Source organism: Euphorbia lathyris, chromosome 1 (genome assembly GCF_963576675.1).
Source record: "Euphorbia lathyris chromosome 1, ddEupLath1.1, whole genome shotgun sequence".
Classification (NCBI taxonomy): Eukaryota; Viridiplantae; Streptophyta; class Magnoliopsida; order Malpighiales; family Euphorbiaceae; genus Euphorbia; species Euphorbia lathyris.
The window spans coordinates 6,831,156-6,903,244 of NC_088910.1; the positions used below are offsets into that span (position 1 = coordinate 6,831,156).

General features: G+C 36.2%; 1 protein-coding gene and 1 pseudogene across 1 annotated transcript; both read left to right on the plus strand.

Annotated features, from left to right (window-relative positions):
• The first annotated feature begins 5,846 nt into the window (after positions 1–5,846).
• On the plus strand, positions 5,847–10,222 carry LOC136210836 (cytochrome P450 726A27-like). Its single transcript, XM_066002288.1, has 3 exons — positions 5,847–6,192; positions 7,825–8,403; positions 9,474–10,222. Exons 1-3 carry the CDS (start codon positions 5,875–5,877, stop codon positions 10,104–10,106), a joined length of 1,530 nt encoding a protein of 509 aa, XP_065858360.1. The 5' UTR covers positions 5,847–5,874; the 3' UTR covers positions 10,107–10,222.
• Positions 10,223–31,301: 21,079 nt separating this feature from the next.
• LOC136216723 (cytochrome P450 726A27-like) lies at positions 31,302–36,456 on the plus strand (annotated as a pseudogene).
• Positions 36,457–72,089: the final 35,633 nt, after the last annotated feature.

Sequence of the window (72,089 nt, forward strand, 5' to 3'; positions counted from 1 at the left end):
ATTGATTTAACTATATGTTAATATAAAATTATTTCAATGGTCATCAATTCCATTATTTACTTTGAACATATGTACTTCGACCGATATTTATATCAATAAATACCCATTTTTGTCAAATCCCGTGTCAATCGTACATTTTTAAATTCCTCTATTTACCAGTCTCTTACTTATTCGAACTAGCTTAAATAGAATTAAATTATCTAGCAAAGTTTTTATAACGACAGATTCAAGATGGACTTTTTCAATCTTTGTGTCCTCATCAATCGCTTTGTTTGATTTCAAGTTTTAACGCGCAAATCTATAAACTTAACCGTACATATTTATTCAGAAATAATTTCTCTGGCACGCTCGCACCTAACCACACGTGACAAGGTTAAAAATTAGCATATTCGCGAAATATCGCTAACACTACCATACTATTTTCTACTTCCATATTAGTTATTTGGAGAAAAGTAAAAAAAAAATAGTATAAATCCATTTAACTCTAATACCACTTGCAATAATATATTAAAAAATAAGATATTTAAAACATATCTATTTGTAATAAACATAAAATCAATGTTAAATACGTGTAAAATAAATTAAAGTTGTATTCAAGAATCAATTAGTTTTTTTTGGAAACATATAGAAAAAATGGCTGTGCTTTGCCCAATTTTGTAAACAGATATATGTAGTTTAAAAATTTACAAATAAAGGTTTATGGTATGTTTTATTTATAAAACAAAGTATTACAATTAAGTTCTTATTACAATCAAAGACATTTTTATTTTTAAAAAATTATTCTTACGTATCAGTAAAACACAAAAAAAAAACACTTCCTAAATCGAAATAATAAATAATATGGCGAAATTTTACGTTTTTTTTACTAATGTGACAGTTTATGAACTAAATTTATATTTAAATGCATTTTACATAATTGCAATTTGATTTGGGGATGTGTGATGTCAATATATAAATATAATTGGAAAAGAATTAAAAAATACCTTTAAGTTATCAATTATTTAAAAGTTTAATTTTAAATACTTTGTTTTATAAGAAAAACATATCATATATTTTTATTTACAAACTTTTAAATCAATGAGCTGTATTTGAAAATAGAGCAAATCAAGAAGTTTTTTTTTCATAATTTTTTTTATAAGTTGATATGCAAATGTTTAATCAAAAAAAAAAAGATATGCAAATGTTATATTAATATTATATAGGTGTAAAATAAATAAAAGCACTTCATCAAAAAAATAAATAAATAAATAAAAGCACTATTCAAATTTCGGCTTACTCACTACCTTATATTATCTGATGCTGACACAAGACGCAGCAATGTATCTGATAAATTACATGTGGGTAGGGGTATGGACACCTCTTTTATTTCAATTAAAATTATTACATTTTCTTTTGTTTCTTTGTTGAGTGAAATATGGGCATAAGGGTCCATAATTTTAATGATTGAATTGTATGTTATTCTTTTTGTCTTGTTTTGTATTTTTTTTTTTTTTTGCTTAATATATCATTTGTTCTGAACTTGTAAAAAAAGTTTGATTCACGTTTTGAAATCTGTTAAATAATCTCAATAACTCTCTAAACTTGCATAAAATGTAATTAATTGATCATTTGGTTGCAAAAAAAAATAATTTAAACATACGACTCTTAAAAAAAGTAAAACGAACAAAATTGGGATATTCGGTTCTAATATTAGAGAGTACAAGTTTTATAATTCAACAAGTAATAACTTCATTTTTAACTTATTTTTGAATTATGTAATAATATTCTAAGACGCGTGGAATACATCTTCCGCATTCAACTTAGGAGGTGTTTGGGTGCTCCTTTTCGTGCTCCTGTTTTCCTTTTCAGTTCGAAATGGAGAGTTTTAGGTGTTTGGTTAGTGAGTTCATGTTTGCCTTTTACACTTGAAAATCAGCATTAGGTGTTTGGTTTGTGATCTCCTGTTTGCTTTTTACACCTGAAAATCAGCATTTTACAAAAGCAGAGAATCTCTGCTTTTTGGAAAAGCAGCTTTTTCCAACATCAAATCGTAACAGCAAACAGCAAGTAGCAACAACAAACAGCAAACAGCAAACACTATGTAAAACAAACGGGCCTTTACTTTTTTACGAATGAGTGATTAATTGATTATATTTTATGCAAATTCAGGGGATAACTGAATATTTTATACAAGTTCATAAATCTATAGAAAGACTTTAAAAGTTTAGAGATTAATGAAGCTTTTTGGATCTATTCAGGAGGGAAATGATGTATTAAGGTTTTTTTTTTGGTCAAATAATTATAATTCATATGATATATTTCATTTTCATCAAATTCCTCACATGATTTCCATTCAAATCATCATACTCCGCATCCTTCTTTGTGTCAAATTCAAACAAACCAAAAGAAAAAACTAAATCACACGACTTTATTTTTAGGCTTAATAGAGGTAGAAAAGTACACACAATCCGATTACACGATACAAAACCGACACATAATTTTAATGTTTCTGTTTAATTTAGTAGATAATGTGTTATTTTTTGGGATGACCCGAAACTAACACATAAATTTTTGGATTGAGTTATGGGTGATATGATAATCCGAAAATGATACGAATATTTATAATTATTGTTATATTCTCTCGTGTTTTTATATGTCACTTTATTAATAAAGATGATAAAATTATAATTATTACTTGCAAACATGATTCGAACATCCTAAATTGTTATAAGTACTTTACATGACCAACTAATATAACATTAACCGATGATTAGTGTTAATATATTAATCTAAAAATGTTATAAAATATTTAAAAATAGTATCATATCTTTTTATATTTTTAAAAGTTATCATTAATATATATACATAAAAAATATGTAATCCGAAAATATGATACGTAATCGACACTAACCCGAACAAGTTAACCCGATTGCACGAAAGTATTTGGGTTGGGTTTGATTTTGCTCTTTTTAACACGAACTAAAAAATGACACGATACGAACATGACTCGAATACGATAATTTTCAGGTCTAAGGCCTAAAAATTATCATTTATTTAGTAGCAATCCTATCACTCTCTTGACACAAAAATTATCACATAAAAATTACATTGAGTATACCTCTCAAAATATCTTTAACATCCATTCAATACACCTTTCTCCATCCTAATGTGAATCTTTCATTCGTTACTTTGAACTAGACATAAAAATCTAAGAGGCATGAAGTGTTACTTTTGGTGAGTTGAAAGGGCTAATAAGATACATACGATGAGTTGGCGAGGCTAATCAATGTCATATAGACACATAAAAAAACACAAAGTATTACATTTGGTAAGTCGAGGTAGCTGATAGATTGACCACTAAATAGAGGAGGCTAAGTGACAAAACGTAAAACTTCAAGAGTAGCGAAGTTATTAAACCTTGTTTTTACTTCTGATATAGCCTCTGAACTTCATAATCCAACATTACAGCCTTTGATTTTGATTTTAACGTTAACCAATATGACCAATTCAATAATAGGTAACACTTCCTTCATTATATAGTTAATAAAAATTATATTTTAAGAAATTTTAATTTTTGAATTTTTTATTTTGAGGTCATTTTAATGTTATTTGATTAAAAGAGAGAAAATTATTGTTTAGTGAGAGAAAGTTTCAACAATGGTCATTTGGAAAAAAATAAAATTTATAGATGTTTCTACTTTGAGATGGTAATCAATTATTTTAACTTGGTCATAATAAAAATAATTAGTATGCTAGTAAAATATAAAGTTCAAAAGTTGTAATTTCAATTTTAAAATTTAACAGCCATAAAAGTAAATATAAAATTTAAGATACATAATTTATATAAAAAAAAAATCACTCTTCTATAAAAGTTGTCATTTCATCTTCCTCTTTTGGTTTCTTTCTTCTTGTGCGAATCGAATGCATCGTTTCATCTTCCTCTCTTGGTTGCTTTCTTCTTATGCGAACTCGAAGGTACCATTTTCTTTGCAGAAACGATTTTTTCTGCATTTATCATATTGTTAATTATCGATTTCAATAGAAAAATGCAGAAAGAAGGTAAATATCCACTAGATTTCTGTGGTTTTAATATTTTTAGGGTTTTATATTTTCGTGTTATCAGTTTGTGCGATTTTGGTTTATAGTTTAGTTGTGCTTTTTCGTTTTTTAGCTATATTTTGCGAAATGCAACTTAGAGATAGTTCAAAATGATAGTATATGGAGGCCATTTTTTTTTCCAAAAAACAACTTCGCACAATGAGTTTGCTTCGCAGTTTGCGAAAACTGCGAAACAAACTCATGTGTTGAAGTAGTAGTTTCTTCAGAAAATGGCTTTGAAGAATTAGTTTGCTTCGCGATTTGCGAAAACTGCACATCAAATATGTCACTATTTTCTATATATCATAAGGTATAATTTTATATCCTAATTTAAGAATTTTGTATCCCAACTCATAAATTGTAAACTCAAAAAAATAAATCCTACAACCCTAGTTTGTAAACTTTAATTTTTAAAATATAATAAAAATAATGATTTAATTAGTTTAACATAATTGAAATTCTTACTTAATATAATTATAAATAATTTTTCAAAAATGAATTTCATGCGGATTTTCCTATAACTTATTGGTTTGAGTTGATGTGGACTTATGAAAGCCCAATTTACTCCAATTTACTGGTTCGGCATAACCCATTTATTTCATACTAAATCAAGATCCATGACTTCTCATAAATAAGTGTGAAATAATTATTTTTATTTGGTTTAAGATATAAATACCTTTAACATTTTGGACCAGGAGTAATTTTAATTCTAACATCTAAAATTGTGCAATTTTATCCCTAACAATGGAAGTCGGGAGCAATTTTACTCCTAATATTGGTAAATTGAGTCCATTTAAGAAATAATTCATCAAACTGTTTTCTCGATCATGAATATTGTTATCCACACTTCACACATACGTCATTTTATCAGTAACAAATCACAAATATATGTTGGGATTTGAATAGAAAAAAATAAAAAAAATATACTGTTTTTTTGTACGAATTAGATAAAAAAAAATTCAAAAAATTCACCGAATTTATAAATATTAATTTCCAATTGTATTATTAAATTACAAAAAACATGAAATCCTTTTTTTAGAACGAATTGATATGCAGTTCGTGCAAAATAAAGAACCATAATATGTGTTTCACAATAGTGTCTAAAATTGACCCAAATTATCAACATTAAAGATAAAATTATTTTTGGCTACAAACGTTAAGGGTACAAATGCACAATTTTAGATGTTAAAGATAAAATTGATCCAAATCCAAAACGTTAGAAGCATTTTTGCACCTTAATCTTTTTTATTTTTTATTTTTTTTATCAGTAATTTTTTTTATTTCTGATAATATACTTTGTCTATCATCTGCCAAATATTTATTTCTATTTGGGATAATCAGTTGCATTCACATGGACCCCAATGACCATATAAATTTGGTCATTCACCGTTAGATCTAGGCGGATTAAAATCCTAAGCTGGAGATTCAAAACATCCTAACGCTTCTATTTAATCCGCCTAGATCTAACGGTGAATGACCAAATTTACATGGTCATTGGGGTCCATGTGAACGCAACTGTTGGGACAATATACTTTGTCTATCGGTGAATATTAAAAAAAAAAAAAAAAATTACTTCGTTGCTTGTTTCTTTAGATATCAGACACATCATAACCAAATGATATCAAAGTTTGCCTCTTTCATTGAAATATATCGACACCTGCAGATTTTCAAGGTATTATAAGCATTAACATAATTCATATATTGACACCTGCAGATTTTCAACGTATTGCTTGAATTATTTAAATACCATATGATATGGAATTGAAACATACACCAACAGATCAAATTATCAGTAAAATGGAGCTTATAATTCACTTTTTTCCTATTATTTTAAGCTTCTTCCTTTTCATCTTTATGGTATTAAAGATATGGAAAAAACACACCCAAAACATAGTCCTTCCTCCAGGGCCATGGAAGTTTCCTATTTTAGGCAACATTCCTCAATTGTTTGGTGCTGAAATCCATCAACGCCTAAGCAATTTGGCTACAATTTATGGCCCTGTTATGAGCATTCAACTAGGCCAAGTTCCGGCAGTTGTCATTTCTTCAGCTGACACTGCCCATGAGGTTCTCCGAACTCAGAGTGAAGTGTTCGCGGGACGACCGACAACACAGGTATAGCTATCAATTTTCGACACGATAACATAATTTATATAGACAACATATTTCGATACCGGATGTATTTGGTAATAAGCAGATTTATCTTTGGTCATTTTGAACGTTTTCTGTATTCCGATCATCTTTTCGCCGAAAATGCGGACATAACATCAACTTACATGTTTTAATGACATGTTAACACTACATAGTGGCGAATACAGAATTATTCCGTTGGGGGCCGATTTTACACGTGGTGTGTAAAAAATTTTTTTTGTTAAATCGGTGTCTAATAGAAAAAGTTCTGATTTAGACCGGGCCTAATAGGTAAAAAAAATTAGAAATTTAGGTTTAAGAATAACCTAACAGGCCAAAAAATAAAAAATAGAAATTTAGATTTAATGAGTGCCTAACAGGCCAAAAAATTAGAAATAACTAATATACTAAAAAATAGAAATTTGGATTTAATAAGTTGCTAACACGTAAAAAAAAATTAGAAATTTGGATTTAAAGAATGACTAATAAGCCAAAAAAAATTGGAATTTTGAATTTAGAGTGAACCTAACAGCACCTGGACCAATTTTGGAGTGGTAATTCAACATCCCATCTAAATTTTTTGAAAACAGGAAAACCGAAACACCACAATACCTCAAATTTTGTAGAGACAGGGGAGCCGAAACTACTCGTCATTCTGGCCTCCTGTCTCCGCCCCCTGACACCGCATCATTTCCATATCAGCACCACATGGCATTAAAAAATTTAACTCATAACCTTAAAATTCTAACCCTGCCCATTTTAAGCTTAAAGATCTAACATATTATATTAAAATATTAATATAATATATTAATGCCACATGACGTTCACATGGTGCTGACGTGTAATTGAGACATGTAAGTAGATACATGTTATTATTCATGTTATTATTCATAGTAATTGAAAAATGCTCAATGTGATTTTATTGGAGCAAAACAAGATTAATGTTTTTACGAGACAATATAAATATCTGACATTTTTAGGACATTATTGAAACTTACGTGACTTTCAATGTTCGATATAATTATCGTTTTTGTTAATTATCGCTTTTGTTCTATTTATATAATATAAATAGATGTTACGAATAAAACAGATTGTTGCTAATAGTTAATTCGACTGATTAATACCCTATTAGAAACTATCAAAATTTTCAAGAACTTTGGTATTTCGAAGCTCACAATTTCATTAATAATCAACTGCTTCAACACAGGGAGAACAAACCTCTAAATAGGTAAAACAGAAGTCCTAAAGAAAATAAAAATCCTAATTAGAAACGGAAATGGAAATCCAAATTGTGGACCGAAACCGAAAGATAGGACAACTTAAAAACGTCTAAAAAATCAAATTGTGAAATTAAGGGTCTTATTGGCCGAATTTGGCTAAAAAAACCCCACATGTCATGATAAAGCAGTGTGTTTTGTTCTCAGGCCCGTTTCATTGCCAAATAGGGTCCAAAATCGCAAAAAACCGAAACTTCGCTACTTGACAATTTATTTGTTTGCTATTAAATCATATTTCTTTATAAATTTTAGGGCTTACTCTTCAACCGCATCAATAAACAAGTAGAACATATGAATCTATATTAACACGATTGTGATATATTATAATTCATTTTGACAGGCGCTTGAAATTGCCCTTTATAACGGTGTTGGAATTGCATTTGCACCATATGGAGATCATTGGAGAGAAATGAGAAAAATTTCTACTTTGGAGTTTTTAAGTGCTAAACGTGTTCAATCTTTTCGATCGCTCCGGGAAGAACAAGTCTCAGAAGTGATCAAATTTCTTCAATCGAAAGCCGGATCGCCGGTCAATCTTACAAACACTATTGTTGATTTGACAAACACCATCATTCTACTAGCTACATTTGGTGAAAATGGAAAAACAAAACATCATTTATTGACTATTCTAGAGAGTTTGAAGGAATTAGGAAAAATTGTTAGCATTGCCGATTTCTTCCCTTCTTTCAAATTCATTCATTATGTCACTAGTACAGTTATGTCAAGACTTCGGAGGTTGCATTGGGAAGCAGACCATATACTTGAAGACACCATAGATGAACACAAAGCCAACAAGAAGTTTGGTAAAAAGTCTGATGATGACGAAGTTGATAACTTTTTAGATGTTCTTTTAGATATACAGAAGAAAGGAAACCTTCAAATATCATTCACAAATGATTGCATCAAAGCCATCATTGAGGTTAGTACATCCAAAATATAATTTTATTTCAATATTTCATCTAAATGTTACATATATTTTTAAGGGTAAAGTAAAAAGTATTGTGCTTTCACTTATCTGGAAAAAAAAATTGTCCAAAATGTGGCTGAATTCATTTTGCTAAAAACGAGCTCTTTTAGTTTAACATTATAAAAATGACCCAATAAATGAAAACTTCCAAGAACTGAAGTTGTTTAGTACCATATTTACTATGAAACAAATTTTTTGATTTTTCGAAATTATTTTTGAAAAATTGACGACCTCAAAATTGAAAAATTCAAAGACTTGATGATTTCGAAAAATAAAAATAAAAATAACATTTAGATGAAATATTGAAAAAACCCTAAAAATTTGAGCACATGATGATCATGTGTGTTGTATAAGCTTCAAACTTAAAAGGATATTTGTGTGTACGGATGTGTCAAATTTAATATCTAAAAAATATTCTTGAATATTATCTTGAATTTGATTTTTAGGTTTATTTTTTCATCATACATTATTGTATATGGATTTTAAAGTCTATGGTTTCTTCCTGTGAGAGGAACAAGTTGATAGGTAAAGCCAAAAAATAGATTCTCTATTTACAACTTGAGTCATGATTTGAATCCTCGACCACACAGTCTAAGTGACTATGATATACAAAAGTCTGTCTTACCATGCAGTGGAGGAGTTGAAACAAAATACTCGAGGGTTTCAATGGAACATAGTTTGTTAGAAATTACAGATTCTTTTTTTATTACACGTTAGGGACATATATTACATCATAGATATCGTCAATGATTCTAAATTTGTTACAAATTCTGAATAATTTGAAATTATAAAATAAAAATTATACATATAGTTATTGAAATTTCGGTTTGTGATTCTAAGTCTTTTATTTCTCCCATTGGATGGGTGGTGGTGGGTTGACCATTGTCTCTCCTCCCTTATGAACTTGTTTGAAGTTTTTTTTTAACAAATACAGTTGTCTTAGTTTGAACTTTCGACCATTTGGTATAAAATATTCTCATCCAAGGTAAACAAAGACCTAACACCCTCATTTTATATTATAGGAATTATTTGGTGCTGGGAGCCACACATCCTCTAAACTTATAGAATGGGCAATGTCGGAGTTGATGAGGAACCCCAAAGCAATGGGAAAAGCACAAGAAGAGGTGAGGCGGATATTTGGAGAAAAGGGAAAAGTTGAGGAATCAAGAATCCAAGAATTGAGCTACTTGAAATTAATTATCAAAGAAACTTTCAGATTACATCCTCCAGGAGCCTTGATTATAAGAGAGTCTAGGGAAAGAACAAAAGTAGCTGGATATGATATTTATCCCCAAACTAGAATTATGGTCAATGTATGGGCAATTGGAAGAGACTCCAATATTTGGAAGGAACCTGAAAAGTTTTATCCAGAAAGATTCGAAGATAGTAAAATAGATTACAGAGGTGCAAATAAGGAACTAATACCATTTGGTGCAGGAAAAAGAGTTTGCCCAGGAATCTCACTAGCCATAACTTATGTGGAGCTTCTTCTTGCAAATTTGTTATATCATTTTGATTGGAAACTTCCCAATGGGATCACACCTGAAGATCTTGATATGACTGAAGTTTTTCAAGGTGCCGCCTTGAGTAGAAAACACGACCTCACCTTGATTCCTATTCCTTTTTATCCCTTCCCTAAAAATAATGTTGTATAAGTAGACTTGGCTCCTAGAGATGGAATAAAATGTTGCCCAAAAAATTAATCACATGGAAATAGACTTGTCTGTTAGAAATGTAATCTAACGATTGTATGAATGAGAAAGTTGTCCACTTCTACGCCTAAAATAAACAAAAATGCGGACAAACAGTAGATCTACACTCTAACAAACAAATTAAACCCTTGAACACAAATAACCTAGCAGTTCGTCAACAAATATGATCACAGACAATGGCAACAAAAACTTATTGTGCGTTAATTACACTATTGGCAAATGCACCAATCACAAAAGTAATAAAGTTATAATCAAATATCGAGCATCATCTCCATAGGGACGTACTGGAACTAAAACACACAAGATTACTAACCTAAAAGAGTTTAATAGAGAAACATTATTTTTTATGTGAAGATTCTATTTATAACAAATAGATTACAGAGTAATAGCTAGATCTAATAATAAAGTTGCAGTTGTGGTAAAACTATGTTAAAAACTGCACATGTTGAAGTCTAGAGATGCACAGTCATGCAACATGTTCCATGAATGGATTTCTTCTCTACACATGAATCGGTTATATCTCACCTTATAACTAATCCATTGGTTAGTTCTAACTAGAGGATAATAGCTACCAATATTATTAATCAAAGTTCTTTACATCAATATATTAGTAGTGAAGTTTAAGACATTACCCTTAGCATTTTCATGCTCAAAGGGTGAACCAATAATCGAGATGAGGGAAGTTCTTCCTCACACTCTCACGCATCTTAAATGCATTCTGTAAGAAACCATAAGTATGCGTTCTAATTCTAGCATACAACATTTTGACATTGGTTGTAACCAAGATCATCATATTATTCAGATTCAAGAAAAACTTTAATGTAGAGATTTACCCATATGTCGAGCCTTATGTCGCACAACCTGCCTCTGTTGTCCAGCACCTCAACCATACATAAACAACTACTTATATATAGCTTTATTGATTAAAGTTATATATGTATGCAGGTTCTGAGAATAGCGACCATCTGCAATTCTGTCATGATGAAGGGCCCTCCAAACACCCTTTATGAAGGAGGTGTATACAGAGTGATATCAATTTCCCTATCGATTTCCCCTCCACACCTCCAATTGTAAGAACACGAACTTATTAATACATTGTAATTAGTTCATATATATGCATATACACTCTTGAAATTATTATTCTGAGTTCATATTCAGGACTAGTGATAGGGGTATTTTACCCCTATCTTTTAGCGTGATTTACAGGATGATTTTGGATAGAATAAGTAAGTTTAATTGTAAAAATAAAGTATTTTGAATAAATAAAGAAATAAAAATAAATCTCGTACTTTTAGTTTAAATCCGTCGTTTTTTATTAGTTTAGGAAATAAAAACGTCAAGCTAACTCGGCTCTTAAGTGTTGTATTTCAGGTACAAGAAATGAGCAAGAATCTACCTCATACGCGGGGTGTAGAAACCCCTACGCGGGGCGTGAAACATGATGCCAGAATTTCCTTATCCGCAGGCACCATGTGGAATTGACTCAGCATACGTGGGGCGTATGACACTTGTCGGCAATAATTGGCCTAATCCTGAAAGTCAGACTGCATTGTCTCCCATAGTCAACTACCCATACGCGGGGCGTACCATTCTATACGCGGGGCATATAAGGCAGTTCTTTAACGTAAAAAGATCAGGGACACATTTACGCGGGGCGTACCTCATCTACGCACGGCTTAAAACACTCCAGTTCCAGCAATAAACTTCAGAGAATCAAACACGCGGGGCGTACTTCAGCTACGCGGGGCGTGTTTGGGACAAATAGACATGGAATTGGTCCACATGCAGGAGATTTCTGACGGAATGAGCACTTACGCGGGGCGTATCATGGGTTTTCTATACTAAATGATGTTGCTCCATGCTTGTACTTTGTGAAATTACCAATTTTCCCTTGCTTGATGTATATAAATAGACAGCTCTCAAACCTCAAAGGACACCAACTATATGCTAGAGAGGTAGACTATACCTTGTTCTTTCCTTGTAATTTAGATTCAAGTTTTTGTAGTTAGACTCTCCCCCTCGAGAGCTTGTTCGCTCGCTCTGACGTTCCTTTGAAGTTCCGCTCCATCATTCACCACCAAGCTCGAGAGTTCCACCTCTACGACCTAGGAGATGGCTTTGAGTCCGTTTAGCTAGTGCCAAGGGGGGATTCTCCCTTTTTACTTGCTAATTAGCTTGTACTCTTCCTATGTACTAGGCGTGGTTGTATTTCATCTATGCACTTTCCATACTTATAATTTATGATTCATAATCTCTATCTCCCTTTACGTGTTGATGTTTATTGCTTGTTTTGATACTAATAATTGACTATTGTGTAGGAGCACGCGATTACCGCCGCCATCCCGGCTATCTTTAGGGAATTATATAGGTGTTGCCCTACCAGGATTGACAAACCGAAAACCGTAGGAATTGACAAACCACGGAACTAACGGGCCCTAATTTCTAGTTCCCCCGTATTAGACACGCCTTGACTAGGAATCACATAGTCTAAGCACTTCACGGGTCAGTCTTTTTACACTTGGTCATTTTTGCAAGAATAAACCATTTTCCGTATACATTTAGAGTCGTTATTTATCGCAGTTATAATTTATCATACACACCCCACTTCATAGAGTCTTCGCTACATAAATTTGTGTCGCTTATCGTAGGAATAGCGTGTAATTGTGTCTTACTTTACCCCAAAGTAATCGCCGCTTAAATAACTTACGAAACCGAGTAGTTTAATACTTGTAATTATAAATCCCGTGGATTCGATACTCGGTCTTAATCGGATTATTACTTGATACGACGGGGTACACTTGCCCCTAATTAGTCGTGACGTCTAGTGAATTTAGACCACTTATAAAGATAAAATCTGTAGTCCCGTAGCTCACTCATATCACACCAACATCCGTATTATCATCACACCGCACGCATCAAGTTTTTGGCGCCGTTGCCGGGGATTTATAATTTCCTACAATATTAGACAAAAATGTTTTATAGTTAGTTTGAGCATTCTTTTTGTATAAAGTGTTTATATATACATTTCCTAACATTATTCTGTTGTTGATAATTCTTTTATATTTGTTTGTTTTATGCACACCCGATCTAAGAGTGATTCTCTCATACCTATTGATCTTGAAATTGAATGTACTCTTTGTAGGTTACGCAGGAAAAGAATGGCAAACCCCAACGTCGAGACTAACCAGCCTGAGCTCGACCAACGGGGGCCGGAACAACCCGTGAATAACGACCGTAATGGTGAAGGCAACGACACGCGTTCGATGTTGGAGATTCTTGCTCCACATCGTCCTCAAATCCGCCACGGAATCATTGCCCCCACCATTCCGGCCGACACATTCGAAATAAAGCCTAGCATGATCCAATTAATCCAACAATTTGGTCAATTCGGAGGGGAACCCCATGAAAATCCTAACGAACACCTTGATAAATTTCTTATGTGTGCCAAGACTTCACGGTAAAATAATGTTCCGGTAGAGGCCGTCCAACTAAAACTTTTTCCTTTTTCCTTGGCAGGGCAAGCGTTGGAATGGTTGCGCTCATTAGAGGCGGGATCAATCACATCATGGAAGGAACTCGAAAAGGAATTCCTATTTTACTACTTCCCGCCCTCTAAAACAGTTAAATTGCGAAAAGATATCACTTCCTTTCGGCAACTTAGATACGAGGCCCTTCACTCAGCTTGGGCTAGATTCCGAAAGTTGCTCCGAAACTGCCCCCACCATGACATCCCAAAGCACGACTTGGTAAGTAATTTTTACCACGGGTTAACCCCCACTAACCGTGCAACTGTTGATTCCGCTGCAGGTGGGGACCTATTTCGGAAATCGGCAAGCAAGGCATATGAGCTCATTCACGAATTAGCTAAGAAAAGCGTCCAATGGCAAGAAGATCGGCTTGCCGGTTCCTCGCAACACCAAACCTTTGCCGTAGAAGATGAGGCTCGTACCACCTTCATGGTCGAAATGAACAAAAAATTGGAAGCCTTAATGGCGCAAATGAGCCTCCAAAACTCAGCACAAATCTTAATGTGTTCTCATTGTGGTGATGGCCACCAAGGTAAGGATTGTCAAGCTGGTAGCCCTTTTACCGGTGACTTCGAAAGTGTAAGTCATGTAGGGGAGCAACAAAGGTATAATTCTCGTCATAACTCTTATCTTAATATGCACGCTTTCCACCACCATAACGATAACAATCACGGAAGGAGACTTCAACACTTGTCATCTTACGATAACAAGCGAAACATGTTAAAACCACCATCCGAACCCCATGGTAAATTTATAGGGCAAGGGTTGGGCCAATTTTATCTTAACCAAGAAGAAAAAAATTCACATCCCCCTAGCAGTGCGCAAGACGCAATGGTAATTGACCTTCTTAAAGAAATATCTTCCCGTCTTGCTAACAAGGAAGCATTTTGCAGGGATTTGGGACATCAAGTGGCCTAATTAGGTCGCCAACAACAAAAGGGACAGCATGGGTCGCCCCCGAGTAACGCCGAACAAAACCCGAGACCAAAAGATTGGGAGATCGCACAAGCAATAACTCTCCGTAGTGGTAAGGGTTTGGAACCACCGGTTCCGAAGGCGATCCCACAAACTCCACAAGTAAGTAATGAACCGGAAGTGGTGAGCAATCCCGGTTCAGATCCAGAACACTCAACTTCCTCGGAAAAGAATAAAAATGTGTGTGACCCAATTAGAGCTTACGTACCAAAGCTCCCTTTTCCACAACGACTTAAAAAGGAAAAATTGGACCACCAATACGGCAAGTTTTTGGAAATCTATAAGAAACTTCATATTAACATTCCCCTTGCGGAAGCATTGGAGCAAATGCCCACATATGCGAAGTTTCTTAAAGAAATCCTCGCCAAAAAGAGGAAGTTGGATTATAATGAAACGGTAGCGCTCACGGAGGCATGCTCCGCAATCATAACAAACAAACTCCCCCCTAAACTCAAGGATTTAGGTAGTTTTTCTATCCCTTGTACGATTGGAAATGTTGAGTTTAGAAGAGCTTTATGTGATTTAGGTGCTAGCATCAATCTAATGCCTTTATCTGTATTCAGGAAGCTCGGCTTGGGGGAACCAAAGCCTACCAATATGACGCTCCAGCTGGCCGATAGATCCATTGCCCGGCCAAAAGGAGTGGTGGAGGATGTCCTAGTGAAAGTGGACAAGTTCATTTTTCCTGCCGATTTCGTAGTGCTCGATATGGAGGAAGACGACTCGGTACCAATCCTCCTAGGTCGACCATTTCTTGCAACCGGTAGGACTCTCATTGATGTCCACGAAGGTAAGCTCATCCTACGGTTGCAAGACGAAGAGGTAGAATTTAACGTTTATAATTCCATGAAATTTCCATCTAATACCTTGGCGGATTGTAACTTTCTAAATTCCGTAGACTCTATTGATATTTTTGTTGAAGAATTTTGTGGTAGGGCTTTCGCGGAAACCTCTTCGGGAATAGGTAATAATGAGCATTTGGATGAGGAGCCATTAAACAAGCCATTTTAATACTCCTCCGAAATATAACGATGTTTGTTGGCAAGAGGCCGGTTTGAGGGTTTGGACCGAGATAGCAGAGCAAAGCCGAAGTCCTCCCTTGAGGAGCCTCCGACTTTGGAACTTAAACCCTTGCCTCCTAATTTAAAATATGTGTTCTCGCAACCTCCTAATTTCTTACCAGTTGTTATTTCTTCGCTTTTGACAACAGAAATGGAGAAAGCACTTATCGCGGTGTTACAAAAACACAAAGGCGCATTTGGATGGACCATTCACGACATAAAAGGGATAAGCCCCACCATTTGCACACACCGCATCTTTATGGAGGATAAAGTCAAGCCCTCCGTGCAGCCGCAACGACGACTTAACCCCAATATGAAGGAGGTAGTGAAATTCGAGGTAATCAAACTCCTCGACGCAGGTATAATCTTCCCTACCTCTGACAGTCCATGGGTTAGCCCGGTCCAATGTGTCCCCAAAAAGGGAGGCACAACGGTGACAGAAAATGATCAAGGGGAATTAATCCCCACACGAAAGGTAATCGGGTGGCGAGTATGCATTGATTACAGAAAACTGAACGAAGCCACTCGAAAAGATCATTTCCCCTTTCCATTCATCGACCAAATGTTGGAAAGAATGGCGGGTCATAAATTCTTTTGCACCCTCGATGGCCTATCCGGCTATATGCAAATTCTCGTTGATCCGTCGGATCAAGAGAAAACGATGTTCACCTGTCCATATGGGACATTTGCATATAGGCGGATGCCGTTCGGGCTTTGTAACGCTCCCGCCACTTTTCAGCGATGCATGACGGCTATATTCTCTGAAATGATTGAGGACTTCATGGAAGTCTTCATGGACGATTTTTCTGTTTTTGGGTCGTTCTTTGATATTTGTCTAGGCAATCTTGATAAAGTCCTCCAACGTTGCGAAGACACTAATCTCGCTCTTAGTTGGGAAAAGTGTCAATTTATGGTTCAAGATTATATTGTTTTGGGACACAAAGTGTCCGGGGAGGGGATCGAGGTCCACCCGACCAAGATCGAGGTAATTGAAAAACTACCTCCGCCAATTAACGTAAAAGGAATTCAGAGTTTTTTAGGTCATGCGGGGTTCTATAGACGGTTCATCAAAGACTTCTCTAAGATAGCAACTCCCTTGACCCAGCTCCTCATGAAGGATGCATAATTTAATTTTTCCGACCAATGTTTACTTGCGTTTAACACACTTAAGGATAAGTTAATTAATGCATCTATCATGGTAAAACCCGATTGGAGCCTCCCCTTTGAATGAATGTGTGATGCGAGTGATTTGGCTGTCGGTGCATGTTTGGGCCAACGGGTGGATAAACTTTTCCGCCTTATCTACTATGCGAGCAAAACGCTCAATGAGGCCCAACAGAACTATTCCATCACGGAAAAGGAGATGCTTGCTGTTGTTTTTGCTTTCGATAAATTTAGGTCATATCTTGTGTTATCCAAAATTATTGTATACACTGGCCACGCAGCTCTCAAGTACTTGATGACTAAGCAGGACGCCAAACCACGCTTGATACGGTGGATCCTACTCCTACAAGAATTCGACATCGAAATCAAAGACAAAAAAGGAGTGGAGAATGTTGTGGCCGACCACCTCTCCCGCTTACAAGGCGAGCAAGGCGAATATCTGGAAGCAATTGAAATTAAGGAGACCTTTCCCGATGAAGCACTCTACGCGGTAACATCTTTATCTTGGTATGCCGATATGGCAAACTTCAAAGCCGGTAATATTCTTCCCCCGCACCTTGCATATGAGCAGCGTAAGAAATTCTTTCATGATGCTAAGCATTATTTTTGGGAAGAACCCTTTCTATTCAAATGTTGTGCTGATAACATTATTCGTAGGTGTATACCGGAAGATGAAGTTAATCATGTGCTCCATATGTGTCACAACCAAGAGCCGGGGGGTCATTTTGGCCCTAGTCGGACAATGGCAAAAGTCTTACAATGTGGATTTTATTGGCCTACTTTATCCAAAGATTCCCACAACTTCGTCAAATCATGTGACGCTTGTCAGCGGAGCGACAACATTTCCCAAAAACATGAAATGCTCCAACAGGGAATCTTAGTTTGCGAACTTTTTGACGTATGGGGGATAGACTTCATGGGACCTTTCCCTAAGTTGCATGGCAACGCTTACATCCTTCTAGCAGTTGATTATGTCTCCAAATGGGTGGAGGCCGTTGCCTTACCTTCAAACGACTCTAAGGTGGTCGGGAAATTCATAAAGAAGAACATTTTCACTCGGTTCGGGACCCCTAGGACTATCATGAGCGACGGGAGATCCCACTTTTGCAACCGACAATTCAACCAACTGTTACTTAAATACGGGGTTCCACTCCGAGTCTCTACGCCCTACCACCCGCAAACTAGTGGGCAAGTTGAGGTTTCTAACCGAGAACTAAAACGCATCTTAGAAAAAACGATTAACGCCTCTAGGAAAGACTAGAGCTTGAAGCTCGATGAAGCTCTCTAGGCTTACCGCACCGCGTTTAAAACACCCATCGGGATGTCCCCTTACCGTTTAGTCTTTGGAAAGTCATGTCACTTACCTGTAGAACTAGAACATAAAGCCTACTGGGCACTTAAATTTTTGAATTTTGACTTGCAGGCTGCAGGAGAACACCGCCTCCTCCAACTCAATACTATTGATGAACTCCGTTTGGGGTCATATGAAAATGCTAAACTCAACAAAGAACGTACCAAGCGGTGGCACGACAAGCATATCCAAATTCGCGAGTTCACCAAGGGGGATCAAGTTCTCCTCTATAATTCTCGCCTCCGGTTATTCCCCGGTAAATTGAAGAGCCGGTGGTCGGGACCATACACCATCATCAACGTGCATCCCTCCGGAGCAATTTAAATCCAAGGTCCCAACAATGCAATCCTACGAGTCAATGGCCACCGCCTGAAAATATACTGCGGCTGTGACCTTCCACAACAAGGAGAAACCACCCCCCTCGCACCACCGTAAGCTTGCACATCATGAAGAAAAGTCGAGCTACTCCGACTTTAAACGTAGCATCGGTTTGACCCTCTCAAACCCCTTGTATTTATCTGTTAAAATTCCTTCTCCTATTTTGTATCCCAGCCACAGAAATCCAACCCCAAATCGACACCATACATGGGGCGTCCCCCTACGCACGCCTCGCGTATTTGTGTCTCTGATCCACGATTCTTTCGGGGCTATCGCTTACGCAGGGCGTAACTCTTCCCTAAGCCCCGCGTCTGAATGCCTTTCCGTGTCTAACATAGTTCAGGAACAGAAACACGCGGGGCATCCCTCATTGCACCCCGCGTATTTGCGTCCCTGCCCAAAAACACTGAATAATAAATTGGTTACGCGGAGCGCCCTTATGGGCACGCCCCGCGTAACCCCTGACCACTAAAGGTCATCTTTTTTTTTCTTTCTTTTTCCCTTTATTTTTGTTTTTGCTTTTGTTTCCTTCCTTTTTGCGACGCCCTTGGAGTAGGCGTCATTTTCAATAACGCGGAGGGACGTGCAACCCCGCACTAAACGTTTGTTTTGCACTACCAAAAACAAAAACAAAAATAAAATAAACAACAAAATAATTAAACTAATTTATTGTTTCTCTTAAATTCTCCCGACACGCTACCTCTCCTTCGGAAATTAATTAAAGTTCTGTTATTTGTCATCAAAAATAGAAGTGTCGGAACATAAAGGAATGATTCAACTAAGTAATTTTAGTCGTGATTTTGAAATTATGAAATTGTACAAAGCTTAGGTTAGTACTAAACTAAGACATTGAATCTTAAACCAATTGTCATCTCCATAATGAACTTTAAAAAGGCAATAAAAACGGGATGTGCGAAAGTCTAGCGACGACTCAATAGTACACAATGTAAACCCGAATCTTTGTGAGGTATGTTTGAGCCTAATAGAGTTCGTACGAGAACTTTAGTTCGTTCACAAATCTTCGAGAGCTTTGACTTCACTCGACTCATTGAATTTGCATCAAATACCGGGTCAAGTACACGTATTTGTGGTAAAAAGGCAATAGATGATAAACGGAACCCACTTAGGCTAATTTTTCTTAATTTATTTTTCTCGTTTTTCATTAACCATTAGGAAACCCCCTTGAGCCTATTAACGAACTTGTTTTTTTGTTAAAACCCTTTTTAACATTTAACCTTTTTTTTTCTCTTGTTCGGATACCGACAAAATCAATCTGCACCCAAAACACTCGGAAAAAGTCACGGCCTTAAGAAACGAGCACCAAAAACCTTCAAAATGTTATTTTTGTGCCTCTATCAAAACAAAGGATACAATAAAAACAAAAAGGCATTCTCAAAGTTCTACCCGAGCAATTTTGAAGGATATTTTGTAAAAATCGCTAAGGCTGAAGCAAAATACGGTGCGATCACAAAGTCGGTATCTTGGAACTTGAGTCTCTTTAAACTAACCACTAAAAAGCCACCCACATTACAAACCCTCTCCGGGTTCATTTTTAATATTGCCTAACCACTATGTAGGAGGAAAAACCCGGATGAAAATGCAAATTCGACATGATCTTGAGTAAGTGCAAAGAAGAGCGATAAAATACAAACCCACCAAAAACAAAATTGAGCGTAAGAGTGAAATCCCTTGGTGAGGTATTATCGGATTCTCAAAAGATAATCAACTCCCGTTGATATTGCTTATTAAATCTTGATCATGGAGGTTTCCAACAAGTTTTTGTACTCAATTGTCGGCGTAGGCACTTACCAAAACCTTTGTACAAAACCGTAACTTTGAAATCACGCACTTGGCAAAACCAACCTTCGGTTTGTTTCTTAATTTTCTCAATCCCTTGTCTTTCGATTTCTTTTACTTGAGGACAAGTAAAACTTTAAATTCCGAGGAGGTTTGATAGGGGTATTTTACCCCTATCTTTTAGCGTGATTTACGGGATGATTTTGGATAGAATAAATAAGTTTAATTGTAAAAATAAAGTATTTTGAATAAATAAAGAAATAAAAATAAATCTCGTACTTTTAGTTTAAATCCGTCGTTTTTGATTAGTTTAGGAAATAAAAACGTCAAGTTAACTCGGCTCTTACGTGTTGTATTTCAGGTACAAGAAATGAGCAAGAATCTACCTCATACGCGGGGCGTAGAAACCCCTACGCGGGGCGTGAAACATGATGCCAGAAATAATTGCCTTATCCGCAGGCACCATGTGGAATTGACTCAGCATACGCGGGGCATATGCCATTTTACGCGGGGCGTATGACACTTGTTGGCAATAATTGGCCTAATCCTGAAAGTCATACTGCATTGTCTCCCATAGTCAACTACCCATACGCGGGGCGTATAAGGCAGTTCTTTGACGCAAAAAGATCAGGGACACATTTACGCGGGGCGTACCTCATCTACGCACGGTGTAAAACACTCCAGTTCCAGCAATAAACTTCAGAGACTCAAACACGCGGGGCGTACTTCAGCTACGCGAGGCGTGTTTGGGACAAATAGACATGGAATTGGTCCACATGCAGGAGATTTCTGACGTAATGGGCACTTACGCGGGGCGTAAACCTACTTACGCGGGGTGTATCATGGGTTTTCTGTACTAAATGATGTTGCTCCATGCTTGTACTTTGTGAAATTACCAATTTGCCCTTGCTTGATGTATATAAATAGACAGCTCTCAAACCTCAAAGAACACCAATTATATGCTAGAGAGCTAGACTATACCTTGTTCTTTCCTTGTAATTTAGATTCATGTTTTTGTAATTAGACTCTCCCCCTCGAGAGCTTGTTCGATCGCTCCGACGTTCCTTTGAAGTTCCGCTCCATCATTCACCACCAAGCTCGAGAGTTCCACCTCTACGACCTAGGAGACGGCTTTGAGTCCGGTTAGCTAGTGCCAAGGGCGGATTCTCCCTTTTTACTTGCTAATTAGCTTGTACTCTTCCTATGTACTAGGCGTGGTTGTATTTCATCTATGCACTTTCCATACTTATAATTTATGATTCATAATCTCTATCTCCCTTTACGTGCTGATGTTTATTGCTTGTTTTGATACGGATAATTGACTATTGTGTAGGAGCACGCCATTACCGCCGCCATTCGGGCTATCTTAAGGGAATTATATAGGTGTTGCCCTACCGGGATTGACAAACCGGAAACCGTAGGAATTGACAAACCACGAAACTTATGGGCCCTAATTTCTAGTTCCCCCGTATTAGACACGCCTTGACTAGGAATCACGTAGTCTAAGCACTTCACGGGTCGGTCTTTTTACACTTGGTCGTCTTTGCAAGAATAAACCATTTTTCGTATATATTTAGAGTCGTTAATTATCGTAGTTATAATTTATCATACACACCCCACTTCATAGAGTCTTAGCTACATAAATTTGTGTCGCCTATCGTAGGAATAGCGTGTAATTGTGTCTTACTTTACCCCAAAGTAATCGCCGCTTAAATAACTTACGAAACCGAGTAGTTTAATACTTGTAATTATAAATCCCATGGATTCGATACCCGGTCTTAACCGGATTATTACTTGATACGACGGGGTACACTTGCCCCTAAGTAGTCGTGACGTCTAGTGAATTTAGAGCACTTATAAAGATAAAATCCATAGTCCCGTAGCTCATTAATATCACACCAACATCCGTATTATCATCACACCTAGACCGCACGCATCAACTAGGATTTATCATCTTAATATCAGTCCTTCGGGGAGTATATCTCTTCCTCGCCCTTCCTTTCTTGCTGCCATGGTAAAATGATGTCATAAATCTATATATTTGTCTATGTTTGAGATCTAATCTGTCTATGCATGTTTGGGGTCTAATTTATCTATGCATTTTTTAGCCGTTGTTATGGAATACTGTTAGAGCCCTTTATCGAGGGACCATTTCCTGGCCAAGAACAAATTGTTGAGCAATACATCAGCAACAGGGCATCTTATGTTTCAACTTCCAGGAGGGCATGATAATGTGTGAATAGCGTGCAAAGGGGCATGATGTGCAAATAACAACCAATGAGGTTTCGATGCTAAACAAACATTGGAGTTGGATGGTGTCGAGTTCTGGAGAGGCATCAATGGCAAATTGAAGATCAAATTGAGAATCAATACAGCACAACTACTCAAGACACATGTCACATGAGCCATATAACCTTATTGTGAGACTCATTCAATAAATTTCATTTTATTAAAATATCTCCTCCAATGATTAAACTCTTCAACCACTAAATAAATTATAATTAATTAAACTATATATATAAGAGATCTAGTGTGATAAAAAATTTATGGTGAGAGAAGTCTTATAATGACCAATTTTGTAATTAAGTAGTGGAGGGTGGAAAATTTGTAAATAAAAGGAAATAGAAAATTGTTTTATATTTTTCTTTAAAATGTATTTTCCCGACTTTTCCAACCTCATTTTTCAAAAAAATTTACACCGTTAGACTCGTCTTAATTAGATTGTCATTTTAAGATTCCAGAAGCTTAGGTAAAAAAATTTCCGGTGAACGGAATCCGACAATCTGTTTTTTTATGAGAAAAAAATACCCAGAAAATTTTCAAAATTTTTTAGAAAATGTAAAACATCATTCTGAGAAATTTTAATTCACCCAAAGTGAGATTCCTTACGGTTTAGTCCCAAATAAACCGAATCCGGCGATTAGGTGGGCGTTTTCCAGCGAGAAAAAAACGTACCCAGAAAATTCTGAAAACATTCCAGAAGATATACAAAATTATTCTGAGAAAGTTTAATTCTTGGGTCGAAGTGAGATATCTTACAGTTTAGTCTCAATAAATTGTTGATTTAAGGATTAAAATTATTTTCTAAATAATATAACTAATATAAATTTGAAGATACTATATTAAATTCTAAAAAACAAAAATAAAATTGAAGACAATAGATAATAAATTCTGAGAAAAATTCCGGTGAACGGAATACGGCGATTATGTGGGTGTTTTTCGACGAGAAAAAACAGTGCCTAGAAAATTCTCAACAAATTTCAGAAAATGTAAAATATTATAAGGGTTAATTACAAATAACTACCCTGTGGTTTGGGCGATTTGCGATGTGGTACCTGTGGTATTTTTTTTGCAAACACCTCCCCGTGGTTGTCGCCGTTATACAAATCAAGGAGGCGACATAAAATCTGTTAAAAAAGCTGATGTGGCACATGGGCATTTTAGGAAATTCGATTTTTTAATTTTTTTTAATTTTTTTCTCTCTCCTCCTCTCTCTTTCATCGTTGATTCTCTTCTTTTTCTTTTATTGTTCTTCTTCACCTAGAATCTTTTCTTCTTCTTCCTCCTCCTCCTCCTCTATTTTCTTCTTCTTCTTCTTCTTCCTCCTCCTCCTCTCTTCTCTTCTTCTTCCTATTTTTTCTTGTTTTTTTCTAATTTTTTTTTTGATTCTGGAATTTCCAGATTTCTGAAAATTCCAAACGTGAATCACGTCTGGAATTTCCAGAAATCTTGAATTTCTATAATTAAAAAAAGAAAAAAAGAAAAAAGGGGAAGATGAAGAGAAGAAATAAGGAAGAAAAAGAAGAAGACAAGAAAGGAAGAAGAGGAGAAAATGGAAGAAGAAGAACATAAAATGGAAGAAGAATAAGAGGAAATGGAGGAAGAAGAAGAAAGAAGAACAAAGAAGAGAAGAAGAAAATGTAGTCAACTTAAAAATTAAGAAAAAAAGTCAACATTTTTCTTTCCCAAATTGCCCCTGTGATTTGTATAACGGCGACAACCACAAAGAGGTGTTTGCAAAAAAAATACTACAGGTACCACATCGCAAATTGGCCAAAAAACCCCATGGTAGTTATTTGTAATTAACCCATATTATTATGAGAAACTTTAACTCTTGGGTCAAAACCGTAAGTAATATTTTATTTGATTTAGTCCCAATAAAAGTTTTCCTTAATTTTATCCATTTTACATTTTTCAATAATTTATTGGGTCAAAACTGTAAGGAATTTCGTTTTGAGCCAAGAATTAAAGTTTCTTAAAATGATGTTTTACATGTTTCAAATTTTTTGGACACTTTTTGTCACGTCCGTGTCTAAATTTCTAGAATTTATATCTAGATATTAATATATATTATAATTATGGGGTATGTGATTTTTAGTTGGTGTGATAGGAAAATTTTGGAGTTAATTCGATGAGTTTAGGTGTAAATTAAAAGTTTGGGATAATTATTAAAAGATTATATAAAGATAGAGTACCAAAATGGATAATTGCCAAATTTGGGATATAAATCCCAAATTGTTCCAGATATGATCATCGCCATCTTTTCTTTTTTATCTTCTCTTTTCTGTTTCCTTTTTCCTTTCTGCCTCTTCGTCGTTCTTCGGCCGTTTCTCCACCGTTTCTTTGATTTATGGAGATTCGACCGTTCAAATCACTCGAAACTTAAACAATAGCATCCTTAAGTATAGATCTAAGTCCTAACCGAAGAGTTTTTGAGTTTCGGAAGCGTTTGAAGGGAAAACGTCTTAGACAGGATTTAGAGGAGAATTGAACGGGTATATTTTCTTCAATTAGCAGTCAAGTAAGTAAATATCAACTATATTTTGAGTTTTATGTATATATATATATATATATATATATATAATCAAAGAATTTTCAGAAATTGATATTTTAGAGTTATACAGGAATTTGATAAAATTGGGGTTTTTCACGATCTTGCTTTTTATTGTGAAATTATAGTTCAAATGAACTATTGACTATGTTTATATGTAAATTACAGATTTTACTGGGTTATATTGATTTGAGGTTTCGTTGGTTGATTAACTTTGGAATTCTATTTGATTAAGGATTGATATTTTGGAGAATTGAAAACGTGTGAGCTTGATTATGCTCAAGTAAAGTATATACATATATACATATATGTTTTTGGTTTCAATATATATATATATGGAATAAAATGTTTGGTATCCATTGAGAGTAGTCCGGTCTGGTGGATTTAATTTTAAAGACCATATTTAGTGAGAAATATGGCATGTGTACACAGTCTGAAGACCTATTGGGTATGACAGAGAAGTGTTGGATAAGAGCATATGTGATAGGCAATGTTAAGAGACATCTCGTATATGTTATGAATTGTGATTTGAATTATAAGAGGATGAACTCAAGAATGGATACAAGATTATATATTTTATGTTTTTTGTTTCATACTTTGACTATATTATGAATTTCAGTTTTGAGTATCTTTTATAATGTTTTGATTAAATCCTTTATAAACGTATATATGTAGCTATGTTAAGTAAAGTTGGTTTTTATAGCTGATAGTTTCTTATTGAGATTTTTGTCTCATTTTTCCAAATGTTTTTAATGTTTTGTTTTAGGCGAAAAAGTGCAAGGTACCGAGAGGAGTACTCGATCCTAGGGCGAGGTTCGGTTATAGCTACAAGGTTCAAGTCGTCTCTAGGGTATTGCATCCATTTTGTTCATGTACATATATGTGGATAATATAAGGACACTTGTATAACTTGTTCCTGGTAGTGTTCTTTTGTTTGGTTTCTATTATCTACATGTGTGTGTATATATATATATATATACAGTAAAACCTCTATAAATTAATAATGTTGAGACCATGAAATTTTATTAATTTATAAAGGTTATTAATTTATCGAGTATAAAATTAGTGATTTAGTCCAAGTCGGGACTAGAAGAAATTATTAATTTAAAGAGGTTATTAATTTATCGAGTATTAATTTATGAAGGTTTGACTGTATATATATATATATATATAGCTGAAGTTAAGAACTTGTGGATTGGTGTGAGATGGATTATGAGTAAGTCATAACTTTGAGCTACAGATATACAGAATTATCTATATAGGTGCTGCTGGAAAATCAGATTCATACTTGAATCTTGTGATGCATTTTTCGACCAGATATAGGTCGAATCTGTCATGGAGTCCTAAATGAAAGTTCTTTATTATTATCTTACGTTTCCAGGGATTTTTGAATCGCCTTAATCAGACTCCGTATGAAACAGTTATGTTGGAAACGACATATGTTGGTCCGTTTAGCTTTAAACCAGAATTTAATTTTTGCTTTGATTTTTCTTCTTATTTGCGAGATACTGTCACTGGTTTATATAATAAGTCAGTGGTAATGTTTCACCGTCATATCTGATCTCATTTTAGGTCGGGTTTGACACTTTTTGGTCCTACCTTTTAGCATTATGTGTCGGAATATTTTGTTGTAACACTATAACAATTCTATTGAAACAATATAAGTATTCTATTGGAACAATATAAGTATTCTGTTGGAACAATATAACTATTCTGTTGGAAAAATTGGTACACTGATTTGAAACAATTGGTACACAGATTTATTCTGTTGGAAGAATATAAGAATTAAGAAATATTTTCTAAATAATATAACTAATATAAATTTGAAGATACTAGATTAAATATTAAAAAAAAAAATTAAAGACGATAGATAATAAAATTGATTTGGAGCAATTGGTAAACTAATTTATTATGTTGGAACAGCATAAGTATTATGTTGGAACAAATGGTACACTGATTTAGAACAATTTCGTAAACTGTCGGAACAATGTAAGTAGGACAAAAAACGTACCAAGAAAATTATCAAAAAAATTCAAAATATGTAAAATATCATTTTAAGAAACTTTAATTGTTGGCTCAAAATGAGAATCCTTACGGTTTTGACCCAATAAATTGTTGAAGCTTGTAAAATAGATAAAAATAAAGAAAACGTTTTATTGGGACTAAACCGTAAGAAATATCGCTTCGACCAAGAATTAAAGTTTCTTAAAATAATATTTTACATTTTGTGGAATGTTTTGAGAATTTTTTGAATACTTTTGTTTCTCGCTGGAAAACGCCGACCCAGATTCCGTTCACCGGAAATTTTTTATCTGAGCTTCAGGGATCTCAAAATGACCGTCTAATTTAGACGAGTCTAATAATATAAAAAATTTGAAAAACGAGTTTAGAAGGCTGGAAAAATGTATTTTAAAGAAAATAAATAAAACAATTTTTTCTATCCTCTCTTTCTTTTTATTTATAAATTTGTCACCTTGCCATTTTCAATTATTATTAAAACTGTAGTTTTGTTATGTCATACAATAAGCTTTTTATCACACCAGAACCCCTTATCTCACTGATCTCACTCCTATATATATATATTAAAAATGTTTAATCAACAACTCAATATCTATTCCGTGGTTGATTAAGCGTTTCATCTATTAAATTGTTTTCAATGGGACAAAGTTTAATATAGTGGCATATTGAGTGATTCATTATAGGAAAAAAGCATAATTAAGTCTTTGAACTTTATATGTTTTAAGGATCATGTCCCTGATCAATTATTTTTCCACATTGAGCCCCTGATCATTTATTTTGTTATGGATTTGACCCTTATTTAACTTTTCCGTCGAGTTTAGGATATGAGAAGATCGATTCGGCGATTCTAATGTTGAAAATCACAAAATGGGAGAGAAGAAAACCGAGTTTGGAAGAATATACTCGAAATTAATTTCTATAATTTCGTTTTAGTTTTTAATTTTTTTAACTCTCATAGTCAATGAATTCTTATTTGTATTTGTCCATATCAACAATCTGAATCGTCCTAACAATATATGTAGTCCGAATTCGACATAAAAGTTGAATAAAAGCCTAATCCATAATAGAATCAATGATCAAGGACTCTATGTGAAAAAATAAATGATCAATGACTTAATCTTTAAAACAGCCAATGTTCAAGAACTTAATTATGCTTTTTACCTTCAATATACTACATTGTGGATGTTGGTAGCATACTAACATAACCTAACCTAACCCATATTATTTAAAAAGAATTACAAATAACCTAACCCATTAGATTAAATTTTAATACCACATGGTGCTGACGTTTTATTGAGACATGTGAGTAGATACCATATTAATATTTTCGGTAATAGGGTGTTCGAAAACCATCGAATGTGATTTTAATAGAGCAAAACCAAAAATAAATGTTTTTATTGAGATACTAATAAATAATACCTAAAAGCACGTTTTTATTGTGATTTTATACGCATCAAAGGTTAATCAGCATATCAGTAAATAGAGTTCCAAAATAACGGCTATTCTAAGACATGAATAAATAGGAATCCACGACACTAGGTAACGTGGTGGCGTTGGGAATTTGTGAATTGAAAGAGAAACTAACCGAAATGTGAGAAAAGCTTGTCCAGAGCCATAAACTCCAACCAAGGATTAGCTCTCAGGAGTTGTAACAGGGCCCCACAAAACATTCAGGAAACGAAGTCTAAAGGCTACGAGAACCAAAGAGGGACATGTGTTATCATGCGAGTAATATTTTTTTTTTTTTTTTTATAAACATGCGAGTAATATTAGATACACATGTTCTTATCTTAGACTAACATGTATGACTAAAGCAAATAAAACTGTCAGATCAAACAGATCTTCTGCAACATATTTTTAATTATTTAATGCTCTCGTTATATGTTCTACTGATTTAAATATCAGAATGGAGTGATGATCAACAATATAATACTGATCTTTTTTCAATCTTTTTTCTATTTTTTCTATCTTACTTCAATAGTAGAAAAACTTCTCATCACCATTAGAGACCACCATTAGAGTAGTATTGTGCACACTAGATTTAATCATATCAATTTTGTAACAAATAACATCTGCCAAATACTTTAATAATTGGTGTCGAGAAGAGATTGTTAGTTTCCACAATAATAATTGACTAAATAAATATTATTAGTCAAGGTAATGGTAACAAACTTTTAATATACATAAAGTAAGTGTGAACTAACTACTTTTTGTATAGGAGTATATATTTCAAATGATTTCTGCAGATCGTTAAGTTAGGTATAGATATTTTTCTAAATATATTTAGGGATAGAGTCTCATTAAGATTCTGTTGGTCAATTTGGATTTGTGTTCTTTTTTTCCTTTATTTTCCTTTACTTTAAACTCTAATGCATCTAAAATCAACCTGGAGGTCAATTTGGATTCTGTTCTTTTTCTTGTTCTCCATACAAATAGCTTCTTCTTCTAAATTGGATTTTCTCTTCTGAAGTTTGAAGGTAAATAGTAAAGAGTAATTTAGTTATTTCCGAATTCGTAAACGTAAAAAATCTAACAAACAGACGGAAGGATTAAACAGGTCACTGAGAAAATGGTTAGAGACCTTACCATGTGTTTTTAAAAATACAGAGACTAAACAGTATGTTTTATCAAAATATAGAGACTAATAATTAATTACCCTTGTTTTTAACAAAACTAAGAATCACAGTCATCTTTTCGTGATAAAAAAGAAATAAAACTTCAATTCCGGCTTGGATAAACAAAATTCTACAGATACTTATTTGATAAAATAAGAGATTCTAATACGATATCATGGAACCAATTGAACTAAAAATCGAAACTCATAATTAATAGTTTTATATTAATTTCTGACAACTCATAATATTTTAACAATATATGTTTGCTTCCTTAAAAAAACAAAAGGAGATCATTATTTCGATAATAATAATTTGACTAAATGGAATCTTTTGAGCCCACACAATCATAATAAACTTTTAAAATACATAAAATAAAACAGGGTGAACTAATACATATAGAATATATTATAACACAAATCTAATATATTTGTTGCATTTTTACACTTTTTAATAAATTTCTTTTATTGATATGTCAAACTTTTAAAATAACCTATCATTGATATATTTAAAAATCACACATCTATAGTTGACTTATTCAGATATCCTGTACACAAAATCGTTTACTTGTCTTCTTTGATAAATGAGGTATCATGTCAAATGAACTTACACGATTTTTTTCTCTACACCGCATCTGTCAAAGATGATAATTCAACGATTTTATGTGCAGAAGATCAAAATGAACCAATTATAAATGTGTGATATGTTTTTAAAGCTAACCATATGTCATTGATATGTTTTTAAAACCAACAATAATAAATTGTAATAGGTTTTCAGTTGTCCATATCTGTCAAGTTTATATTTTCTTGTAAAATATATTTAGTTGATTTTCTTATTATTATTTGAGATTGTTGACAGAACTGTAACACATGATAACCATTAAAATAACGGTAAATAACACACTGTTAGGTCCCCATATTTTAGAAAACAAATTATAAGGTTATTATCTTTTGTCATTATTGACCATTTGATCATTCTGTCTTTTTTTTCAGATTTTTAACCGTTATATTTGGCATAAACAGACATATGGAAAATAATAGAGTAACGTAAACATTTTATATTAGACTATAGCTATCTTGAAAGTTAAGATATGTTCGGTTAAACATCTAAAATAAGACAAAAGGCTAAAAGATTAATATTGATAAAAATTAGGACTTTATAATATATTTTTCAAAATAAAAAGACTAAACTGTATTATTTAAAGAGGTGGAGACAAATAAATTATTTATCCTTAAAATAATTCATATCTAACTTTCCCACTTTCATTGGTCAAAAGACATGAGCGGGACATAAAATCATATGATATCTTCTTATAATAAGAATTAAAATAACTCATTTATGGTCACATGGAGATATCAAGTACCACATGAATTATTTAAATACCATATGATATGGAATTGCAACATACACATTATCAAGAAAAATGGATCTGCAAATTCCCTCTTTTCCTATCATCTTAAGCTTCTTGCTTTTCATCTTTATGGTATTAAAGATATGGAAAAAACACACCCAAAACATAGTCCTTCCTCCAGGACCATGGAAATTTCCTATTTTAGGCAACATTCCTCAATTGTTTGGTGCTGAAATACATCGATGCCTAAGCGATTTGGCTAAAACTTATGGACCCGTTATGAGCATTCAACAAGGCCAAGTTCCAGTAGTTGTCATTTCTTCAGCTGAAACTGCCCATGAGGTTCTCCGAACTCAGGGTGAAGTATTCGCGGAACGACCAACATCCCAGGTATATAGAGCTATCAATTTTTGCCACAAAAAAACATAATTTACATACACAATCGATCCAAAGTTCATATAAGTTTCTTACCATATTCTAAAAAAAGTCATAAATGTTAGAAATGCTATAGTTGATACTAAAAAAAAGTCTAAATAAAATAACTTATCTTTGCTTTTGTTTGGGAAAATGACACAGTTAGGTCATGTTTGATAACGAAAAAAATCATTTAAATTAAGAGATAAGGTACCAAAATAGGCTTAAAGTTTTTGAGGAAGTACCAATTTAGACTGAACGTTCAAAATAGCACCAATATAGGCTTAACGTTTACAACATAATATCAATTTAGGTTTAACGTTTACAATATAGCATCAATTTAGACATCACCTACAAAATAGCACCAATACAGACTTAATGTTTATAAAATAATACGAATTTAAGCTTAAAGTTTATAAAATATATCCAATTTAAGCTAAACGTCACAAATAAATTAATCATATTATATTCTTTTTCTATTAACTATATATGTTATCGTTTTATTTAGTTCTATTTTCTTATTTATTATAATACAATTAATTAGTATTCTTCCCATTAAAACATTATATTTGTTTTTCATCAATCATTCCATGACTCTTAAATTGCATGGCTCATGTAATATATACAAACCAAAAGTAATTGAATATTTCGAACACTAGTTAAAATAATATTGATATATATGTTCGAAATATTATGTATATTCAATTACTAATTAATTGTATTGTAATAAATAAGAATATACAACTAAATAAAAAGATAACATATAAAGTTAATAGGAAAAGAATATAATATGGTTAATTTAATTATGACGTTTAGCTTAAATTGGATATATTTTGTAAACGTTAAGCTTAAATTCGTATTATTTTGTGAACGTTAACCCTATATCAGTGCTATTTTGTACGTGAGGTCTAAATTGATGTTATATTATAAACGTTAAGCCTAAATTGATATTTTGTTGTAAATGTTAAGCCTATATTGGTGCTATTTTGAACGTTGAACCTAAATTGGTACTTCCCCAAAAACCTTAGGCATATTTTTGTACCTTATCCCTTAAATTAATAGATTAAACATTTATTTAGTTTAATTATGTTTCATAATGGGTTTTTTTTTTGTTAATGACTTAGATTATTCAATTAAACTACATCACTTATTTTGATAAGACAAAGTATTATACTTAAAACTTTAAGTTAAACATTATCAACCAATATTTATATATTCGGATCTTATTTTTAATATTTATCAAACACTTATATGATTTAATTGTTTCAAGACTTATAATTTTCAATGTTTAAATTTCAGTCCTTATTTTTTTGAACATTTAATTTTCAATTTTATGAAATTCGGGTAGTTTAGTATCATGAGAGTAAATGAGAAAAAATCGACTAACGTGGTTTGGACATGTAAGACGAAGAGTGTTCGATGCGCCGGTTAGGAGGACTGAAGAGTGGCAAAGGGATGTATTGGTGAGGGGGTAGGGGAAGACCTAAGCAAACTTGGAAGAGGGTGGTCGAGAGTGACATGAGTTTATTGAGGATTGAGAAAAATATGGTAGTGGATAGAACAGAGTGGAGGGAGAGAATTTGTGTCGCTGACACGACTTGATTTCACGGTTTTATATGATGATTCATGTTAGCCGATTTCGGGATTAAGACTTTGTTGTTGTTATTGTTGTGGGGTAGTTCAGTATCTTATTTACAATAATAAGGTAAAATTGAAGATTTTTCCAAATTTAGGGTGAATTTATTTCACCCCACCATTATGACAGGCGGATGTAAAACCTCTCTCGACAAGAGAGGAAAGGATGTCTAAAAGCCGGTTTAGTTAACATGTTTCGTATTTGATGTTTGTTGTTGATAGTTAATAGATATTAGTTGATTATTTTTCTAAAAATATGTGTTTCAAAATTTTATCAAATATGTTTATTCCATGTTTAGATTTGAAAGATAAAATGTAATTTCGAAAAATAGAATCAAATGGGTCTAACTCTTGTACATTCTTCACCTTTATGGTTTAATTAATTTTCAAATTCAGACTTTATATATGTGACTTGCAAAGTTTGTTTTTTTAATTCTTTCAAATTGTTTCTTTTTCGGTAAACAACAACAACAATTTTTTACGAAATAACTGAATTTAAACTGCACAAATTACAAACTCGTATTTGCAATTTTTGAAACCATATAAATATATTGCAAAAATATCACATCACATCGTAAACTAACATTAAATATAATTATGTATCTCCATAATTTTTTAAAAAGTTATACTTTTCATTTTAACCATAAAATTATAAAGATAAAAAATTTATATTTACAATTTTTATGTATTTCTATTTATAGTTTTATAAATCAATTACTAAATACTAGAGACTTGAATTACATGAAAAAATTATTTCATCTAATTTACCATTGACTTTGACAGAAAAACTAAAGAGTTAACCAAAGAAAACTTGGGACCAATAAATTGTTGCTCTAAATTATAATACTAGTCAAATTTGTATTTTAATATGGTAAATCTAATCAAATTATTTTAATAAGCCAGAAATTTATAAATAAAATCTTAATTGATCAGTTTTAAAAAATGCCAAGTTCTATAAGGTTGTGGTTTTATAAAATACTTAAATTGAGGGAGAAAACTATTTTTTAATAATTATATTATCTAGTATTCATAAATTTCACCTAATAACTATATTATGTACTCATTCTATTAAAATCATGTGGATATTATCCGCTCTGGTCCAAATCCAACACATTGAGTCTCACGGTTTTAAAACAAGTTTACATGTGTTGGATTCTCATCTTACTAATAAACTCCAATCACTCTCTCTCCATTTCCGATGTGGGATTCAGTTCATTCCTGTTCCAATTGTCATCCCTTAATGCCGCTCATTGCTTAGGTCTTCTATCCCGGCGCCACCCACTCCGGATCGGATCGTTACAACGGATTTTATTGATATAAAATAAAAATTTCTCACCTTTTCCGACATTGCTGAAACTTACGTGAATTTTGATGCTTGTTACCTCATGTTTAACATAATTATCATTTTTTTTTTGTTGCATTTATATTATATACAATCAAGTAGAATATATGAGTCGAATAACATACTTATACTTATATCATAATTGATTTTGACACCTTTAAATGCAGTCTATTGAAATTATCCTTTACAACGGTTTTGGAATTGCATTTGCACCATATGGAGATTACTGGAGACAAATGAGGAAAATTTCTACATTGGAGTTTTTGAGTGCTAAACGTGTTCAATCTTTTCGATCACTTCGGGAAGAACAAGTCTCAGAATTGATCAAATTCCTTCAATTAAAAGTCGGATCACCGATCAATCTTACAAAAACCATTATTGATTTGACAAACACTGTCATGCTACTAGCTACATTTGGTGAAAATGGAAAACAAAACAACATTTATTAACTATTCTCGAGAGTTTGAAGGGCGCTGGACAAGTTGTCAGCATTGCCGATTTCTTCCCTTCTTTCAAATTCATTAAATATTTATAGAGCTATGTCAAGACTCCGGAGGTTGCATTCGGAGGCGGACCAGATACTTGAAGACACCATACATGAACACAAAGCCAACAAAAAGGATGATAATGGCGAAGTTGATAACTTTTTAGATGTTCTTTTAGATATACAGACGAAAGGAAACCTTCGAGTACCGATCACAAATGATTGCATCAAAGCCAACATTATTGTAAGTATATACATGATATGTTTTTATATAAATATTTCATTCACATTTTAGCTAACTTTAACAATTCCATTTATTAGTGAAATTTCAATGCATGGTAAAATGAGTTTGTGTTATATATGCGTTAAGTTGAAGGGATATTTGTATACATAGGTGTGTTAGAAATAGTATAAATCAATCTTAAACTTTAACCATTACTTTAAGAATTTAAGTTAATTGAATCTACATTCATTTGGATTATTCGATCATAGATCTTGTCACTGAAGCTAAATCTGTTAGGCATTCTGAATAGTTGAAATTACTGACGGGAATTATATATTTATTGGGAGAAATTTATATATATGATTTTAAATTTTTTTATTTCTCTCATATGTTGGGGTGGGGCAAGGGATGTCCCATGTGTCTAAGCCTTTATTAACATACGTTCTCTAAATTTAAACCCTAAACCATTTAAACAAAGAACTAATCTCATGATTCTCTATTGCAGGAATTATTTGGTGCTGGGAGCCATACAACCTCTGTACTTATAGAATGGGCAATGTCGGAGTTGATGAGGAACCCCAAAGCAATGAAAAAAGCACAAGAAGAGGTGAGACGAGTATTTGGAGAAAGTGGAAATGTTGAGGAATCAAGAATCCAAGAATTAAACTATTTGAAATTAGTTATCAAAGAAACCTTCAGATTACATCCTCCAGCCGCCTTGATTACAAGAGAATCTAGAGAAAGAACAAAAGTAGATGGATATGATATTTTTCCCCGAACAACAATTATGGTCAATGCATGGGCAATTGGAAGAGACTCCAAAATTTGGACGGAACCTGAAATTTTTTATCCAGAAAGATTTGAGGATACTAAAATAGATTACAAAGATGCAAATAAGGAACTAATACCATTTGGTGCGGGAAAAAGAATATGTCCAGGAATCTCATTATCCATAACTTACGCGGAGCTTGTGCTTGCAAACTTTTTATACCATTTTGATTGGGAACTTCCTGATGGAATAGCGTCTGAAAATCTCAATACGGCTGAAGTTTTTCAAGGTGCGGCCTTGAGCAGAAAACAGGACCTCAACTTGATTCCAAATCTTTTTCTTCCCTTCCCTAAAAATTAATCATATTTCAGCAGTTGGTTCATACCAATGGAATAAAATGTTACCCAAAATATTAGTCGTGTATCAGTAGACTTGATTTCACAGTTTTATATGATGGTTCATGTTAGCCGACCCCAAATCATTTCGAGACTAAGGCTTTGTTGTTCTTGTTAAAATGTACTAGAAGTTTATGTTCATTAAATTCCATGATATTGATCCAATTGTTGCTCTTTTTTTTCAAAAACGTTTTGCTTGTTTTTAAATTCAGTTATTTGTATGCTGAAATTCGAAATAAAAATAAAAATTATATATATATAGATTTCACTACTAAATTATTTTTGGCACACAATAATTCCAGGCAATTTAACTTCATTGAGGTACTTTCCTAACCAATCTAAATTTATAATCTATGTTTTCTGGGTTAGCCACGAAACAACCCATATTTGATGCCGAGAAGGGTTTAGAGTAGAAATTATTTGAACATTTTAACCTTAAACTAATAAAGAAATGATTATCAAGCCATACTTAAAAAGAATATAAGACCTCCAATTGGATTCTCAAGCTAAGCTTGAACCAAATTGATAAAGAGATGAACTATATCTTTATTGGAGAATTGTAAATTTGATTGATAAAAGATGCGTTTAAAAGATGAAATTTGGATTTATATAATCATTAAACTTTAAGAAGGAAAATACAATAAATCTCTTAAAAATAAACTATTCTAACATAAGTGTAAAAAGTACAAAGTAATGACAAGGTACTAAATACTAAGTGATAGAACTCTAATAAGGTGGATGACAACAGTTGCAAATAACGAGTGGAACAACTGTAAATATGAAGGATTTTAACAAGGAAAACAATGGGGAAAACTTTTCGTTGAAAATAAATTATCGAAGATCACTAGTATATTTAACATGGAAATAATGTGTTTATAATTCTTCGTATGCAATGACTGTCATCCCGTTATAATAAGATTGTGGAGTTGAAATGCGAACTTCGTGTGTACCATCTCACGCAGCAAGATTCTGACCGAGTCCATAATGTGTTAGCACGATTTATCAACAATTGATTCAATTCATCTAATCAATTGAAGAAACAAAAGAGTTTTTATATTCTTTGAATTACAAAGAGCTCATAATTCGTACAAATGCGGCTTAACTGTATATAATATAATATATTACCAACATATATAGAAATTAGGCTAGAATAGAGAGAGGGACGACACATACATATGTGGGTTGGGGAAAAAAATTTCCATCTCAATCCTTTTTAAATTCAATTATATTTCCTTCCCAATTTGTATATAATTAGTTAGATAACCACATATTAAAATAATCTAATTAATACATATATATATATGATGTCGTAATATCCAATCACGATGTCTAGATACCAGTAAAACTATACATTGTCAGATAGGGAGCCGGCGACCGGCGAACCCTCTCAAAAGCTTAAGTCAATATGAGAATATACGACTTAATAAGGAATGGACTATATACTGTAATATGTGAAAGTGATGTACCTTTCTTCCTAGACCAAGCTCCTATTTATAGTGTTTTGGGCTTCACCTCATAGACACGTGTCAGTCTCATATTAGTCCAGAGCCTAAATTCTCTCCTCAAATGAGCTTAGCGCATTTCTGAGATCTGAAGCCTTGTTACATAAATGGACCCTTTTGGGGACCCATGATGAGTCGGCCCAAAGGGAGAGTTATGGGTTTTACCCTATTATTTACCATATCAGTAGTCCCCCCTCCAAAGCTTAATCTAAAGATATCCTATAGGATTTCCTTTTAAAAATTAATCATTAATGCTCCCGTCTTGTTCACTCTTCTCGATTCGCCTATTCCTTCTTCTGGCTGCATTTCTCCTTCTCAAGGTGGCATCGATCTCTAAGTCAATGGGAAAAAGAGGGGTTCCAGCTCGTTGCATAAACAGAGGACAATTTGCTCGAACAACTGCACATTTAAACACACATGTAAAAACTGACTGATAACTAATTAATAGTGATTTCAAAATATCCTATCCCCGACAACGGCGCCAAAAACTTGTTGCCTCCAAAATGGAGTGACACTAGCAAGTGCACGAGAGTCCAAGTAATAAAATGTAAGTATGTTATCGTATCCACAGGGATAGGAGTGTTAGAAACCACGAGATTATTCAGAGAACAATCAGATTCTTAGAACAAAAGGTATAAGTGAAGCTATTGATAAAGACGAGATGTTTAAATAAATTAAGTGTACTATTCTAAAGCAAGTGATTTGAAATGATGGGTAACTAGACATGCAATTTGACTAAAGTTGCTTTCAATTATTAAAAGAACAGGCAGGAGTCGCAACCAGGCGGCTTGGCGAACAAGCAAGTTTCCCTTATTACGCAATATTAAGGACATAGACCCTAAGTAACTCTCACTAATTTCACCAAAGTCGGGTCTCCCATGTTCCAAGGATTCTTCTAAGAGCATGCCTCCGGTATCATGAATTAGGAACCCGACCTAACAATCATCTAATCATATGCTTGTATATAATAGGGGTGGACACTACTTACTTCGGCCAGCCTTAGGCCGGCCTCAGCCCGTTGAGTGATGATGCACCTCGTGGCGTTCGGTACCGCGAGGCTCGCTAAGGGATAAGTGTATCCCGTCGTTATCAAGTAATAAAATCTAGAAAGTCCAGGTATCGAATTCACAGGATTTATTTACTACAAGTATCGAGCTACTTGGTCTCAGGTGTTATCTAGGCTGTGTGGGTTTTGAGTTGGTTTTGTTTAAGTTAATCTACTCCTGGTTGAATTATGCTACTTCTAGCTAAGTTATTCTAATTCGAACTAAGTTATTCTACTCCTAATTAAGTTATCCTACTCCTAATTAAGTTAAACTACTCCTAGGTGATCTTTCACTAATGCAATTACTCGAAGGAACATGGTATGAACGATAATAATGAAGATAGATTATTAGGTCTAAAAAACCCAATCTAAGTCACTTGTATTCAAGGCGATTAACTCTACTTACCCTCCTGGAGTCTCTAGTGCGTGATTCCCTTGTAAGGCCAAAACTAGGTATAAGGCTCAGCAATTTGGGCTTAATCAACTAAGAGGTCGTCAATCTCCTAGGCTCTAACTAGGTCAGATTCAGCTCGAAATATGTGCATGCTTGATTTTGGGGCTTTTGAATGAGTTAAACCAATTGAATAAAGAGTAAGACAAAGATTAAACAAGTAATCATAGAACAAAATAGGAGCTAAAATATTATTAAAGGCGAAGAACAATGTCACAAGATACAATTAGCCTAGGATTCATAGACTGTATCAAAGAGTACAAACAAAATTAGATGAAAGGAGATACGAAAATCCCTTTCAGGGAACCTCTCTACTCTGCAGCCGGCTTCCTAGGTCTTAAGGACGGACCTTGAATATTCCTCGGTGAGCGGAGCTTCGAAGGTGCTTCAATGGAGGTTAAAGGAGATGGAAGAGGTGGAGAGGAATCTTCAAGGGTGAAGGCTAAAGTAATTTACAATAATGAAATATATCTAATTTACAATTGGAAATTCTTATTTATAGACGCGGTTCGGGCCCTCTTTCTGACCTAACTCGTATCCTTTTGTAGGTGGGAAGACGTGGGGTCAAACGTGTCCTCGTGGCGTGGGGAATCATTCTTTAAATGATTCCCACAAGTAAGCTCATCGAGCTGCGTGAGCCAGCTCGGCGAGCTGGCCTCCAGCTCGGCGAGATGGCCTCCAGCTCGCCCGAGCAGGCCCCTAGAGACCTGCTCGGTGAGCTGGCCTATGAAGGCCAGCTCTGCTCGGCGAGCTGGTCGTTGCGAGCTGGAACAACCAGCTCGGCGAGCTCGCTTACAAAGGCCAGTTCGTCGCGCGGCAATGCCTAGAACGCCCGTGCGTATCTGCCAAATTTCCCAAAATGCGTTTTTCACCCGAACTCGTTCCTGCACATGCACGAAACTCCAAACAACATTAGTCCAAAGGCTAGATTGACCATCCAATCGCTCATTTTAAGTAAAAACTCCGTGTGCTGCAACTTTTGGCGGATCAATTAGCTATAAAAGATAATGGAAATCTGACATACATGTTATTTTGGCCATATTTGCCTGAAATGACCAGAAAACGAGCCTGAATTACGAAAAGTTAATAAAACATTTCCAATTTCTAACTAACTCACACAAAAGCATATAAATACGAGAATTGCTCGCTTATTCACGAAATAACGCTAAAAACCGTCCTAAAACTGTACCCAAAGATAGGGGTTTTGACCCCTATCAAACCTCCTCGCACTTAAAACTTTACTTATCCCCACGTAAACTAAAAAACTAAACCTGCAATCATAAGCAAGCTAGAAAACCTCCTGGTTTGACTAGGTGCTTGACACAATTTCGAGTATCTGTAATTACATGCATTCGGAAATACAAAGTAGAGACACGATATCCAAAAGCCGCATTTCAATTATCACAGGTCATATGCTTAAGAAAAATGACACATGTTCAATTAAACGAGCTTAAGGGGATAGCTAAGTAAAACACCTCACCATAGGTAGTTCACTCAATTCACACAATTTTGGCTTATGTTCTTGCTTAGGATTACGTTGATTTTGCACGTTCATCCGAGTTCCTCTACTATGCTATGTGACTCCGATGATATAAAAAAACAGCCTTGAATTGGGGTTGTAATGTGGTTAGAGAGTTAAAGGTACAACAAGGTTTATGAGTTCTAGCGCTAGAAAAACAAAGTTTAAAAAGGCTTTAGCAAATTGTGAAGTGATTGAGCTTTTTATTTCACGTCTTTTTTCTGAGACGTTCTAATTTTTTAGATTTGGGAGATATGGTTCTCCTTCTTTTGTTCGTCTCTTTTCTTTTTCTTTTATGTTTTTCCTTTTTCTCTTTTTTTTTTCTTTTTGGATAGTAATGCTCATTCACTTTTTAGCCTTTTCGCTTGCTACTATGGTGCCATAAACAAGGATAAAGCGCTAGAAGAAAACAAAGGCTCAACGTAAGCTTTGCAAAAAAAACTCGGGTTTAAGCAACAAACCAAGTGATGGTTTGCAAATATTTGGGTTAGAATGAAAGAAAAACTATAAGCTACAAAATACAGGCTCAAAGGGGCTTCCTAGAGTGGATGAAAAAGAGAAAATAAGGTAAAGAAAAGGGTTAATTCTAATGAGGTTGATTCATCATTTACCATCTCAAATCATTACATGTAGGTTCAACTCAGTATTAGGTGCAAATCTGTAATCTTTCCACAAGTCAAAGCATTCACACAAAAATGTCAAGAAAGAGAGCTTTCTGATGTTCGCTCTTAAGCTCAAATTCAACTCACAGTTCTTGGGTTTCAAATTTGTGCTTACTAGTTTTCCCCAAGCTCAAGTTCAATATCACATCCCTTCAATTCTTAAGTTATCTACCTAAGTAATGATTTTAGCATTTCTTCAAAAGTAGGGTCTAAATGCAAACTTTAGCTCATGCTTTTATAGATACAAGGGTTGTGTCCTACACCTAAACTAGTTGTCATGAAATTTTAGATTCGGTTCTCAGTCCTCAAGGAAAAATAATGAAGTTTAGATTCGAAGGAGGTTCACGGTTTTAGGTCATAAACATGCAAAAACATAAATAAAACCCGAAAATGCTAAACTAAACTAGACACGACGCAACAAAAGTTTTAAAAATTATACAAATTTTTGTAAGTTTGTCTACCCCTCCTCCTCACACTTAAATCATGCAATAAGTTCCAACACTGCATATAAAACACTACAACGCATGTGAAAGAAGTTAGGGTGGAGAAGACAACTTACTGATAGGCCGGGGGGTATGGCCATGGCATGTTGTAGCGCTCACATCAGTCTTTCGCTACACACTCAAGCCCTGTAAGTCTCCGATCCATGTTCTGTTCAAAATTGGTAAATCGTTGGTCCATTTGTTGAACATTGTTAAAGGTTCGGAGATTAAGGTCCCTCGTCTCTGTCATCATTATGTTCACTAATTGGAATTGGGCATGCATCCTCGGCTCTTGATATTCCATGTGGTCCACTACTGCTGCAGCTGCAGTTTCTTCCTCCTCAGATTCTCCTTGCTCTTCCTCTCTTTGTTGTGGTGGATTCCGCACTCGTTTCCGCGCCCTTCCGCTTGAGCTTGCGTCTCCAGATGGGTCCCTATTTAAAACTTCACGAAAATTAGATCTTCCCAAAAATTTGGAGTTAAGCAATTGAGGGTGGAAACCTTCTTCCTCGATGTCCAAATCTTTGAATTGGTCATCAATGAAGTGGGTTACCAAGTATCCAAGCCCAAGTGAGCTGCGTTTTCTACTTGTTTAGCTCTGAAAACCTTCAAAGATAGATTTCACATTATCAATGGGTTTATGATTGACCACACACCATAATATGAGCAATTCTATGCTCGAGACCTTGTTGCTCTCGTTTTTGCCTAGCAAGTTGTGTGTTACAAATTTGTGTACAAGGTTCAACAGTAGGTCTATGAGAGAGACTGGGCTAGCAGTGTGGGAGTAATAATTTGATGACCTCGTTAATTGGTACCAGGCTTTGCTCACTATCATGGGTTCATCAAACCCGAGACTGCTTCAGGTGAGTTATAGACTCCCATACACGCTGCTATCCCAGTCTCACTGAGACGATAAGGTTTACCGTTCAGTCTGAAAGAATATTTATTAGTTCCTATAGGTGATGTATGTGGCACCTAGGTAGAGCTTATGAAATATATATTCATGATAAGTGTGTTACGACTATGGATGTGATCTTCCTAAATGCTCTATCTCTACTAGACGCTACCACTTAAGGGCAAGTGTACCCCGTCGTATCAAGTAATAATCCGGTTAAGACCGGGTATCGAATTTACGGGATTTATCACTACAAGTATTAAATGACTCGGTTATATACGTTATCTAAGCGGTGAATACTTTGAGTTGATTTGGGGAACAACTACAAACTACTCCTAACTACGGGTGAGACAAATTTATATAACAAAAACTCTACGAAAAGATATAGATGGTGATAAGTTATAAATATGACAACCAATGACTCCTAATATATATACGGTTAATGATTTTGCTCTTGCAATGACAACTACGTATAGTGTGACCGACCCTTGAGGTACTTAGATTACATGGTTCCTAGTCAAGGCGCGTCTAATGCTCGGGATTAGAAATTAGGGCCCACAAGTTCTGTGGCTTGTCAATTCCTATGGTTTCCAGAGCGTCACTTCTGGTAAGGCAACACCTATATGAATCCCTAAAGATAGCCCGAATGGCATCGAAAATCACGTTTCCCTACACAATAATCAATTACGAATATCAAAACAAGTAACAAACATCAACACATATATAAAAAAAGAGATTATGAATCATAAATTATAAATATGGAGAATGTAAATATGGAATACAACCAAGCCTAGTACATAGGAAGAGTACAAGCTAATTAGCAAGTGAAAAGGGAAGAATCCACCTTTGGAACTAGCTAACCGGACTCAAGGCCGTCTCTTAGGACTTGGAGGTGGAGCTCTCGAGCTTGGTGAAGGGAGATGGAACTGAACTTTGATGGAATGCCGGAATCAACGAACAAGCTCTCAAGGTGATAGAGTTTTGCTATGTAAAGTCTAAAAATAAAATCTAAAACTATGTAGCAAGAGCTCAATACAAGAAATTCTTGATTGTATCCTCTTGATTGATTTATTGTGAGTGCTAGTCACTCCTATTTATACACATCAAGCTAGGGGTAGAATTGTAAATTCACAAGATACAAGCATGGAGATACATTATTTCTGCAGAGTTCCTATGATACGCCCCGTGTATGGTGGAGTACGCCCCGCGTATTGACCCATTCCGTCAGAAATCTCTTGCATGTGGACCAAATTCAGATCTTGTTGTCTCAACCATGCCCCGCGTAGACTGGGGTACGCCCTGCGTGGTTGAACTCCTGAGATTTAATGGCTCGAAATGTGTCTTTTACGCCTTGTGTGTCCTGGCGGACGCCTCGCGTATATGAGTCCCTAGAATTTTAGATTGAAGAACTTCCCATATATGCCCCGCGTGTAGGTTGGGATGCCCCGCGTGACAGCAGTTGACCTGGAAGACCATGCAGTCTGACATTTATGATTGAGCTTATCATTGCTCATACGCCCCGCGTGTAAAGTAGGACGCCCCGCGTGTCAGTGGGTGAATCCCACGTGGTGCCTGCGGATTGAGCAATCATTTTTGACTTGGTGTTCCACGCCCCGCGTAGAGGGTGATACGCCCCGCGTATGTCGGTGGATTTTTGCTCCTTACTCGTACTTGAAATACAATTCTCGAGAGCTGAGTTAGCTTGGCGTTTTATTTTCTAAATTAATCAAAAATAAGGAGAATTAACCGAAAGTACATAATTTATTTTTATTTTGTTATTTTATTAAAACATTCTATTTTGCAATTAAACTTATTTATTTCATTTAAAATTAAACCGTAAATCACGCTAAAAGATAGGGACGAAACGCCCCTATCAAACCTCCTCGGACTTTAAAGTTTTACTTGTCCTCAAGTAAAAGAAATCGAAAGACAAGGGATTGAGATTATTAAGAAACAAACCATCGGTTGGTTTTACCAAGTGCGTGATCCCAAAGCTAAAGTTTTATTCAAATTTTTTGGCAAGTACCTACGCAAACAAATGAGTGAACAAAACTTGTTTGAAACCTCCATGATCAAATTTAATAGGCAATATTAACAGGGGTCGATTATCTTTTGCAAACCCGAAAGTACCTCACCAAGGGATTTCACTCTTACGCTCAAATTTTGGTGGGTCGGTGTTTTTGCACTCTCATTTGCACTTACTCGAAGTCACTTTGAGTTTGCATTTTTATCCGGGTTTTTCCTCCTATGTTATGGTCTAGGCAATATTAAAAATGAACCCGGAGGGGGTTGTAATGTGGGTGGCTTTTTAGTGGTTTATTTTTTTAGAAACTCGAGTTCAAACACCATTTTGATGATCGTACTGTGTTTTTATTTTGGCCTTGGCGAGTTCGTAAAATATAACTCGAAATTACTCGGGTGGAGCTTGAGAATGCTTTTTTCTCTTTGTTGTGTTTTTCTTTTTCTTTTTTTTTTTTGAGAGCGGCACAAAAACGATTTCGAAATCTTATGGTGCTTACTTATCAAGGCTTTGGCTTGTTTCGAGTAATTCATGTGCGATTTGATTTTGTTGGTATTTGAGCACGAGGAAAAAGGGTTAGATGTTAAAAAGGTATTTAGCAACAAAAAGTCGGTTAATAGGCTCAAGGGAGTTTTCTAGAGGTTAATGAAAACGAGAAAAATAAGTTAAGAAAATAATTAGCCTAAGTGGGTTCGTTTTATCATCTATTGCCATTTTTACCAAAATAAGTGTACTTAACCCGGTATTAGGTGCAAACTCTATGAATCGAGTGACGTCAAAGCTCTCGAAAAATTGTGAAAGAAATAGAGTTCTCGTAAGAACTCTTTTAGGCTCAAAAATATCTCACAAAATTTGGGGTTAAATTGTGTATGTTCAAGTTCTCGTAAAATTTTGAACTATCCCGTTTTTATTGCCTTTTTTAAATTCCATTATGGATATGACCTGTGGGTTAGGACTCAATGCTTTTGTTTAGTACGAATCTAGGCTTTGCATAAATTCTACAACTTCAGAATTAAGACTAAAATTTCTTACTTATACCGATCCTTTGTGTTAACGTCTTTTCATTTAAGAAAAAATAACATAACTTTTAATTGGTTTCCGAGGGGGGTAGTGTGTCGGAAAATTTAAGAATCAATAAATTAGTTTAATTATTTTGTTGTTTATTTGATTATTTGTTTTTGTTTTTGTTAGTGCAAAACAAACGGTGAGTGCGGGGTTGCATGACCATCCGCGTTATTAAAATGACCTCCATTTGAAGGACGTCGCAAAAGAAAGGAAAAACAAAAACAAAATTAAAGATGGAATTTAAAAAGGGGCCTTGAAGGTCAGGTCCTACGCGTAGGAGGTGCGTTTTAAGTTTCTGAGACCAGATACGCGGGGCGCACTAAGGGGTCTGGGCTAGTTATAAAGGAAAAACGGCGGGGCACGCGGGGCGTAGTATGGGGCATGCCCCGCGTGTTCATTAGTAACTAAAATAAACATATAAAAGAAACAACACGAAATTGGAAAATAAATGAAATAACACAAGGAGAAGGCATACGAAAGGGAAATATATATTAAAGTAAAGAAAAGTATAAGAAAAGAAAACACAAAAGAAATAACAGAAAAACACGGAATAAAAACACGAAAGAACAAAATCATAAAAACAGAAAAGAAGAACTAGGATTGAGGCGGAGGAGGATTGACGTGGATGTTGAAGTAGGAGGAGAATGTGTTGGTGAGGGCATCGAAGCGAGCATCGAGATGGGCCTGACCCTCACGCCGTTGGGCCTCAATGGAGTTGAAGTGGGTGATGAAGGTGGAATGGTCCATGAGGCGATTATCCTCAAGGGTATCAAAACAGGTGTTGAGGGTGGCGAACTGGAGAATCAAAGTGGGCGCGATCGGTACGTTGGTGTCCCTCTAAGGCGTCCAACCGAGCATATATGGAGTTGAAGTCATGGTTGGGTGTTGGGCTAAAGTTTAGGTCCATGTCAGAGTCCGATCTCTCGTTCTCGTTGGAGTGGGCCACCCCCGAAGTTTCACCCGGGCCGGAGGTTGAAAGCTTGAGTGATTTGAAGGCGTTCTTGTCCAAGGGCCACGGCTCAAGGCTTGGAAGGTGGTTAAGGGCGGCTTCACCGAGAGCGGTGGTGGAAAAGGTGGTGATGAGATGGCCCAACCCGAGTTTGCCATGTTTCTGAGTGGGCATGTGGTGTAGTTAGACGGCCACGAGGTTGGAGAGGTCGTAAGTAAGACCGTTTGCACAACAATAGAGGGCCAAAAGCTCGTGCTTATTGACCTTGGTGGACTCGGACTTCCCCGCGAAGTAAAAAGAGATGAAGCGGTGGGGAAGTTGGAGGATTGGATCGAGGATGTAGGCTAGGCGGAGGTTGGAGACGTCGTAACCATCGAACCCAGTGATTAAGGTCCAAAAGTCTTAAGCGGAGACACCCTCAGGCCAATGGGCGATGCCGTCCTCCGTTTGATGGGTGAAATGGTTGCGGAACCATTGTGTGTCGATGGAGAAGCGGTGGTTGTGGAGGCGAAAGTTGAAGAGGGCGGATCCGGGAACCCCATTGGAAGTAAGGGTGGTGTAGAACTCTAAGACTAGTGAAGGGTAAACGTGTTGGCGCGCACAAAAGTGATCGTACCAACCGAGGGTATGGAGGCGAGCCTCAAAAGTGCTGCCGAGGTCATACCGATCAAGCGTGCTGCGCTGGATGTACGGGAGTTCCATGATAGTGGCAGCGGAGAGATTTTGGTAGGTTAGGGCCTCTTCTTCGGTGAGGAGATGGAAAGGATCCCGATATTGGCGTCTGAGTGGCGGTGTTTCTTCTCTTTCAGGGGGTGGTGGTGATTGGTGTTGTTGGGAATGGGAGGAGCGGGCCCGAGTGGACTGTGGTGAGCGCATGTCGGCTACATGCTTTTGTCTTGTCATGGTGGGTAGGGAAGGATTAAGAAAGAGTGTAGGAAGAGTGTGGGGTGTTAGAGTGAGTTGTGGGGAAAAAGAAGGAAAGGGGAGTATATATAGGGGAGGAGTGGAATTCCAGGAGGGGTACACGGGGCGTGATGGGGCCACGCCACGTGAATCCCACCTCCTGAGTTTATTTAACGCAAAATTAGGCATGGCACGCGGGGCGTGCAGGCAGGCATGCCACACATGTTGCACCTTTTGGCCATACACATGTGGGAAAATGGCGCAGGCGCGGGGCATGCCTGGGGGTAAGCCTCGCGTGGAAAAAGCAAGTTTCGATTTTAAGGAGTTTTTGAATTTTTATGGGTTTTGATTGCTTATTTAATTTTTTATTATTTTTTAAAGAGTAATTAAGAGGTGGTTAAATCAAAATTGATGATGGAGGGAGGTTAAAGAAGTTTTGAATTTGAAAAGCTGGGAGGTGATTGGAGGGTAGAAGAGGTGGAGTGGAGAAATGGGAAAGACTTTTGGGGAAGAGGGAAGAGTGATGGGAGAGGTGGAAGAGGAAAAGGCTGCCATGGGGAGTTACAATTCGCAACTCCCCTAGGATACGCAGGACGTGCCCTATGGGGCGCCCCGCGTGACCCAACACGTGGCGTTTATTTGGGAGAGATCTAACTGCCGAAGGTTACACGGGGCGTGGTAGGAGGGACGCCCCGCGTATGTCATCCTTTATTTTGGAAATGGGGCAGACGCGCAGCTGCGCGGGGCGTACTGGTGTGTACGCTCCATGTGGCTTACTTTTGGATTAAAAATGTGATTTATTTTTCTTTTGATTTTTGAGACGGGAGGGAATAAAATAACTAAAAAGAGAAAAATAAAAATAACATAAAAGAGAGAAAAAAAAATAAAAATAAGGTGAAAACGGTTATGATACATATAAACAAGGGGTTTGAGAAATTCAAACTGATGGTACGTTTAGAGTCGGAGTAGTTCGACTTTTTCATACGGCGGCTTACTGCAGGCTGTCCGAGGTGGAACTTGATGGGTCCGAACTTCTACCGTTTAGGAGAGTTATCGCCTGTCCGGACTCTCTATTTTTGCCCCGCGGGTTTTGATCAGTGTTTGTCGGGAGAGTTCCTAATGGCCTCTCTTGTTGCTGACGATTCAAGTGGGCTACCTGGCAGCTAAGGTCCCTGCAAAACACCTCACTATCGGCAAGATGGGTTAAGACATCCTTTAACAAGGACGTTACCGACTGGCCATGCACGTTGTCGGGAGGCGGAGTGTTCCAGCCACCGGGCATGGCTTGTGATTGTCCTAGCCCATTTTCCTGATATTCTTGATGAAAGTCAGGTGGGGGCCTCAATACATTGTTATTATTGCCGTACGACAAGTTAGGGTGTTGGTACCAAGGCCTCCATCCGCTGTCATTATTATTATGGTGATGTGAGTAGGAGTTAGGATTGTACCTTTGATTGCCTCCTATGTAACTTACATTTTCAGTGTAGCCGGCGAAAGGGCTACCGGCTTAGCAATTAAGTCTGTCATGATCTCCACCACAATGATTGCACATCAGGACCTGTGCAACTTTGTTGAGGCTCAACTGGGCTATCAAAACGTCAAGTTTTTTATTCATCTTCGCCATGGAACTTTTTGGAGCCTCTTTCTCCACGGTGAATGTTTGATGTCACGAGGGTCCGGCAAGCCGATCTTCTTGCCAATGTACGCTTTTCCTTACGAGCTCGTGGATGAGCTCATATGCTTCACTAGCCGGCCTCCTAAATAGGTCCCCACCTGCTGCGGAATCCAAGACGGCCCGATTAGTAGGTGTTAATCCGTGATAAAAAGTACTTACCAAATTGTGCTTGGGGATATCGTGGTGCGGGCAGCTTCGAAGCAACTTTCAGAATCTTGCCCAAGCCGCATGAAGGGCTTCGTGTTCGAGCTGACGAAAGGTAGTGATGTCATTCCTCAAGTTAACCATTTTGGAAGGCGGGAAGTAGTAAGAAAGGAACTCCTTCTCAAGCTCCTCCCATGATGTAATCGAACCTGCCTCCAACGAGTGCAACCACTCCAACGCTTGTCCTGTCAAAGAGAAAGGAAACAACTTTAGTCGGACGACCTCAACCGGAACACCATTTTGCCGAGAAGTTTTGGCACACATAAGAAATCTATCTAGATGTCCGTTAGGGTTTTCATGGGGTTGCCCTTCGAACTGGCCAAGTTATTGGATGCGTTGGATCATGCTAGTCTTGATTTCATATGTGTTGGCCGGAATGGTGGGGGCAATGATTCTGTTGCGATTTTGAGGACGGTGCGGAGCAAGAATCTCCATGATTGAGCGCATGTCATTGCCTCCACCATTGCGGTTGTTATTCACGGGTTACACCGGCAGCCTTTGGTTGACCTCGGGTTGGTTAGCTTCATTGTTAAGGTTTGCCATTTTCTCTCTCCGAATCCTACAAAGAGTACGTTCAATTTCAAAATCAATAGGAACGAGAGTATCACTCCGAGATCGGGTGTGCATAAAATAAATAAATGGAACAAATTATAAACAAGAAAGAATGTTGTTAGTAAAAGTATATATAAACAATTTATACAAAGATAATGCTTAGACTAACAATAAAATGTTTTTGTCTAATATTGCAAGAAATTACAAATCCCCGGCAACGGCGCCAAAAACTTGATGCGTGCGACGCCTAGGTAGAGCTTACGAAATATATATTATGATAAGTGCGTTACGACTATGGATGTGATCTTCCTAAATGCTCTATCTCTACTAGACGCTACCACTTAAGGGCAAGTGTACCCCATGGTATCAAGTAATAATCCGGTTAAGACCGGGTATCGAATCCACAGGATTTATAACTACAAGTATTAAACGACTCGGTTTTATACGTTATCTAAGCGGTGAATACTTTGAGTTGATTCGGGGAACAACTACAAACTACTCCTAACTACGGGTGAGACAAATTTATATAACAAAAACTCTACGAAAAGATATGGATGGTGATAAGTTATAAATATGACAAACAATGACTCCTAATATATATACGGTTAATGATTTTGCTCTTGTAATGACGACTACGTGTAGTGTGACCAAACCGTGAGGTACTTAGACTACGTGGTTCCTAGTCAAGGCGTGTCTAATGCTCGGATTAGAAATTAGGGTCCGTAAGTTCCGTGGCTTGTCAATTCCTACTGTTTCCGGTGCGTCACTTCCGATAAGGCAACACCTATATGAATCCCTAAAGGTAGCCCGAATGGCGTCGGAAATCGCGTTCCCCTACACAATAATCAATTACGAATATCAAAACAAGTAACAAACATCAACACATATATAGAAAAAGAGATTATGAATCATAAATTATAAATATAGAGAATGTAAATATGGAATACAACCAAGCCTAGTACATAGGAAGAGTACAAGCTAATTAGCAAGTGAAAAGGGAAGAATCCACCCTCGAAACTAGCTAACCAGACTCAAGGGTACCTCTTAGGACTTGGAGGTGGAACTCTCGAGCTTGGTGAATTGAGATGGAATAGAACTTTGACGGAATGCCGGAATCAACGAACAAGCTCTCAAGGTGATAGAGTTTTGCTATGTAAAGTCTAAAAATAAAATCTAAAACTATGTAGCAAGAGCTCAATACAAGAAATTCTAGATTGTATCCTCTTGATTGATTTATTGTGAGTGCTAGTCACTCCTATTTATACACATCAAGCAAGGGGTAGAATTGTAAATTCACAAGATACAAGCATGGAGATATATTATTTCTATAGAGTTCCCATGATACGTCCCGCCTATTGACCCATTCCGTCAGAAATCTCCTGTATGTGGACCAAATTCAGATCTTGTTGTCTCAACCACGCCCCGCGTAGACCGGGGTACGCGCCGCGTGGTTGAGCTCCTGAGATTTAATTCCTCGAAATGTGTCTTTTACGCCTTGCGTGGCCTGGCGGACGCCTCACGTATATGAGTCCCTAGAATTTTAAATTGAAGAACTTCTCATATACGCCCCCCGTGTAGGTTGGGACGCCCCGCGTGACAGCAGTTGACCTGGAAGACCATGCAGTCTGACATTTATGATTGAGCTTATCATTGCTTATACGCCCCGCGTGTAAGGTAGCACGCCCCACGTGTCAGTGGGTGAATCCCACGTGGTGCCTGCGGATTGAGCAATCATTTCTGACTTGGTGTTCCACACCCCAAGTAGAGGGAGATACGCCCCGTGTATGTCGGTGGATTTTTGCTCCTTACTCGTACCTGAAATACAATTCTCGAGAGCTGAGTTAGCTTGGCGTTTTATTTTCTAAATTAATAAAAAATAAGGAGAATTAACCGAAAGTACGGAATTTATTTTTATTTTGTTATTTTATTAAAACATTCTATTTTTGCAATTAAACTTATTTATTTCATCTAAAATTAAACCGTAAATCAGGCTAAAAGATAGGGACAAAACGCCCCTATCAATAGGCAGTTCCTTTTTCAAGGTGGTCAGAAATTCTACGGTGTAGTTATCATATGATAGAGTTCTCTTTGTGGCTAGGTGATACCAGCCTTGGAATTTTAGGATTTCCTTGAAATCCTTTTCCAATCCTAGAGACGCCAGGTATTTCTGATCAATAATGTCTCGGGTAGCATGGTCTTGTCTAGAAAACCAATCGTATAATAGCGCCTCACGCTCATTGACTAACCCAAAAGGAGGATTATACTTAGCTTGTAAGGCGTCTTTGAATTCAATGTCGGAGTCGGCATCATTATCAACCACGACCTTAGCTTTACCTTTCCTGCCCATAGCACCTGAGAGGTAGACCAAACGGACCAGTTAGCATATATTCAGATAGTTAAAAACCCAAATGTCCAAATATCCAACCTATAAGTTAAAGTTTAGAATTTTAGGGACCAAAATGGAAGGTGTCGGTCCCTAAGATTAACCCGTAACTCTTAATCCGTGCAAAATCAATGAGGCCCAGGGACCAAAATCTGCTAAGAGTATGAAAATGAATCATATTGATAAGTTTTCAACTATAAACCGCATACTTGAATTTTGAGCTAAAAATGGAGGTTTTATCCAATTTGAGCAACTCCTACAAAAACTCATAAATTAAGAACTCAAATGATACTCAAAGCATAAATTGATCTTAACAATATCATACATTGCAAGAAGATCAAGAAAAACAAGCAAACAAGTGATTAATTGAAAAGAGATAAAAAAAATCCCCAAAACCTAGGGTTACCTCATATTTCAAAAATCAATGCTCCAAACTAAAATCTAATCCTAGAATCATGTTAGAAATAAAAAATAGGTAAGAATCCATACCTTGTTTGTTGAATTCGGGTTAGATTTGTGGATTTGGGGGTTGGGGTTGTGAAAAGGAAAAAAGGAAAGAAAAAAAAAAGAAGGAAAGGAAGAAAGAAAGAAGAAGAAAGTGATGAAGGGGATGAATAGTCATCCCCTGTAAAAAGAAAATCTTTTTTTTTCGTTCGGGATTAAAAATCCTGAATCGCCCCGCATCGGTCGAGCTGGCTGGCTCGGCCGACCAGCTCAGCGAGCAGGGCGACAGCGCCCTGCTCACCCGAGCTGGGGTAGCCAGCTCGATGAGCTAGGCGGCAGTGCCCTGCTCGCTCGAGCTAGGGTGCCCATCTCGGCAAGCTAGGCCTCCTTGGGCGAAAAACATGTTTTTTTTAACACGCATATGGGGCACAAAACTTGACAATTCAGCAATAAACATGAGAATGATGAAAACAAACAATCAAAATTAACAAAAAGGGAAAGGAATTCAGAAAAAATAATTGTTCAAGTTTGAATTTAAACCGAGGAGAACCCGATTTCTCCCCCTTACTTAGTCCTTTCTCAGGATTTTTGGGTTTTTCTCCATTGTGCTTGGAAGATAACCCTGTGGCCTTTCCTGTCTGTCCCTATTAATCTGGGCCACCTGATTACTGAGATCCTTGCAGAAGGCCTTGGTATTGGCAAGCATGGCCAAAATCTCCTTAAGGAACGTCACCACCTCGTCAAATTCCTTGGAAGGTTGAATTTGGCCCTTGATTTTGTGGCTGATATGGGGACATGCCAAGTCCCCGCTCTCTGTGTTCTTGAACAAAGACACTGGGAGGTCTAAGCACATTCTGGTTTGAATTTCTGTAGGATAGGTTCGGGTGCTGAGGCCTCCTATAGTTGTTGTTGTTGTTGTAGGAGTTGTAGTTGTTGGGGTTGTAATTGTTATAGTTCTGGTTGTATGTCAGTTGCCCCCCTTACATAATTGACCATCTCTACCCCATCTCCAGCGAAAGGGCTACCTACTTGACAGTCCTTTCCATGGTGGTCGCCGCCACAGTGCAAACATATGGGAGGTTGGCTAAATTTAGCCAACAAGACGTCCATCTTCCTACTCATATCCGCAACAACCGGATTTTGTTCTTGTTCTTCCACAGCAAACACCCGCTGCCTTATGGGGCCAATGAGTTTCTCCTCTTGCCACTGCACACTCTTCCTAGCCAGCTAATTAATCATGTCATATGCCTCTGTTGCTGTCTTCCTGAACAAATCTCCACCCGCTGCGAAGTCTACAGTAGCTCTGTTAGTGGGTGTCAAACCATGATAGAAGACGCTTACCAATTGATGTTTAGGTATGTCATGATGAGGACATATGCACATCATTTTTCTGAATCGGGTCCAAGATGTGTGGAGCGATTCGTACCAAGTTGGTGGAATGAGATAATCTCACCCCTGAGCATTGCTGTCTTCGAGGGAGGAAAGTAGTAGGACAAGAACTCCTTCTCCAATCCTGCCCAAGTTGTGATTGACCCGGGCTCTAGTGTCCTTAGCCATTCCAAAGCTTGCCCAGTTAGTGAAAATGGAAACAACTTCAGCCTGGCGGCATCTTGGGGAATGATGGCGCGGCGCCTAGTGGTAGAGTTTCTTATGACGACTTAAATGTGTACTCCAATGAATGTGCTACTAATATGGATGTGATCTTTCTAATGCTCTAACTCTACTAGATGCAACGACTACTTAGGGGCAAGTGTACCCCGTCGTATCAAGTAATAATCCGGTTAAGACCGGGTATCGAATCCACGGGATTTATAATTACAAGTATTAGACGACTCGGTTTCGTATGTTATTTAAGCGGTAATTACTTTGGGGTTAAGTAAGACACAACTACACACTATACATCACTACTGGCGACACAGATTTATGTAGCTAAAACTCTATGAAGTGCGATGTGATACGGGTCAAAAAACCCTATCTTTGGGTACGGTTTTAGGACGGGTTTTAGCATTATTTAGTTAATAAGCGAGCATTTCTCGCATTTAAATGCTTTTGCGTGAGTTAGTTAGGAATTGGAAACGTTTTATTTATTTTTCGTTGTTTAGGCTCGTTTTATGACCAATCTAGGCAATTACGGCCGAAATAGCATGCATAGTATAATTCCGTTATCTTTTGAAGCTAATTGGTCCGTCAAAAGTCGCACCAAACGAAGCGTTTGCTCAAAATAAACGATTGACGGATCAATTTAGCTTTTGGACTAATGTTATCTGGAGTTTCTGTACGTGCGCAGGTGTAAGTTCGGGCAAAAAAGGACATCGACGACATTCAGCAAGCATCGAGGGAGAAAACGCTCGACGAGCGGGCCTCCGTGGGCCATTTTTGCTCGCCGAGCGGGCCCCTGGAGGCCTGCTCGGGCGAGCAGGCCTGCGGGAATTGGTCAAAAAGACCAATTCTGCTCGGCGAGCAGGCCTGCAGGAATTATCAAGGTCCGTCCTTAAGATTAAGTCCCCGGCTGCAGAGTAAACAGGTTCCCTGAAAGGGATTTTTGTATCTTCTTTTATCTTTCCTTGTTTGTACTCTTTGATACAGTTGCCGAACTTAACTTATTGTATCTTGTGACATTTATCTTCGCCTTTAATAATAATTTAGCTCTTGTTTTGTTCTATGATTATTTGTCTAATCTCTGTCTTACGCTTTATTCAATTGGTTTAACTCATTCAAAAGCTCCAAAATCTAGAAGGCACATATTGCGAGCTGAATCTGACCTAGTCAGAGCCTAGGAGATTGACGACCTCTTAGTTGATTAAGCGCCAATTTACTGAGCCTTAGACCTAGTTTCGGCCTTAGGGAATCACGCGCTAGAAACCTCAGGAGGGTAAGTAGGGTTAATCGCCTTGAATACAAATGACTCAGATTAGGTTTTTATTCAATAGACCAAATAATTTATCTTCATTATTATCGTTCATACCATGCTCCTTCGGATAATTGCATTAATGAAAGATCAATTAGGGGTAGAGTAACTTAATTAGGCGTAGAATAACTTAGTTAGAATCAGATAACTTAGCTAGGATTAGCATAATTCAACCTAGGAGTAGATTAACTTAAACAAACCAACTCAAAACCCCCTAAGCCTAGATAACATCCGAGACCAAGTAGCTTGGTACTTGCAGAAATAAATCCTGTGTACGATAACCTGGACTTAACCAAAAATTTATTACTTGATAACGACGGGGTACACTTATCCCTTAGTGAGTCTTCATCTCAACCTTAGGTGAGGGCGCATCAAGATGAATATGATAAGTTATAACCATGATAAATAATGACTCTAAATGCATACGGATAATAGTTTACTCTTGCAAAGATGACCAAGTGTAGTAGAACCGACCCGTGAAGCACTTAGACTACGTGATTCCTAGTCAAGGCGTGTCTAATGCGGGGGAATTAGAACTCCTTCTCCAATCCTGCCCAAGTTGTGATTGACCTGGGCTCTAGTGTCCTTAGCCATTCCAAAGCTTGCCCAGTTAGTGAAAATGGAAACAACTTCAGCCTGGCGGCATCTTGGGGAATGATGGCGCGGCGCCTAGTGGTAGAGTTTCTTACGACGACTTAAATGTGTACTCCGATGAATGTGCTACTAATAGGGATGTGATCTTTCTAATGCTCTAACTCTACTAGATGCAACGACTACTTAGGGGCAAGTGTACCCCGTCGTATCAAGTAATAATTCGGTTAAGACCGGGTATCGAATCCACGGGATTTATAATTACAAGTATTAGACGACTCGGTTTCGTATGTTATTTAAGCGGTAATTACTTTGGGGTTAAGTAAGACACAACTACACACTATACATCACTATTGGCGACACAGATTTATGTAGCTAAAACTCTATGAAGTGCGATGTGATACGGGTCAAAAAACCCTATCTTTGGGTACGGTTTATGGACGGGTTTTAGCATTATTTAGTTAATAAGCGAGCATTTCTCGCATTTAAATGCTTTTATGTGAGTTAGTTAGGAATTGGAAACGTTTTATTTATTTTTCGTTGTTTAGGCTGGTTTTATGACCAATCTAGGCAATTACGGCCGAAATAGCATGCATAGTATAATTCCGTTATCTTTTGAAGCTAATTGGTCCGTCAAAAGTCACACCAAACGAAGCGTTTGCTCAAAATAAGCGATTGACGGATCAATTTAGAGTTTGGACTAATGTTATCTGGAGTTTCTGTACGTGCGTAGGTGTAAGTTCCGGTGAAAAAGGACATCGACGACATTCGGCAAGCATAGAGGGCATGCCGGGCGAAAACGCTCGACGAGCGGGCCTCCATGGGCCATTTCTGCTCGCCGAGCAGGCCGCCAGCCCTGCTCGGCAAGCAGGCCTGCGGGAATTGGTGAAAAAGACCAATTCCGCCCCCATGAAGCCATGATGGACCCCACAACTTCCTACACCAATAAGGACACGAAAATAGGTCAAAAAGTGGGCCGAGCCGCGTCTATATATAGGGTTTTTCCAATGTAAATTAGATATCTTTCATTTTTGTAAATTATCTTAGCTTTCCCATTGTAATTCCTCTCCATCTCCTCCATCTTCTTCAACCTCCATTGAAGCTCCTTCAAAGCTTTTTCTCGAGGAATTATCAAGGTCCGTCCTGAAGATTAAGTCGCCGGCTGCAGAGTAAACAGGTTCCCTGAAAGAGATTTTTGTATCTTCTTTTATCTTTCCTTGTTTGTACTCTTTGATACAGTTGCCGAACTTAACTTATTGTATTTTGTGACATTTATCTTCGCCTGTAACAATAATTTAGCTCTTGTTTTGTTCTATGATTATTTGTCTAATCTCTGTCTTACGCTTTATTCAATTGGTTTAACTCATTCAAAAGCCCCAAAATCTAGTAGGCACATATTGCGAGCTGAATCTGACCTAGTTAGAGCCTAGGAGATTGACGACCTCTTAGTTGATTAAGCGCCAATTTACTGAGCCTTAGACCTAGTTTCGGCCTTAGGGAATCACGCGCTAGAAACCTCAGGAGGGTAAGTAGGGTTAATCGCCTTGAATACAAATGACTCAGATTAGGTTTTTATTCAATAGACCAAATAATTTATCTTCATTATTATCATTCATACCATGTTCCTTCGGATAATTGCATTAATAAAAGATCAATTAGGGGTAGAGTAACTTAATTAGGCGTAGAATAACTTAGTTAGAATCAGATAACTTAGCTAGGATTAGCATAATTCAACCTAGGAGTAGATTAACTTAAGCAAACCAACTCAAAACCCCCTAAGCCTAGATAATATCCGAGACCGAGTAGCTTGGTACTTGCAGAAATAAATCCTGTGGACGATAACCTAGACTTAACCAGAAATTTATTACTTGATAACGACAGGGTACACATATCCCTTAGTGAGTCTTCATCTCAACCTTAGGTGAGGGCGCATCAAGATGAATATGATAAGTTATAACCATGATAAATAATGACTCTAAATGCATACGGATAATAGTTTACTCTTGCAAAGATGACCAAGTGTAGTAGAACCGACCCGTGAAGCACTTAGACTACGTGATTCCTAGTCAAGGCGTGTCTAATGCGGGGGAATTAGAACTCCTTCTCCAATCCTGCCCAAGTTGTGATTGACCTGGGCTCTAGTGTCCTTAGCCATTCCAAAGCTTGCCCAGTTAGTGAAAATGGAAACAACTTCAGCCTGGCGGCATCTTGGGGAATGATGGCGCGGCGCCTAGTGGTAGAGTTTCTTACGACGACTTAAATGTGTACTCTGATGAATGTGCTACTAATATGGATGTGATCTTTCTAATGCTCTAACTCTACTAGATGCAACGACTACTTAGGGGCAAGTGTACCCCGTCGTATCAAGTAATAATTCGGTTAAGATCGGGTATCGAATCCACGGGATTTATAATTACAAGTATTAGACGCCTCGGTTTCGTATGTTATTTAAGCGGTAATTACTTTGGGGTTAAGTAAGACACAACTACACACTATACATCACTATTGGCGACACAGATTTATGTAGCTAAAACTCTATGAAGTGCGATGTGATACGGGTCAAAAACCCCTATCTTTGGGTACGGTTTTAGGACGGGTTTTAGCATTATTTAGTTAATAAGCGAGCATTTCTCGCATTTAAATGCTTTTGTGTGAGTTAGTTAGGAATTGGAAACGTTTTATTTATTTTTCATTGTTTAGGCTCGTTTAATGACCAATCTAGGCAATTACGGCCGAAATAGCATGCATAGTATAATTCCGTTATCTTTTGAAGCTAATTGGTCCGTCAAAAGTCGCACCAAACGAAGCGTTTGCTCACAATAAGCGATTGACGGATCAATTTAGCTTTTGGACTAATGTTATCTGGAGTTTCTGTACGTGCGCTGGTGTAAGTTCCGGCGAAAAAGGACATCGACGACATTCGGCAAGCATCGAGGCCATGCCGGGCGAAAACGCTCGACGAGCGGGCCTCCATGGGCCATTTCTACTCGCCGAGCAGGCCGCCAGCCCTGCTCGGCAAGCAGGCCTGTGGGAATTGGTGAAAAAGACCAATTCCGCCCCCATGAAGCCACGATGGACCCCACGACTTCCTACACCAATAAGGACACGAAAATAGGTCAAAAAGTGGGCCGAGCCGCGTCTATATATAGGGTTTTTCCAATGTAAATTAGATATCTTTCATTTTTGTAAATTATCTTAGCTTTCCCGTTGTAATTCCTCTCCATCTCCTCCATCTTCTTCAACCTCCATTGAAGCTCCTTCAAAGCTTTTTCTCGAGGAATTATCAAGGTCCGTCCTGAAGATTAAGTCGCCGGCTGCAGAGTAAACAGGTTCCCTGAAAGGGATTTTTGTATCTTCTTTTATCTTTCCTTGTTTGTACTCTTTGATACAGTTGCCGAACTTAACTTATTGTATTTTGTGACATTTATCTTCGCCTTTAATAATAATTTAGCTCTTGTTTTGTTCTATGATTATTTGTCTAATCTCTGTCTTACGCTTTATTCAATTGGTTTAACTCATTCAGAAGCCCCAAAATCTAGTAGGCACATATTACGAGCTGAATCTGACCTAGTCAGAGCCTAGGAGATTGACGACCTCTTAGTTGATTAAACGCCAATTTACTGAGCCTTAGACCTAGTTTCGGCCTTAGGGAATCACGCGCTATAAACCTTAGGAGGGTAAGTAGGGTTAATCGCCTTGAATACAAATGACTCAGATGAGGTTTTTATTCAATAGACCTAATAATCTATCTTCATTATTATCGTTCATACCATGTTCCTTCGGATAATTGCATTAATGAAAGATCAATTAGGGGTAGAGTAACTTAATTAGGCGTAGAATAACTTAGTTAGAATCAGATAACTTAGCTAGGATTAGCATAATTCAACCTAGGAGTAGATTAACTTAAGCAACCCAACTCAAAACCCCCTAAGCCTAGATAACATCCGAGACCGAGTAGCTTGGTACTTGCAGAAATACATCCTGTGGATGATAACCTAGACTTAGCCAGAAATTTATTACTTGATAACGACAGGGTACACATATCCCTTTGTGAGTCTTCATCTCAACCTTAGGTGAGGGCGCATCAGGATGAATATGATAAGTTATAACCATGATAAATAATGACTCTAAATGCATACGGATAATAGTTTACTCTTGCAAAGATGACCAAGTGTAGTAGAACCGACCCGTGAAGCACTTAGACTACGTGATTCCTAGTCAAGGCGTGTCTAATGCGGGGGAATTAGAAACTAGGGCCTGTAAGTTCTGTGGCTTGTCAATTCCTACGGTTTCCGGTTAGTCACTTCCGGTAAGGCAACACCTATACAACTCCCTAAAGATAGCCTGAATGGCGGCGGTAATCGCGTTCTCCTACACAAGAATCAATTATCAATATCAAAACAAGCAATAAACATTAACACATAAAGGGAAATAGAGATTATAAATCATAAATTATAAATATGGAAAGTAATTAGATGAAATACAACCAAGCCTAGTACATAGGAAGAGTACAAGCTAATTAGCAAGTAAAAAGGGAGAATCCACCCTTGGAACTAGCTAACCGGACTCAAAGCCGTCTCCTAGGTCGTGGAGGTGGAACTCTCAAGATTGGTGACGAATGGTGGAACGGAACGTCAATGGAACGCCGGAACAACGAACAAGCTCTTGAGGGGGAGAGTTTAACTTACAAAATCTGAATATAAATTACAAGGAAAGAAAAGAGTATAGTGTAGCTCTCTATTATGTAATTGGTGTAAATGAAGTTCAAGAGATTCCTATTTATAGACATCAAGCAAGGGCAAGTTTGTAATTTCACAAAGAACAAGTATGGAGCAACATTATTTGGTGCAGAAATCTCATGATACGCCCCGCGTAAATTGGACTACGCCCCACGTAAATGCCTATTCCGTCTAGAAATCTCCTGCATGTGGACCAATTCGTTGTCTTGTTGTCTCAAGTACGCCCGGTGTAAAGGATTGTACGCCCCGCGTGTTTGAGCCTCTAGAGTTTTATTGCTTCAATTGGTGCTTTTACGCCCTGCGTAGCTGAAGTACGCCCCGCGTAAAAGAGTTTCTGATCTTTTTACGTTGAAGAATTGCCTTTTATGCCCCGCGTATATGGTGGTATGCCCCGCGTAAGGAGAGTTGACTCTGGGAGACAATGCAGTCTAACTTTCAGGATTAGGCCAATTATTGTCGACATGTGTCATACGCCCCGCGTAGAGTGGCATACGCCCCACGTATGCTGAGTCAGTTCCACATGGCTTCTACGGATAAGGCAATCATTACCGATACCATGTTTCACACCCCGTGTAGGGGATTATACGCCCAGCATATGGAGTGGATTTTTGCTCCTTTCTCGTACCTGAAATACAAAACTTGAGAGCCGAGTTAGCTTGACGTTTTTATTTCCTAAACTAATCAAAAAAGAGGAGAATAAACTGAAAGTATGAGATTTATTTTTATTTCTTTATTTTATCAAAACACTCTATTTTTGTAATTAAACTTATTTATTTTATCCAAAATCAACCCGTAAATCACGCTAATATATAGGGATAAAATACCCCTATCAAACCTCCTCGGACTTTCAAGTTTTACTTGTCCTCAAGTAAAAGAAATCGAAAGACAAGGGATTGAGAAAATTAAGAAACAAAACGAAGGTTGGTTTTGCCAAGTGCGTGATTTCAAAGTTATGGTTTTGTGCAAAGGTTTCGGTAAGTACCTACGCAAACAATTGAGTACGAAACTTGTCTGAAACCTCCATGATCAAGATTTAATAGGCAATATTAACGGTGGTTGATTATCTTTTGCGAACCCAATAGTAACTCACCAAGGGATTTCGCTCTTACGCTCAATTTTAGGTGGGTCGGTGTTTTATCACTCTTATTTGCACTTACTCGAGATCATATTGAATTTGCATTTTTATCCGGGTTTTTCCTCCTAAAATATGGTTAGGCAATATTAAAAATGAACCCGGAGGGGGGTTGTAATGTGGATGGCTACTTTAGTGGTCAGTTTAAAGAAACTCGAGTTCAAAAATACCGTTTTGTGATTGCACCGTATCATTGCTTATTTTGGCCTTGGCGAATTTTACAAGACGGACTTCAAAATTGCTCGGGGGGAGGGGAGCTTTGAGAATGCCTTATTATTTATTGTATCCTTTGTTTTGATAGAGGCACAAAATCAAGTGAATTATGACTGACTTGATTTCGTATGTGTTGGCCGAGATATTCGGGGCAGCGATTGTTGAGCGATTTCCGCAAGTGCACGGATTCGCTTGTAGTAATAAAAATATCGATCCCACAGAGATACGTTTTTTAACGAAAAAAACTTATTTTTGAATCTGTTAATTTCGAACTTGTTAGATTTATTATTAAATGTAAATGAAAAGTGAAAATTGGTTTAATTGAATTTAGGAAATTTGTTTAATTGAATTTGTGAACTTTGAGTACTTGAAAATGCTGGAATAAGATTTTATATTTAGAATAAATCGATTGTTAGAAAGATCTTCTGATTTTAAGGATGAATTTTACAAAACAGGAACATTTAGAACTTATTAGAAAAACGAATGAATTTATTCATTTGCATTAAGCAAAGAAAACAACTTAAACTTTGTATCAATTATGATGATGAAATAAATGACGGAACCTCTAATTAATTGGCTTTGAACGCGACAAAACCCTTTCGGGATAGTTTCCCTTACTCAAATTAAAATTCTTTCGAGAAGATAATTTGCCTAAGTGTTCAACAAAGTTTCCTTGTAATGATTTTGAATTCAAGTGCATATTAATGAAAACACCAGCCTCACTTATATTGGATTGGTTACCATAAGTGCTGCATAACGATTTGTCGAATAGAACGGACTTTATTAGATGAAATATAAATTGATACAAGTTTACAGAGAATAAGGAGCATCGAGTTCTTCGAGGGCGTGCAAGTGAAGGGCTTGATCGGTTCCGCTTCCTTGTGTTTCCTAGGAGGTTGTCAGGCTCGGGGGCGAACACTCTACTCTATCTTCTCGCTGTAACTTCGTAATAGGGATTCGGTCGGCCACTACCATGATGCAAACTAAAACTGGAACAATGTCTAAACGCTACTAAGTTGTAATTAAACTATAAACAATATGTGTACCTCATCTTGTTTTGTACAGAATCTAATTTCTAACTCTTGAAATGTTTTTACTTAGAACTTCGACATAAGTTCTACGCTCTGATTTCTATATCTATATTATAACATTTCATATATCAACTTCTTTTTCTCCATATCAACTATTTATTTATAGGTGATGAAGGGTTGAGTTTGAAGTGATGTCTTCCTTTGGTTAAGAGTCGTATCCGTTGTGAAAGGACGTCATTATCCACTTGAACGAATGCGTTTCTTGGATTTTCAGCATGTGTTAAATGCTCTTTGTAAAATTCCTGCACTTACCGAGGATGGTAATCCGGGCCGTGAATGACGTAGCATTGAGCTGTGCGACGGACGAAGGGGAGAAATAGTTAAACCGCGCGTGTCGCGGCCCCGGGTTGAGGATCCACTGTAGCGGCCCGGCAAGTTTTCTTACTTCTTGCTTTCGCTCGTGTCCTCGACTTGGCGCTTTCGATTTACGTCGTTTTTGACTCCTTTTGTAGGGTTTTTCTTCTGTTTTCAATCCTTTTTCGTTCCTATTTGGATTTTACCAAATATTCAGGTACCTTGCAAGAAAGAAAGATATTCGAAAGTAAAAGTAATCTAAACAGATATAAATATTAATGATATTTTAGGTATATTTTGGGCTTAACAAATCTCCACACTTAATCTTTTGCTAGTCCCGAGAAAAATTTCACTGAATTTATTCCTTAACTAATCTCTTTATGAAAATAAAACATATATCTTTGTGTTACCTTTTAAATTAGTTAAGCCGAAAAGACTAACTTCGAATGACAAATTTATACGCAAAATATCAAACTAACTTAGTATAAATACAATATATCATTCGTCTTGTATTTCAATGTTCAAATTGAAGTATTCGGGACGATGTTAGCACGCATGTTATTGAGTTTTTCATCTCAAGGCATTTCAAAGCACCAAATTTCTTTTCCCAAACTTGAATTATTATATATGAGTATTAAGTTTAATTTATTTGCTTAGTTACACTCGTGATAAGGGTGGTCTCGACCGTAACTTTATATGCATTTGATTTGTGTTCGCTTAAGAGGTACCGAACATGCCATGGGTGGACGCAATCGTTACTTTAAACTTTAAACACGCTTAATTTTTCTAATTTAAACGTTCCTTTCATACCTCGATTGTGATAAGGGTGGTCGCAACCGTGGCCAAAAGTACGCTTTACTTATTTATTTCTTCCCTTTCATACCTCGACTGTGATAAGGTTGGTCTCAATCGTGGCCAAAAGTTAAGAATACGATTTATTGATTATAACTTGGGAAAAAGAAAATTAGCACATTTATCCTATATTGACTTAAAATTCAACATGTATTATGGCTAAAGTTTCCTTAAAAACTTCAATTGGTGTTAATGTAAGACAAAATCAAAACCGAGCTAAAAATTATTAGTTCAATTTAATGCCTATAAACCTAATTAAAAATTTAAAATAAGATTTATTGTATCATGAATTTCATGATATGAAATAGAGATTAAAATTAAAGAATTTTATTACTTAAATACATTTACTCGAGACAATTTTTACTTAAAATCGTGTCGAAGATTTTGTGAAAAATTTCGAAAAAATATTACCCGTATAGAAATATATTATTTCTATCGATAATGATAACCTAAAAATAATCATAAAAGAAAAATTTAACTTATGATTAATTGATAAATGTAAAAATGATATTTCATAAAAAATATGTTAAGTTTTTTTTTTTTGTTGCAATATATGTTGCATTTGTATTTTTGAAAACAAGTGAGTGTTGCATATATTCATTCATTCATTTGCATACATTCATTCATTCATTCGTTTGCATAAAAATGATATATGTATATATCTCCTCCCACACTTAAATTGGACCATGTCCTTATTGGTGCAAAATGGAGATAAAACATTAAAGATAAAACAAACGAAAATAAACGAAAGATATAGCAAAGAAAACATTCATCATAAAAGTAAAGTAAGACTTAAATTGTACGAAACATAATAAAGATAAAAATGTACGAAACTGAAATTGAATCAAGATAAGATAAAATAAAAGATAAAACCTAAGCATGTGGTGGAGAATCCGGAGGTGTTGGTGAAGTCTCCACATTTCGGCGACGGAAAAATGGAAGCATCCGATGCCGAGTCGATCTATGCTCACGCCTCAAAGTATATATATAGGGTTTGTGTAAGAGTAGGGGATTGGTTAAAATTTGAGGTGATGTAAGGTTTGTGTAAGTAATAGGTATATATAGGGTTTAAATAGGAAGTTAAATAGGTAGAGTAGGAATAGGAATTGGAATAGGTAGAGTTGAAATAGGAAGAGTAATTAGGTAGAGTAGGAATAGGAAAAAGGTTGGAAAATAGGCCAAAAATCCGGACTAGGCGTTGCATTAAACACGCGTGTCACGGTCGTGGATGTGTATCCGCGGCCGCGGATCGCGTTTTTCAGCCAATTTTTGTCTCTGAAATTTCGAAGAATTTTCTGAAGTTACCGAGAATCCACTATTCGCGGCCGCGAATCGCGTTTGGCTGCGAATTTTTTTTGTCTGAATTTGGAGTGAATTTGCTGAAGTTACCGAGAATCCATTAATTCTCGGCCGCGGATCACCCTTTGGTCACCCAATTCTGCATATTAACTTCAATTCGTGTAATTTCTTTGATAAATTTGATCCTGGACTCCTTAACAATGTTATCTGTACTTAAAAACATAAATGTAAAACATTAAATGATAAGGAAAACCAAAGGTTTATCCTTATTAATGGAAAAATAAATGAAAATGCTTTAATTAATGAATGTTAAAATTAGAAATACGAAAGGTTTGGAACTAAAATTAATTGAAGCATTTATGTGCATTTATTAATTTAAGTTAAATGAATCTTATTTAAGGAACTTGAAATTTAGTTATTAATCATTTAATTTGTAATGAATGGATTAAGTTTGCATTTAATAAGTGCATTATTGTAGAATTATGGAATTAAATGTAAGTTGAACCAAAAATATACAGGAAATAATGCAAAAGAGAAAGATTTTTATTGAATAGAAATATATTTACAAACAAACGAAACATAAGCTATGCCAAAAATTCGTCCCTTTCAATCGGGATTTTCTTAGCCCTATAGCGTTCTATTTTCAACTGCACGAAGGCTTGACGTTCTGGTGCAGAAAGAAAATTTGGTCCGGATCGAAATACTCGTTTCACTAGACCTTCATATTCTAAGAACTCATAGTCTAACATCGGGAAAGATTCAGCATCACTCCAAGGAACAGAAATACTTCCCTTGGTCCCTAGAATTATTCCGCATATAATTCATGGTGTTTGGAATGATTAAGGAAGAAAGGTTCTGAACTTAGTTTCTGGATTGTTGAATGGTAAGAAAATCAGAGATAGTTCTGATAGAGATGAAAAGAAAGTGACAAAAAACTGAACCTCTAGAACCTATTTATAAGATCCTAGGATGAAAAGAGGTGTTGTTTTGAAGTGAAAAGGCATGAAACAAACCTTTTAGAAATGAAGAAACTTAATGCTTCGTTTCTGAAGAGTTACATCTGCTGGAAAAAGGGTCAATTTGGGCATAATTTCCCCGTGTCGTGACCGAGGATGCTGACCCGCGGTCGCGACACGCTGATTTCCCTACGGAAATCAGTTGTCAAAACTACAAATTTCTGATCCTCTACCGAGAATCCTCATCCTCGGTAAGTCCAGAAATTTTCCTTTCAATCTGAAATCAGAATTCTCAACTGAGAATCCGAAATCCTCAACTGAGAATTTTAAATTCTCTATAAGTTCAGAAATTTCTTACCTTCTTAAGAATTCTATATATGTGAATTCTCAACTGAGAATTTCAAATTCTCAACTGAGAATCACTGAATTTTCTAATTCACATGAAATTCCTAAAAATTAATTAAAATCATGACTCGAATATATTTTTCTATATCTAAAATTCTAATATAAAATGATATAATCTAAAACAAAACAAAATAAAAATAAAAATAAAAATAAAAATAAATAAAAATAATAAAAACTAACTATTAGAAAAATGAAATGATTTATATGTCAGGAAATCTTGTTACGAAATTAGTTCCTATTTCGGAAATATTTTCGTAATAGATTTTACATCGATTACCGTTAACTTTGAAACGATTACTGTTGGTTTCCTCAAGTTTCAAAGAACCATAGTCGAATGTTTTGACGACTAAATATGGTCCGTCCCATCTGGACTTAAGTTTTCCTGGAAATATACGAAGCCGTGAATTAAATAACAGCACCTTATCTCCAACATTAAAGTGTTTGACTTTAATCTTGGCATCGTGCCATTTTTTCACTTTTTCTTTATAAATCCTCGCATTTTCATACGATAGATGTCGTAACTCCTCTAACTCATTTAAATTGAGGAAACGTTTCTTTCCTGCTTGTTGTAAATCAAAATTAAGTTTTCTAATAGCCCGGTAGGCTTTATGTTCTAATTCAACTGGTAAATGACATGCTTTTCCATACACCAAACGGTATGGAGTCATTCCTATTGGTGATTTAAATGCAGTACGGTATGCCTATAGCGCATTATTGAGTTTTTGTGACCAATCTTTTCTTGATGATGAAACAGTTTTCTCTAGAATCCATTTGAGTTCTCTATTTGAGATCTCCGCCTGACCATTCGACTGAGGATGGTATGGCGTTGATACGCGGTGGCGTACTCCATATTTTTTCATAAGCATATCAAAATTCCGATTTATGAAATGGGTACCGCCATCACTAACAACGAATCTAGGACAACCGAATCTACAAAATATATCGTCAAGAAAATTAATAACTACTTTAGAATCATTCGTACGGGTTGCAATCGCTTCAACCCACTTCGAAACATAATCAACGGCTACTAATATGTAAGTTTTACCATTGGAAGGCGGAAAAGGTCCCATGAAATCAATTCCCCACATGTCGAAGATTTCAACTTCCAACACGTTTTTGAGGGGCATCTCATCTTTCCTTCCTAAATTTCCCGTTCTTTGGCATTTATCACAACGAGTAATAAATGAACCAACGTCCTTAAACATTGTAAGCCAAAAGAAACCACATTCCAATATTTTAGCTACCATTTTATTAACTCCATTATGTCCTCCATATGAGCTGGAATGACATTCTGTTATTATAGATTCATATTCATTTTCTCCAACACATCTCCTAATTATCCCGTCACCACATGATTTGAATAGAAAGGGATCTTCCCAAAAATATTGTTTAATATCAAAGAAAAATTTCTTCCTCTGTTGGGAAGATAATCCTTCCGGAACAATATTGGTTGCAAGATAATTAGCAAAATCTGCATACCATGGTGACATGATACTTTCTACCTGATAGAGATGTTCATCGGGGAAATCATCTCGTATACCGATAGTTTCACCTATAGGACCGTTTTCATCTTCTAGTCTCGATAGATGATCGGCGACAAGGTTTTCTACTCCCTTTTTGACTTTAATTTCTATATCAAATTCTTGTAACAACAAAACCCATCTAATCAGACGCGGTTTTGCATCTTTCTTAGCAAACAGATAACGTAAAGCTGCGTGATCTGTATAAATAATAATTTTAGATCCTAACAAGTATGAACTAAACTTATCACATGCAAATACTACGGCTAACATCTCTTTTTCTGTTGTTGTGTAATTTAATTGTGCACTGGACAATGTGTGACTCGCATAATAAATAACATGTAATCTTTTATCTTTTCTTTGACCTAAAACACATCCCACTGCTAGGTCACTTGCATCACACATGATTTCAAAAGGTAAATCCCAATCGGGTTTAGCAATTATGGGTGCACTGACTAAGGCTGTTTTCAATGTTTCGAAGGCTTTAATGCAATCTTCATTAAAGTCGAAGGTTGAATCCTTCATAAGTAAATTAGTAAGTGGTTTGGAAATTACAGAAATTTTTTTTATAAATCTTCTGTAAAAACCTGCATGACCTAGAAAAGATCTTACTCCCTTGACAGTTGTTGGTAGGGGTAATTTTTCTATTACTGAAGTTTTTGCTCTATCCACTTCTAATCCTTTTTCAGATATTTTATGACCTAAAACAATTCCTTCGTTAACCATGAAATGACATTTTTCCCAATTTAATACTAAATTCGTTTCCTCACATCTAGAAAGAACTTTATCTAAATTTTTTAAACATGCATCAAAAGAATCTCCATAAACTGAAAAATCATCCATAAATACTTCCATGATATCTTCGATGAAATCATTAAAAATTGCAGTCATACAACGTTGAAAAGTTGCTGGTGCATTACATAGACCAAAAGGCATTCTTCTATATGCAAATGTTCCATAAGGACATGTGAAAGTTGTTTTATCTTGGTCATCCGGGTAAATATATATTTGAAAGAATCCGGAATAACCATCAAGAAAACAATAAAATGCATGACCGGCTATCCTTTCGATCATTTGATCGATGAAAGGTAAAGGAAAATGATGTTTCCTAGTTGTCTTATTTAGGTTCCTATAATCTATACAAACCCTCCAACCGGTGGTGGTTCGCGTAAGTATTAATTCACCTTCATCATTCCTTACTACAGTTATACCTCCATTTTTGGGTACACAATGGATTGGACTAACCCATTCACTATCCGAAATAGGATAAATGATTCCATTATCTAAAAGTTTAGTAATCTCATTTTTTACTACTTCTTTCATGTTCAGATTTAAACGTCTTTGTCTATCCGCTTTAGGTGGCTTATCTTCTTCTAAGTGAATCCTATGCATTACAATACTAGGATTAATTCCTTTTAAATCTGAAATCTGCCATCCCATACTTCCTATTCTATTTCTAACAACTTATTTCAATTTTTCTTCTTGATTTTCTGTTAATTTGTTAGAGATGATTATAGGTAGAGTATCACTTTCGCCTAGGAAAGTGTATCTCAGATGGTTAGGTAATTCTTTAAGTTCTAATTTAGGTGGAACTATTACTGAAGGCGGAACTGGTCCATTTTCTCGAATCAAATGCTCTGGGTCCTTATCTTCTAATTCTTCACCCATTATAGGTTCTATTATTTCTTCTCTTTGAACAATGTCATTAACACATTCTTCAACTAAATCAAGTTTCATGCAAGCAAAATCCTCCATAGGATATTTCATTGCTTGATTCATATCGAACTCGATCTTATCGTCACCTATCCTTAAAACTACTTTTCCTTCCGACACATCAACTAGAGCACGTCCCGTGTTCATGAATGGTCTACCAAAGATTAGCGGACAATTAGCATCATAAGCAAAATCTAAGATAACAAAGTCAGTAGGAAAAATAAATTTGTCAACTTTCACCAAAACATCTTCAATTATACCATATGGTCTTTTAGTGGATTGATCCGCTAATTGCAAAACCATATTGGTACGCTTGATGTCTTCTTCTAAACCTAATTTCTCAAAAATAGACAATGACATCAAGTTTATACTAGATCCTAAATCGCAAAGACAACTTGGGAATTCCATATTTCCCAATGTACACGGAATGGTAAAGCATCCGGGATCTTTGAGTTTAGTAGGTAATTTGCTTGATACTATCGAACTACAATCTTCAGAAAGAGAAATGGATGAAATTCTTTCCCAACTAATCTTTTTTGAAATTAAATCTTTCAAGAATTTTCCATAGTTAGGAATTTGCGTAATTGCATCCATGAATGTTAAATTTATATGCAAATTTTTAAGTTTGTCTAAAAATGATAAAAGTTGTTTATCATGGTCCTTATTTCGGATCCTGTGTGGAAAAGGTGGTTTTGGTACAAAAGGTTTTGGATTAGAGTCAATTGGCATATCTTTTTGTTTTAACGTATCTTCTTTGGATTTTGGTAACTCATTTCCAGGTAAAGTTAAATTTCCGGGCATTTCCGGACCTAAGTAGTTTTTCCCCGAACTAAGAGTGATAGCCTTAACATGCTCTTTCGGATTTTCTTCCGTTTGGCTGGGAAGACTTCCCTCTTTGCGGGATGGAATTGATTTAGCAAGTTGTCCAATTTGAACCTCCAAATTATGGATGCTAGATGATTGGTTTTTGATAAGCTGATCGAATTTATTTTCGATCCGTTTAAAACCATCGTCCTGATTACTTACCTTTCCATTCATCGCATCTATAAATTTGTCGATTTTTGAAGATAAAGTGCTAATCGTATCTCTTGTTTGATTTTGATAATTATTTACACGATATTGATTAGCATTTGC

What these genes read in the sequence shown, in the direction of transcription:
- LOC136210836 (XM_066002288.1), top strand. Translation starts at nt 5,875, where the DNA reads ATGGAGCTTATAATTCACTTTTTTCCTATTATTTTAAGCTTCTTCCTT. An exon ending in CGGGACGACCGACAACACAG is followed by an intron (nt 6,193 to 7,824) that starts GTATAGCTATCA and finishes TCATTTTGACAG; the next exon opens with GCGCTTGAAATTGCCCTTTA. An exon ending in GCATCAAAGCCATCATTGAG is followed by an intron (nt 8,404 to 9,473) that starts GTTAGTACATCC and finishes TTTATATTATAG; the next exon opens with GAATTATTTGGTGCTGGGAG.